The sequence below is a fragment of the Tachypleus tridentatus genome, chromosome 2 (genome assembly GCF_004210375.1).
Source record: "Tachypleus tridentatus isolate NWPU-2018 chromosome 2, ASM421037v1, whole genome shotgun sequence".
NCBI classification, from domain to species: Eukaryota; Metazoa; Arthropoda; class Merostomata; order Xiphosura; family Limulidae; genus Tachypleus; species Tachypleus tridentatus.
This window is the reverse complement of record NC_134826.1, coordinates 75,048,321-75,120,409: the sequence shown is the minus strand read 5'-3', so window position 1 is coordinate 75,120,409 and position 72,089 is coordinate 75,048,321. Positions and strand designations below refer to the sequence as shown.

At 33.9% G+C, this 72,089-nt stretch overlaps 3 protein-coding genes across 4 annotated transcripts in view; 1 reads left to right on the top strand and 2 right to left on the bottom strand.

Moving 5' to 3' along the window:
* Nucleotides 1-17,157: 17,157 nt before the first annotated feature.
* Nucleotides 17,158-18,909, top strand: LOC143235990 (uncharacterized). The gene is made up of 2 exons (XM_076474146.1): nucleotides 17,158-17,429; nucleotides 18,378-18,909. Exons 1-2 carry the CDS (start codon nucleotides 17,283-17,285, stop codon nucleotides 18,579-18,581), a joined length of 351 nt encoding a protein of 116 aa, XP_076330261.1. The 5' UTR covers nucleotides 17,158-17,282; the 3' UTR covers nucleotides 18,582-18,909.
* Nucleotides 18,910-44,869: 25,960 nt separating this feature from the next.
* LOC143244259 (uncharacterized) lies at nucleotides 44,870-49,959 on the bottom strand. Its single transcript, XM_076488605.1, has 2 exons — nucleotides 49,373-49,959; nucleotides 44,870-46,927 (listed from the first exon to the last, which is right to left on the bottom strand). The coding sequence occupies exon 2, from the start codon at nucleotides 46,704-46,706 to the stop codon at nucleotides 46,317-46,319; it is 390 nt and encodes a 129-aa protein (XP_076344720.1). The 5' UTR covers nucleotides 46,707-46,927; nucleotides 49,373-49,959; the 3' UTR covers nucleotides 44,870-46,316.
* A 12,597-nt stretch (nucleotides 49,960-62,556) lies between these two features.
* Nucleotides 62,557-72,089, bottom strand: part of LOC143244258 (F-box and leucine-rich repeat protein 13-like) — a 21,882-nt gene continuing 12,349 nt past the window's right edge. For both annotated transcript variants that reach the window (XM_076488604.1, XM_076488603.1), the window contains exon 6: nucleotides 62,557-63,226. In XM_076488604.1, coding sequence (XP_076344719.1) covers nucleotides 63,080-63,226 — 147 coding nt within the window. In that variant the 3' untranslated portion in view covers nucleotides 62,557-63,079. The remainder of the gene's footprint in view (nucleotides 63,227-72,089) is intronic.

The following is a 72,089-nucleotide window of genomic DNA, read 5'->3' as shown; positions in this document are numbered from 1 at the left end:
ATGAACCATGAAGGGTCCTAAACTTTACAGATATTTTGTGCTAGTTACGTCTAACATCGCTGTAAGTTTACTTTAAAAATGAATAATAAATTTCTTAAGCTATAAAGAAGGTGTTTAGTTATTGTACAACTATATGAGAATATAAAGTTGTGACTGTATTATTCAGTCACAGAAAGATGCTAGTTCTTTCAAAAAAGCCTTGGCTTATTATTATTTAGCTAATGACAGATTCAAATTATTTTAACAAAAGATGTGATTTTTTAATTATGGAAATATTGAAAATGTTGTTGTGCATTTAAGAGCAAATCTAATATGCACGGAAGTTAACTTCCGAACCTTCTATTTAAATGGTAAAGTGTTTTCTATCGTGTATTTGAATTATAACCAGGGTATGTGTTTGAAAATGTGCTTAAAAGCTATTATAGTATCTTATCATTTCTGAGGTTTTTTAAATACAGATCAATTTTGTATTCAAATCTGTTCTTACGGATTGGTCAAATATCATACAGAAGGTCCAGTTGAAGAGACTGAGCTTCAACAAACAGCAGCAGTGTGAAAATAGAGGAATAAAACCTAAATTAACTTGTGTTTAACAGTATATTAAAACTGTTTTATTGACTTATATTTTAATAGAAAATAGTATATTATGACGTTTAAAACATTTATTTAGCAGGTACTCAGAGGTAAAAGGAATCATGTTACTAAGTTGAAAAATATATATTATATACCGAACCATAGATCCGAGGTCCCATGGTTAGAGACAGACTGTGCACACTTCTATTTCACTTACAGCGAATTTAATGTGAAAAATTGTACCACGTATTTATGCAGAGGTAGGTGCGTTATAAAAGTGACTGTAAAATAAAATTATTTAGTTGGAGTATCATATAGAGTGGTGTTGACTGGCTTTTATTCCCCTTTATTCTATCGTTTCAAAATTAGGAACGGCAAGAAAACAAAGCCCCTCAGCAGCTTTAGGGAAAATTCAATGAGAAACAAACGGAGAAAAATATCATTTTAAACTGTACGAATAGTAAACGATTGTTCCAACGGAAAAATGAAAACTGATAAAAGAAATATCTTTGTTTGTATAAAAAGAAATCTCAGTGTATTGATAAACAGCTTTTCTTTTGTTCTGATTAACGTCATTCCTTTCTCTCTCTCTCTATCCTTTAACAGAACGCTAAAGAATCAGCTATCTTCACTCTGTTCACTTCTTGGATCGAACTCCGGATTTCAGCACTACAATTCTGTAATACTGACTCTTTCCTTGGCATTTCTCTTTTCAATAAAGTGATTTTAATTTTGTTTAAATTAATTTTGTGTGTCTTTAATTTATTTGCTAAGTTTTAACAAAGTTCAAGTAAAGGAAAAAAATTTCATTATACATATCAAACAGTTTATGTAACGATACATATGTAACTGTACCACATATCATATAGTTTATGTAACGATATAGATGTAACTGTACTAGTTATCAAATAGTTTATGTAACGATATAGATGTAACTGTACTACTTATCAAACAGTTTATGTAACGATATAGATGTAACTGTACCACATATCATATAGTTTGTGTAACGATATAGATGTAACTGTATCACATATCATATAGTTTATGTAACGATATAGATGTAACTGTACCACACATCATATAGTTTGTGTAACGATATAGATGTAACTGTACCACACATCATATAGTTTATGTAACGATATAGATGTTACTGTACTTTTTATCAAACAGTTTATGTAACGATATAGATGTAACTGCACTAGTTATCAAATAGTTTATGTAACGATATAGATGTAACTCTATTACATATCAAATAGTTTATGTAACGATATAGATGTAACTCTATTACATATCAAATAGTTTATGTAACGATATAGATGTAACTGTACTGCATATCAAATAGTTTATGTAACGATATAGATATAACTGTACTACATATCATATAGTTTATGTAACGATATAGATGTTACTGTACTTTTTATCAAACAGTTTATGTGACGATATAGATGTAACTGCACTAGTTATCAAATAGTTTATGTAACGATATAGATGTAACTGTACTACATATCAAATAGTTTATGTAACGATATAGATGTAACTGTACTACATATCATATAGTTTATGTAACAATATAGATGTAACTGTACTAGTTATCATATAGTTTGTGTAACGATATAGATGTAACTGTATCACATATCATATAGTTTATGCAACGATATAGATGTAACTGTACCACACATCATATAGTTTGTGTAACGATATAAATGTAACTGTACTACAAATCATATAGTTTATGTAACGATATAGATGTAACTCTACTACATATCAAATAGTTTATGTAACGAAATAGATGTAACTGTACTGCATATCAAATAGTTTATGTAACAATATAGATGTAACTGTACTAGTTATCAAATAGTTTATGTAACGATATAGATGTAACTGTACCACATATCATATAGTTTGTGTAACGATATAGATGTAACTGTACCACATATCATATAGTTTATGTAACGATATAGATATAACTGTACCACACATCATATAGTTTGTGTAACGATATAGATGTAACTGTACCACACATCATATAGTTTATGTAACGATATAGATGTAACTGTACTACTTATCAAACAGTTTATGTAACGATATAGATGTAACTGGACTACATATCATATAGTTTATGTAACGATATAAATGTAACTGTACTACAAATCATATAGTTTATGTAACGATATAGATGTAACTGTACTACATATCAAATAGTTTATGTAACGATATAGATGTAACTCTACTACATATCAAATAGATTATGGAACGATATAGATGTAACTGTACTGCATATCAAATAGTTTATGTAACGATATAGATGTAACTGTACTACATATCAAATAGTTTATGTAGCGATATAGATGTAACTGTACTACATATCATATAGTTTATGTAACAATATAGATGTAACTGTACTAGTTATCAAATAGTTTATGTGACGATATAGATGTAACTGTACTACTTATCAAACAGTTTATGTAACGATATAGATGTAACTGTACCACATATCATATAGTTTGTGTAACGATATAGATGTAACTGTATCACATATCATATAGTTTATGTAACGATATAGATGTAACTGTACCACACATCATATAGTTTGTGTAACGATATAGATGTAACTGTACCACACATCATATAGTTTATGTAACGATATAGATGTAACTGTACTACTTATCAAACAGTTTATGTAACGATATAGATGTAACTGTACTACATATCATATAGTTTATGTAACGATATAAATGTAACTGTACTACAAATCATATAGTTTATGTAACGATATAAATGTAACTGTACTACAAATCATATAGTTTATGTAACGATATAGATGTAACTGTACTACATATCAAATAGTTTATGTAACGATATAGATGTAACTCTACTACATATCAAATAGATTATGGAACGATATAGATGTAACTGTACTGCATATCAAATAGTTTATGTAACGATATAGATGTAACTGTACTACATATCAAATAGTTTATGTAACGATATAGATGTAACTGTACTACATATCATATAGTTTATGTAACAATATAGATGTAACTGTACTAGTTATCAAATAGTTTATGTGACGATATAGATGTAACTGTACTACTTATTAAACAGTTTATGTAACGATATAGATGTAACTGTACCACATATCATATAGTTTGTGTAACGATATAGATGTAACTGTATCACATATCATATAGTTTATGTAACGATATAGATGTAACTGTACCACACATCATATAGTTTGTGTAACGATATAGATGTAACTGTACCACACATCATATAGTTTATGTAACGATATAGATGTAACTGTACTACTTATCAAACAGTTTATGTAACGATATAGATGTAACTGGACTACATATCATATAGTTTATGTAACGATATAAATGTAACTGTACTACAAATCATATAGTTTATGTAACGATATAGATGTAACTGTACTACATATCATATAGTTTATGTAACGATATAGATGTTACTGTACTTTTTATCAAACAGTTTATGTAACGATATAGATGTAACTGCACTAGTTATCAAATAGTTTATGTAACGATATAGATGTAACTGTACCACTTATCATATAGTTTATGTAACGATATAGATGTAACTGTACCACACATCATATAGTTTGTGTAACGGTACAAATGTAACTGTACCACACATTATATAGTTTATGTAACGATATAGATGTAACTGTACCACATATCATATAGTTTATGTAACGATATAGATGTAACTGTACTACATATCATATAGTTTATGTAACGATATAAATGTAACTGTACTACATATCATATAGTTTACGTAACGATATAGATGTAACTGTACTACATATCAAATAGTTTATGTAACAATATAGATGTAACTGTACTGCATATCAAATAGTTTATGTAACTATATAGATGTAACTGTTGAAACAGAGTGAAATTGAAGACCGTATTGAAACACATAGTGAAACAAAAGAGCAATAGTTTTGAAAGAGACAGTGAACTTGAAGACCAACAGTATTGAAACAGCCAGAGAAACTGCAGATAATTAGTGTTGAAACAGTCAGTGAAGGTGAAGACCATCATTGTTCAAAAAGTCTGTGAAAGTAAAAACCAAGAGTATTGAAACAGACTGTAAACTTGAAGGCCGACATTTTGAAAACAGTCAGTGGAAGTTAACATCAATGGTGTTGAAATGAACGTTAAAGTGAATGCGAAGATTGTGAAAGCAGGCAGTGAAACAGTTGATCAATAGTGTTGAAACAGACAGTAAAACTGAACACAAATATATTTAAAACAGAAATTGAAATTCAAGGAACACACAGTAAAGTTAAAGACTAACACTGTTCAAAAACAGACATTGAAACTGAAAACCAGCACTGCTGAAATTGACTCTGAAATTGAAGATTTCCAGTGTTGAAATATACCGTGAAATTGAAGGACGACACTACTGAAACAATCATTGAAAGTGAAAACCAACACTGTTGAAACCCAGTGAGATTGAACACCAACCCTGTGCAAACCGTCAGTGAAACCGTAAATCAATAGTGTTGATAAAGTTTGTAAAATTTAAGATGTACACTGTTGAAACATGCAGTGCAAGTGAAGGCCAACACTGTTAACACTGTTGACACATACCGTGAAATTGAGCACCAATAGTGTTAAATTATAGTGAGTGAAGATCAACACTGTTGAATCAGACTGAAAATTAAGACTACACTGTTGAAAGAGGGTGAAATTGAAGACCGTATTGAAACACATAGTGAAATAGAAGAGCAATAGTTTTGAAAGAAACAGTGAACTTGAAGACCAACAGTGTTGAGACAGTCGGTGAATGTGAAATCAACATTGTGAAAACAGTTAACTACAAGATTAATAGTGTTGAAAGAGAAGGTAAAGTGAAAACCAAAAAAGAGTAAAAACACAGTGAATCTGAATACCAAGTGGTAAAACATACATTGATATTGAAGATCAATAGTTTCGAGACAGTCAATGAAACAGAAGACCAACAATGTTAAAACAGAAATGAAAGTGAAGATCAACAGTGTTTAAACAGACAGTAAAACTGAAGACCAGTACTATTAAAACAGACAGTGAAATTGAATACCAACAGTGTTGAAACAGCCAGAGAAACTGCAGACCAACATTGTTCAAACAGTCTGTGAAAGTAAAAACCAATAGTATTGAAACAGACTGTAAACGTGAAGGCCGACATTTTGAAAACAGTCAGTGGAAGTTAACATCAATGGTGTAGAAATGAAAGTTAAAGTGAATGCGAAGATTGTGAAAGCAGACAGTGAAACAGTTGACCAATAGTGTTGAAACAGACCGTAAAACTGAACACCAATACTGTTAAAACAGTCATTGAAATTGAAGAAACACACAGTCAAGATAAAGACCAACACTGTTCAAAAACAAACTTTGAAATTGAAAACCAGCACTGCTTAGTCTGACTCTGAAGTTGAAGATCTCCACTGTTGAAACAGACCGTCAAACTGAAGGCCGACACAACTGAAACAATCATTGAAAGTGAAGACCAACAATGTTGAAATTCAGTGAGATTGAACACCAACCCTGTGCAAACCGTCAGTGAAATCAAAGTCCTAGAGTGTTGATAAAGTTAGTAAAAGTCAAGATGTACACTGTTGAAACATGCAATTGAAGTAAAGACCAACAGTGCTGACACATACCGTGAAATTGAACACCAGTAGTGTTATATAATAGTGAAAGTGAAGATCAACACTGTTGAATCAGACTGAAAATTAAGACTACACTGTTGAAACAGAATGAAATTGAAGACCGTATTGAAACACATAGTGAAACAGAAGAGCAATAGTGTTGAAAGAGACAGTGAACCTGAAGACAAACAGTGTTGAAACAGTCGGTGAAAGTGAAGACCAACATTGTGAAAACAGTTAACTACAAGATTAATAGTGTTGAAAGAGAATGTAAAGTGAAAACCAAAAAAGAGTAAAACACAGTGAAACTGAATACCAAGTGTTAAAACATACATTGATATTGAAGACCAATAGTTTTGAAACAGTCAATGAAACAGAAGACAAACAATGTTAAAACAGAAGCGAAAGTGAAGATCAACAGTTTTCAAACAGACAGTAAAATTGAAGACCAGTACTATTAAAACAGACAGTAAAATTGAAGTCCAGTACTATTAAAACAGACAGTCAAATTGAATACCAACAGTGTTGAAACAGCCAGTGAAACTGCAGACAAATAGTGTTCAAACAGTCAGTGAAGGTGAAGACCAACATTGTTCAAACAGTCAGTGAAAGTAAAAACCAATAGTATTGAAACAGACTGTAAACGTGAAGGCCGACATTTTGAAAACAATCAGTGGAATTTAACATCAATAGTGTTGAAATGAAAGTTAAAATGAAAGCGAATATTGTGAAAGCAGTCAGTGAAACAGTTGACCAATAGTGTTGAAACAGACCGTAAAACTGAACAACAATACTGTTAAAACAGTCATTGAAATTGAAGAAACACACAGTCAAGATAAAGACCAACACTGTTCAAAAACAAACTTTGAAATTGAAAACCAGCACTGCTTAATCTGACTCTGAAGTTGAAGATCTCCACTGTTGAAACAGACCGTCAAACTGAAGGCCGACACAACTGAAACAATCATTGAAAGTGAAGACCAACAATGTTGAAATTCAGTGAGATTGAACACCAACCCTGTGCAAACCGTCAGTGAAATCGAAGACCTAGAGTGTTGATAAAGTTAGTAAAAGTCAAGATGTACACTGTTGAAACATACAGTACAAGTGAAGACCAACACTGTTGACACATACCTACAAAATTCACCTATTATTTTAAGCTTCTAATTCCAAATCCTATTATTGTATTTGTTAATTCTCATTTTTTGACATATTAAATACTCAAGCCTCGTTTTTCGTATAATGTTCTTAGTTGTTTACTTTTTAGAGACTTTTTATCTTACCTTTTTATGATATTACAGAATTCGATCTCAACACCAGTCAATGAAGACCGACTTTGAAAGTAGCTGTAGACAATATTTGAATGTGATTGTACAGAGAACATTATTTACTACTTGTTTTATACATACTGTGAACCGTGGTGTCTGTCCATCTGTTCATTTGTCGCCTGTTTATGACGGCTTCACTTTTCATGTTGAGTGTGAAAAGGTACGGATGAAGTAAAAGTTCAACATTAACTTTTTAAATAACAGTAGAACAGGTATGAATAACGTTCACAACAAACAGGATATTCTACATTAACTTGTTATGAATTAATAACACTGTTTATCAGAATTTAAAATGTCACATAACGGTTTGTTATTGTTAAATTGTTCTTAGCAGAACACTTACTATACAAACATGGAACATCAAACATAGAAAACCAAAACTCATTTAACACACTTACTATATAGTATCACACAATCTTACAATTTATCTTCAATCACTGCTACACGAGGGCTATCTGCGCTAGTCGTCCTTAATGTAGCAGAAAAACCAGATGGAAGGCAAGTACTCATCGCTACCCACCGCCAAGTCTTGGTCTACTATTTTATCAACAAATAGTGGGATTGACTGTCACATTATAATGTCCACATGGTTAAAAGGTCGATCATGTTTGATGTGGCGTGGAGAAGTACACCGGACTTTTGTACCATTTGATAGTGTATCATATACAAACATGGATTACCATAAGATTCCTATTATTTATCTATTTAGTACAAAAATAGGCTTAAACAAAACACAGCGACAAAAAAAAAAAAACTTGTAAACAGGTGTAAGAACGTAAAGAAACGTGGACAAAAGAAACTCGACTCAAATGACTACAAGTTGGTGTATATATAAATAATTTACGAAGGTTCTCATACACTTTCTCACTCATTTACTACGATAACTGTATTTATATATACACATATATACGTATGAACATAAATGTAGACGGACAGGAATTTAAATAGAGATGTTGTTGGTATTATTTTTTCAGGTAAACACCGTCTTCTCAGTCAACGTTGTACGAGTATAGATGACAAAGTTACGTATGGACAATTCCACAGAAACCGCGCATGTCAGGCAGGTATTAGTGGTTGTCTGATTTAATAACAAGCTAAGCGATGGTAAAAATTATTTTGAAAGTTCAAGAAAAATAAACATATGAGTATCAATAAAAATATAGGAAAATATCAGCATATTTAGTGAAGTATTTGTTGTATTTTTTACTTTATAAGCAATTATATCTTTTTAAGAGTAGTAACATAGAAATTCAAAAATGTTCCAGTGTTTGTCCTGTTTGGAATTATTTAGATTTTATTGATTACTTCAATTACCAATCCTCAACATATTTCACACTTGATCATTGATGATAAAACTGTAAACAGTTTCAGGTTTGTTTTGTTTTCTTTTAATTAACAGCTTAACATTTGAATGTATTTCTAAACATCAGAAACCCCGGATGTTGAGAGACTTATAAAACGGTGTATTCTCAAATAAAACACATTAACTCATTACAATAAAATTTATGTCAGGCTATGACTGTTATATAAGATTAAATATTAAAATAAATAGATAAAGCTTAAAAGATTTATCGGTGTTTTCAAAATCTATAAAATAAAAATCAGTCGTAGCCTCAGAATCACTAGAAATAAAAATCCACGAAACGTATAAGGGATTTTATTGGAAAGAAATGTAAACAGCTTTCCAAAGGAAAATAAATGTCAGAAGAGAATAAATAACTGTTTTTATAGGAAAGTCATCAAAGGTACTGCGCTTCTTTTCCGTTTGCTCGGAATCACTTATCTTCTGCATCAGTCCTCATGACGATACTCACCGAGAGAGGGAGTACATGGTCATTAATGTGGTTGAAAAAATTAACTCTATACATCCCAACATTAACTTCACATGTGAACAGGAAGAAAGCAATCAAATATCATTTGTTAACCTCAAAATTACAAGAACCGACACACAATTCAAAACAGAAATCCACCGAAAAATCACCCATACTGGACTATACATTCCTCAGGACTCAGCACATGAAACAAAACAACAACTCAACATACTAAGAAACCAAATAAACACAGCCATAAAACTATGCTCACCAGATAAAATTTACGATGAATTAGACAAAATAAAACAATACTTCATCAACATCAATAAGTTTCCTCCTCAAACCGTAGAAAACATTATACGCACACACCTAGACAGAAAGCAAAATCAACCAACTAAAGTAAATATATCTCACGAATCAAAAAATCACGAAACCATATACTGCTGTATACCATATATTCCTGACATCAGCAAACAAATAACCAACATTTGGCAAAAATTAGTAACAAAATATGACATTCCAGTTAATACCAAATTTATTCAAAAACCAGGCACAAAACTGAGGTCTATACGATGTCAAAACTACACTGACAAACACCACACCAACATTATTTACAAAATACAATGTGAAAACTGCCACGACTTCTATATTGGAGAAACATGTAGAAAAATGGAAACCAGATTCAAAGAACATAAAAAAGTCACCTTCACACGTTTTCGAACACTGCAAGTCAAATAAACACAACATAACCATAGAAAACACTCAAATACTAAATAAAGAAACAAACATAAACAAACGCAAAATTAAAGAAGCCTTACTTATACAACAACTTAAACCCAAAATAAACCAATATAAAGGAACGCCTTTATACCTATATTAATGTAATAAAATAAATAAAATTATATATTCAAACATCTAATACCGCCCTCTACATTCCGACACTCAGTTACACAACCCCTTTCAAACATGTGGTCAGCTTCCGGTCAGTTACCTCTTTCTTTGTGAACCTGACGATGACCGAAGAAGGTCGAAACGTTGTTCGCTCTTCTATGTAAAATATTTTCTCAACCCAAACGAGCCGTTTTTGCATATAAATTTGGCCATAAATCTGTTATTTTCACATCGTGTCCAAGTCCTTGACAGTGCTGGATATTAAACCAGTTACCATTATTTCTGTATCTTACACAGTTCGTAAGTTTGTGTGTGTGTTTTCTTATAGCAAAGCCACATCAGGCTATCTGCTGAGCCCGCTGAGGGAAATCGAATCCCTGATTTTAGCGTTGTAAATCCTGGAATTACCGCTGTACCAGCGAGGTGCATTTCACAAATATAAGACAAGTTCTATTCGCCTGTCGCATAGGGAAGTGAAATAAAATAGCTCATTGGGGTGACAACTTGCGAAAAAAAACCTTTCCGACTCTGTGTGTGCGTGTGTTTGCTTAACAACAAGTTTAAGAAGAATTGTTCCTCAACACAGATGAAAAACTCAGATGGACTGCAATGGTTAGAATTTGATTCCTATTTACAAAAACGAAAACTGTCTGACAGAATATTTATTAATCATTTCTCTGGTATGTCAATGTATGTATAATCACAACTATCTGGCTATAATTCTTAAGCTTCCTGAACTGACTAAAAGAACAACAGTAGGAAATTATCATTATTTAAACTTAAGTCAAATTATTTATCGACAAACTAACTCAGTGTAAAATCTAAACTAGTCATCACTAACCATCGCCAAATCTTGGGCTACTCCTTTACCAACGAATAGTGTTATTGAAGGTCACATAATGACACCTCAACGGCTGAAAGAGCGGCCACGTTTGGTTTGCCGGAAATTTGAACCCACGGCTCTCAGATTGTGAGTTGAATATCTTAACCACCTGTCCAGACTGGACCCAAGACTTACAGAATTGAAACGTTTGAATAAATTGCTTTATGTGTGTGCACTAAAAACCTATAAAATAATTATAATTCTTTATCACATGCAGGTTTTGAGGCTTCTGATGATTATATTTCCGAGTGTTTTGTTATCTATCAGTTTACAAGACAGATGTAATTTTTTTATTTACAGTGGGCGTGTGCTCGTGTAATCGTTACCTTCTGAGCTGTAATAACAAATTAGTGGTGGCATAGCTTTTAACCTTACAAATTTATTCTTGAAGTAATTTCAGTTATACTGATAAAATCGTAATAAACAATAACAGAAAATGTGGCACAACACTATAAGTTTGTAGGAACCTGGTTTCGATACATGTGGTAGGAAGAACACAGATTATGTATAGCTTTATGCTACAAACAAATAAACACTGCTACTCAAGGCTTACCTCTCAAACACATAGGTACACATCTTTCACAAATAAGGATATATGGGAGAAAAGTAGAAATTGTATGGAGAGATGAAGAAACAAAACCTTAGAAAGAATGTAAAATAGTCGAAATGTTTGAAAAATTTAAATTTCCACTCGACTTTTTAGAAGAAAAAAAACTGCGATCCTTTGTCAGTGTGAAGTGACTGAGAAATAAAAGAGTTCACTTTAACTTTTGACAATAGATCTTACATAGAAACTTACAAGAGAAACCGGAAGATCTTTTTACACTCACATCTCAAAACACGTAAGTTCGTTTTTACGTATGGCTAACACTAAACCACCCCAGCAGAACACTACCTATACAAAATCGGAACATCAAAAGTAGAAAAACAAAACACATTTAAACTTTCTTAAATATCTTAAAGAGATAAATATATGGAAGTTATACTCATTAAAGAAATAAATACAAAATTTAACACGTACAATTGATGTTACATGTAACTAAACCTACATTTAAAAACAACACAAAGTAACAAAACACTTTAAATTAGTACTTTAACACACTTACTTTAGAGTATCACACAATCTTGCAATTTGTTTTTATCACTGCCAGTAAATTATGTATCCTTTCAACTTTAAATGTTTGTTTAAAGATTTAGTGTCTGAATTGGACTAAATACGACAATAAGACCAGAAGTTAAAATGGATTTGAATAAAAACTTTTAATTGTAATTTCATTTGTAAAAACAACAAAATATCGACCATATCATTACTGACGAGGTCTCTTGTTATCACCAGAGATCGTAAAGACAACAAGACTTGTAATGTTGTTTTTGAATACAAATTACAGTGAGGAGATGTAGCTCAGTGGTAGAGCGTTTGCTTTGCAAGTGAAAGGTCAAGGATTCGATCCCCGACACTTCCACGTTTACATTTTAAAGCCCGGCATGGCCAGGTGGTTTAAGGCGTGCGACTCGTAATCTGAGGGTAGCGGGTTCGCATCCCCGTCGCGCCAAACATGCTTGCCTTTTCGCCCTTGGGAGCGTTATAATGTGACGTTCAATCCCACTATTCGTTGAACAAAAAAGTAGCCCAAAAGTTGGCGGTGGGTGGAGATGGCTAGCTTCCTTCCCTTTAGTCTTACACTGCAAAATTAGGGACGGCTAGCGCAGATAGCCATTGAGTACCTTTGCGCGAAATTAAAAAAAACAACAACAAATAACAGCACATAAAGCTACGTCAGAGAAACAGGGAGAAAACTCAGCACCCACATAAACGAGCACAATCATCAACATTTCGTTATTGAATATAAAGAAAGACTTCGAATCCCCATCACACACAAACATGTTCGTCCATTCAGTCGTTGGGGCGTTGTAAAGTGACGGATAACCTCAGTATTCGTTGGTAAAAGAATAACGAAAGAGTTAGTGGTGGGTGGTGATAACCAGCTGCCTTTCTTCTAGTCGTACACTGCTAAATTAATGACAGCTAGCCAGACAGCTCTCATGTAGCTTTGCGTGAAATTCAACAAACAAATGTATGTAATATAGTTCAATGTTTTTCAATAAGTGCAAAGTATATGAATTAACTTCAAAATATAAAAATTTCAAGACTTCCAATTTTGGATCAAAAGTTTTGAAGTAATATACTTCATTATGAATTTACAGACAGCAGAAAGTATTTCAGTAATAGTTTCTTTCATCTCACAGAAATTAAAAACGTGTGTGTGTTTGTGTGTGTTTTTCGTATAGCAAAGCCACAAAGGGCTATCTGCTCAGCCCACCGAGGGGAATCGAACCCCTGATTTTAGCGTTGTAAATCCGAAGACATAATTAAAAACGTCATTCTAAAGAAAAAGAAAATAGTTTTCATGGCTTGAACGGTAATGTTGATACCTATCAGGAAACGATACGTTTTGTTTTATATCATGTAATTCTAATAAGATATGAACTATCACATTTTGATATGATAGGGTTTAATAACTTTAATAACATTTCTTATTACTACTATCTGTCTATCTCTTTAATTCTCTGATTCGTTAAGGTTATTATTCCATCACTTTTATCTGGTTTTAGAATCTTTCACTGTCTGTTTTATTAAATGATTGTTCGAATGTTATTAATTCACCTCAAAATAGAATTTACAGTTTGAAATATTCAAGAACTAGAATATCCTCGACAACTGTATTTATCACATGATAAAATAAATTTCCGTCTTCAATAAACACCAGTTCTATTTTGTTGTCTTCATGTCCCACCAAAATTATTATATTCTGTTTTAACGAATTCTGGCACCTGTTTGTTTGTTTTTTAATTTCGCGCAAAGCTACACGATGGCTAAACGTCCCTAATATAGCAGTGAAACCAGTTTTACATTAAACTTTGCCAAATACAAATTTTGCAAGGAAATACCAAAGAAAATTAAACGTTTGGCGTAACATAATTAATTTCGCGCTGTGATTAGTTTAAAGCTACACGATGGCTAAACGTCCCTAATATAGCAGTGAAACCAATTTTACATTAAACTTTGCCAAATGCAAATTGTTTTTTGACTATAAAATTAACACTGAGTAAATAAATGTTTGACAATGGATTCAATGGATTCCAAACTAACTGCCTGTCGTGCCCAGGAGGGACTTAATGGCACATTTTGCTTCTGACGCCTGTATACCTTATCCTGGAGATGAAATTACTGATGAAGAAGGAGCTGATAATAAAGATCTTTGTATGAGTATTGGTTTTCTTTTATTGTTTCTTTCAAAGTTAAAAATGTTTATTTTTGTTAAAACACATTGTTATAATAAGACACTTCTTCATAACTTCCATGGTTTTTATTGTATTAAACAGCTTTGGTTTTTTCCAGGAGGTGGAAACAAATGTAATGATTTATAATGTTAATATTTTTTGTAAGAATCTTATATTTACATAAAAACATATGTATGACAGAGTGATATTGTTTTGATAAAATAGTTAACAACTCCATATATATATATATTTTCTATTACGTATTATTTCCTCTCTTCTTTGAATGATAACATCACGTAGACATTCTATGTACCTAATATTATAACTAAAGTAAAAGTTCTTATTAAAACAATTATAAATGGAGCTTGTTGTTTTTGAATTTTGTGCAAAGCTACACGAGGGCTATCCGCACTAGCCATGCATAATTTAGCAGTGTAAGATTAGAGGTAAGACACTTACCTTCAACTCTTAGGCTACTCTTTTACCAACGAATAGTGGGATTGACCATCATATTATAACGCCACTGAGGCTGAAAGAGCGAGCATGTTTGGTGCGACAGAGATTCAAACCCGCAATCCTCGGATTACGAGTCGAACGCCTTAACCCACCTGGCTATGCCACGCCTCTAAACAGAGATTTTCCAAAGTTTGGTTTTAAGAGAAATACTCCTAACACTATGAAGGAAACGTTTACTCAGAAATTCTATGTTCACATAATTGTATTAAGTTATACGACTGAATGTTACTTGGCGCCACTATTTTCATATGAAGATACCATTGAAATTTCAAATATATCTTAAAATGTCTACTTTGTGATTCTAGTACATAATGAAGTATTAATCAATAGTTTGTTTAGCATTATCTTATGAATAATAATTTTATACAAATCGTTCTTCACTGTTAGAACGCTCGACTCCTAATCTGTAGGTCATGGGATCGAACCCCGTCACACCAAACATGCTCGCTCTTTCAGTGATAGCGTTATAAAGTAACAGTCAATCCCTCTATTTCTTTGTTAAAGAATATCCCAAATGTTGGCCTTTGGCGGTCATAACTAATTGCATTCTCTCTGGTCTTACACTGCTAAATTAGGGATGGCTAGCGCATTTTGTTCTCGTGTAGCTATCCTTTAGATTGTAAAACAAAGGAACAAACAAACTTTACTAGTAGTGTATTGTAGGTTTCTCGTAAGAAGAAAAATAGTGGTACAAGTTAGGGATTTTAATATAACGGTCAATCCCCTTACACGGGTTTAAGATGGGCTCCAACATTCAGACAAATAGTATTGAATAACTGTGTTTCCTCAAGTATATAATTTGAAAATTAGGCAGCAAGCGCTGGAAGCCATCTCGTAGCTTTCCGCAAAATTAAATAACAAACAAACATATTAATATCTCCATCATACACCTGTGTGCTTCACGTCATTACTAAGAAGACCTAAAGATCTTTAATTAAAACACTCCGGCTATGGAAACAGCTTTCCGCGAGTACATCTACACGAGGGCTATCTGCACTAGCCTGCCCTAATTTAGTAGTATAAGACTAGAGGGAAGGTAGCTAATCATTACCATCCACCGCCAACTCTTGAGCTACTCTTTTACGAACGAATACTGGATTTGATCGTCAAATAATAACGCTCTCTCAGCTGAAAGAGCGAACATGTTTGGTGCGACGGGGATACGAACCCGCGACCCTTACATTACGAGTCGAATGCATTAACCTTCCTGGCCATTCCGGGCGCTATTTAATATGGAAATGTATTATAAATGCAAGAAATATCGTATTTGTATCTCACAACGACTGGTACATGTATTAACGTTTTAAAACGTTATTCTCTGCTTGTCAATAAAAGTGTTAATACCCATACCAGCCATTCTGAGATACATGTTTATTTCCAGTGGATTTCTCATTGTGAAGAAATATCGTATTTATTGAATTAAAATTTTAAATATGTTAAATGAAGATTATTGTTGGGCTTAAAGAATTATACACATTACAATTACCGTTAACTTACATTTGAAGTTTTTACGAAATAGGTAAAGTAAGTAAACTGATTTTAAAGACGATCTTGAGATCCAACTGAAATGGTTCCGAAGGCTACGCTCCCCTCGGTTTCAAAATCTACAGTTACAAGATACGCTTGGTGGACAGCACTCATTTTGATATGTCTTATTGCTTCGTGGTAAGTTACATGTTATCTTCAATTTCTTTATAATTAAAGTATGTTGAACACAGGGAGTAATCATTTTAAGATATTGGTTTCTGCACTCACACTGCTGTTAGAAACATCTGCTTTCATGTGTGGTACTATATTCATGCATCTGTCTTCTTGCGAGACACCATGTTGATAAATCTGATTTCAAGCAAGGTATTAATGTGAAACCTCCGCCTTCATATGACGTATTATTTTGGTTCATGTGAAGTACTACGTTCCATATGACGTGTCATGTTGTTACATGTGGCTTCATGTGAAGTACTACGTTCCATATGACGTGTCATGTTGGTACATGTGGCTTCATGTGAAGTACTACGTTCCATGGGTCGAAACATTATAACTGAATACACTTGTCTAAAGAATCCATACAATTATTTGTTGGTTAAACATGAAACACATTTATAGTTATAACTGTAACCTATTATCCATAGCTTATTTAATAATAATATGTATTTTAATGGTCTTGAAACACGTGATTCTTATTTATTTACTTTCTGTAATGATCGTGCAGCGTTCTTTGTTGTTTCTACAACTGGAGAGAAAAATCTCGGGAAGAACGGAATGTTTTAAAAAACCGTGTCGAACACAAACAACCTGGTGCTAAAAAGATAACCACTGATGAATTGGATATATTGGAGGCTATGCCACTGATCCCTGAATGTGAGAAGAAGGTAGCTACAAAGAATGTTAAGAAGACAAAAACTAATATACTAAGAAAACAAAAAGTGACCAAACGAACAACCTTGGAGACGATATATGAAAACAACCTAGAAGAAAGTAATACTTTGGTCCGAAATTCAATTAACTTCTCATTCATCTTACGTTATAATTAATATTTGGTACAAGTAAATTTACATTTTTACAGTTAAAAACAATCCATTTTAATACAATGTATACTACGTCAAACCACGTGTACAATATCAAACAGATGTTGCATGTTTAAACTCAGTGTTGTTAATTCCTTGGATTATCCCCAACTAGTGAGAAAGATGCGTTCAGAGAATCTTTAATGTTCAGAGTCGTTTGAATGTATGCGATTTTTTTTTTTTCAAAATGGACCTACCTAAACGTGTTCGATACCATTGAGGTCTCATAAGTCTGATTACCTTTACTAATGTCCATAGCATTAATAACATCTGGAAAACATAAAGATCAGAATGTCCTTTCGTAATTTTTTATTCACATACATACTACTACTACTGATAATGAATTATTAAATATTTTAAAGCATCATAAGGTGCGTGATTTACTCCAAAGTTGCAAAAAAATAAGACAGTTTGAATATTATTTCTCTCTGTAACATGAAGTAAATAACTAGTCATTTGTAGTTTTGATCACATAGCTTTTCATGCTTAATTTATATAACAATAAATTGAGTAGAACACTTGACATTTAATCATAACCGCTCTTTCATCTTGTCTAGTTTTATAACAATAAACTGAGTTGAACACTTGACATTTAATTATAACTGTACTTTCACCTTGCCTGGGCAATAATATAAACATTCTAGCTATCCTTTGTGAACGTTAAAATATAAATGGAAAACAGTATTTAAGCTATTGTCTGCTGTATATCATTCTTTATTCACTACGTGAAACAATGTTTGAGATAGTTTTCCTAGTTTCCAGAAAACATTTATGAGATAACTGAAACCAATTTCATAATTTATCATTTTCATAGAAAGATTTGTTTTTGAGTGTTGCGCCACAAAACATAACAATATTCTATATCTTCAGAGAGGAACACCAGCATCAAAACAAAGAAAATCTGTCGAAGAATATATCCAGCGACCTCTGTCTGATAGACATGTGAACAATTATGATGAACTAATTATCGTTAAACCAAACAGTAAACAAGGACATCTCAACGTTGTTATTCTCATTGAGAATTCTGACAGCCAAGACACGTTTATCATTGGAAAAGATCGAAAACCAACCTGATTTTTCTTCAAAACTAGGAAATAGAATTAATAAATGAATTTATAAAACCGTCATTGTTAATATGTTCTCTCTAGAGTTAAGAGAAATAAACATGGCTTTAATGTCCACACTATACAGCTACACGAATGGGATTGATACTTACAAAATTGCACAAACTTTTTAAATTCAGTATCATTGATATTATTGGTTTATCAGAAACTTACGTAGTAATTTAGCTATTTACGTTTATGTACAAGTAAATTAAATATAAACTTTGAAAACTTAAAGTGTTAACATTTTATCAGAACATTCATAACTATTATTTAAATTTAAGAGACTGTGGCTTTAGTTCAACAATTCACAAGCGTTTTTCTCATGTTTTTTTATGATTTTCTTTCTTGCAGTATTTACTTATTACGACATACAATGTTAAAACTTGAATAAAATATTAAACCAAAAGTATTGAAATGTTTGTTTACATATTTTTCGCCCAGTTAAATGTAACAGCTATTATACATTAAATGCTCATTTCGGTAATAATTGTGTGTTTGTTTATAAAGTAGTTCTAAAAACTGTCACAATATAATCCAACAATTCACAGTTGTTACACTAACATTTACATGCGACATTTTTTACTGAAACGCAGGATCTACATGGGTTTCTTCAATTTCTACGTTTGATGTGTTTAACATCTTTGATTACTAAGCTTAAGCTACGTATTGGTTCTTGTTTGTTTTGGAATTTCGCACAAAGCTACTGGAGGGCTATCTGTGCTAGCCGTCCCTAATTTAGCAGTGTAAGATTAGAGGGAAGGCAGCTAGTCATCACCACCCACGCCAACTCTTGGGCTACTCTTTTACCAACGAATAGTTGGATTGACCGTCACATTATAACGCCCCCACGGCTGAAAGGGCGAGCATGTTTGGCGCGACTTGGGCGCAAACCCGCGACCCTCAGATTACGAAATGCACGCCTCTGGTCTTACACTGCTACATTAGGGACGGCTAGCACAGATAGCCCTCGAGTAGCTTTGTGCGAAATTCAAAAACAAAACAAACAAACAAACTAGTGGCTGGAGTCGAAGATATTCTCATTTTCGTGGTTGTTTGTTTTTAATTAATTCGTCCTGACAGAAAATGTAGGATAAAAACTTAATACAATTCATCACACGATAAAACGAATATTTTATTAGTTTAAGAAAGAAATGTTAAAACTAAACCGTCCTTTCACTTTTAAATTCGATGCAGAATATCCACAATCACGAAAGCTTCAGATTTTTACTCTCTCATGAACTACATTTTTCAGGAAAACAATTTTCAACTCATAGCAGTACTGATGCATAGTGCAGAATAATTCTAATATTTTAACTACCAAAGATTGCCATCGTGCTATTAAACAGAGAAGGATAGATTTAGAAAATCAGATGTTTCATTATAAAGTGGTTATTTCTAATAATTTTTATATTTAACTAAATATTAATTTCACTATTTTTAAGAGAATTGTTAGAAATATTAGACAAATCTAATAACTGTAAAAAAAGGGAGTTTCTATTTTATTGATCAACTGCCTGATCAGAAAATGTCAGTTGATAAATAATTTTTTGTTTGAATTTCGCGCTAAGCTGTACGAGGGCTATTTCCGCTAGCCGTCCTTAATATAACAGTTGATTGTAGGGCTATTATTTTAAGAATAAATAGTGGGATTTACCATGACTTTATAACACCCCCTACCGACGAAAGGGCGAGTATGTGTGACGTTGATTCGGCCATGCGACCCTCAAATTATACGACGAGCGTCCTAACCACCTGGCCTATTAATGAATTATGAAAATTTTGAAAAATATCGTCCAATTTGACAATACAAAAATATATTATTGTGTTCAAAACAAAAAATCATGTAATCCACTTTCTTAGAAACGTATATCATTTATACATAATTAATTAGGTTGCTCCCTTACCTTCAGTCAAAACATAATTATATTCAAATAATGACGTATTCCACTTACCTTGAACAAAATTATCTTCCAATTATGCTTCAAAATTTGAATTGTATTTTATATTTTGTATTTTTGAGTTGTACCTTTAACAAATTAAATTCCATAAAGCTTCTTTATTTTGTATTTCATATGATTATTTTGCTTTTAGATTTTATTTTGCACGTCTAATTATATCAAAGACTATTAACAAAGAATAATATTAATAAGTTTCAGATATTTAAAGTACAAATTTATTCTAATACTCGAGTCATCATTCAAAAGTATCATCTCAACTATTTAGTCCATGCTATAAATATATCTCGGTATTTAAGTAAATTATACAATATATTGTGGAAAAAAATCATTTTTCAGAGTGAAAAACTAATCAAACAACAAGAACTTAGAAATGAAGTTTTTCCATTTTATTTTTCTATACCTTAGATACTTTTTATCATTTCTCCACAAATGTATAAATCACAGTAGACAAAAAAATCAAGGCTAACAGAATGTTCTCGCGCTTTCGTTAAGTCCATTTTTTTAATTGACTAATACAAAACCGGAGTTCTATTATTTAATTTATCGTTTCTTTCTTCACTGAAAGAGCACGTTCTGGTGTTAGAGTACCTGGAGGGTTCATTATTCGCGTCCCGCTGTCAAAAAATTTCTATCACACTTTAGGAAAATGGATCTGCTACAAGAAGGACAGTAAAATTCCAATACAGTTGGCAATGAATACCTTTTTCTCGCTGTCTTTTGTCCAGTTCAAAATAAAAGACTGCTGAGCTCACAAAGTCCTCGCTTAGCTTCACGCTAAAATTATGAAACAAACAAAAATACCTTCACTACGTTTTTATGAGCCTTCAAACACACACCTAAGATTATTTATTATACTCTTTGTGATGTATTTTATCAACCACTTCATTGTAACCTTTACAAAAGGAAACATTCGAGGTTATTTCACTTCATTTATAAGATAACTTCTTTTTCATTAAGCACATTTTTCGTAAACTAAATTATAACAGAGATATATTATTAAGGAGTGTCTTATGAACATGATAATCCATGTTAAAAACTGTGTCTAACAATCGATTCTGCACATTAAGCTCTAATCTAACTGTTATTAATATACTCATAAATGTAAATAACAATAAGTACCTATTTTCCTTAACTTGTACAATGTGCAACCAAAGTCAATCGTTTTTCTATCTTCTTAATGACGAGAAAACCCATTTGTAGAGAAAAATATATACACTGCTGGTCAAAATCTTAAGGCCAATGAACATAAAGACAAAATATGCATTTTGCGTTGTTTGACTCAACCACGTATTTGAGTAGAGCTTCGAAAGATGGAAATAAGAAAAGGGAAAAAAAGAAAACATGTTTAGCATTTAATAGGGAAAATGTGAACACTGTGAAATTAGTTAGCCGAAACCTAAATACTTGTTCGTCAAGTGTTTAAGACCATCCCAAAAAAAAGTTCTAAACAAAGTAGGAAATGCCCAACAAGAGGTCTCATTAGTAAGTTGCACGGCCATCATTGCAAATAACTGCAAACATTTGCTTTGCATGATCGATATAAGCGTTTGCAGAAGGCTGGCTGGAATGTTATTCCAAGTGGTGAAAATGGCTTCACGAAGATCATGCACTGTTTGAAATTGACGGCCATTTCTATTGACTTCCCTTGCTATCCACCCCCAAACATTTTCAATGGGGTTCAGTTCGGGCGAACACGCTGGATGGTCCAAAAAAATCGCGTTATTCGCCATGAAAAGTCCTTTGTCCTGCGGGCATTGTGGATTTCAACGTTGTCCTGCTGAAAGATTCAGTCATTTCTACACAAGCGAGGGCATTCAGTCAATAAGGATGCTTTCTCCAACATGCCAATGTGGCCAGCTACTGTTTTACGCCCCTGTATAACCTGAAGATCCATTGTTCCATGGAAGGAGAAAGCACCCCAGATCATGATGGAACTTTCTCCATTGTGTCGTGTAGAAAATGTCTCCGATGGGATATCCTTATGGTGCCAGTAACATTGGAAGCCATCTGGTCCATCCAGGTTAAATTTTTTTTCATCAGAGAACGAAACCTTTGTCCACTTTCCTACGTCCCATGTTTGATGCTTCTCAACAAAGTTTCACCGAGCTGTTTTGTGGTGTGGAAGGAGGGGTGGCCTTTGAAGACGTTTACGGTTTTTAAAACCTTGCTCTCGTCAATGCCGTCTTATCGTTTTTCAGCTGCATTATGCGTCCGTAAGGGCCTTAATATGGTTCAACGATCGGGTAGTATCTTGCCGGACAACCCGTCGAATCCTCCTGTTCAACGTTGGCGAAATTTTCTTTGGACGACCACTTTAAATTCTCAAGAAATTTGCAACAGCAGTTTTACTACGCTCAATCTCACCAGCGATGGCACGTTTTGAGAGACCTTGTTTTTTAAGCTCCACAGTTCTGCCACTTTCAAACTATGTTAACTTTTCAGCCTTTGCCATGTTTTTTCCCCAATGTAACACAGAAGATGTCTGTTTGTTTTAAATTTTGCGCAAAGCTACTCGAGGGCTATCTGCGCTAACCGCCCCTAATGTAGCAGTGTAAAACTAGAGGGAATGCAGCTAGTCATCACCACTCACCGCCAACTCTTGGGCTACTCTTTTACCAACGAATAGTGTGATTGACCGTCACATTATAACGGCCCCACAGCTGAAAGGACAAGCATGTTTGGTGCTACCAGGATTCGAGCCCGCGACCCTTGCATTACGAGTCGAACGCCTTAACACACTTGGCCATGCCGGGCGCCAGGAGATGTCATTGGAGATGTTGACAACGCTAATGCTTGAACACAAATGGCTAAATTTCGTTACGTGTTTACCGATAAACGCTTCGTTTCAGTATGGTCTTAAACTTTTGACCAGTTAGAATTTAGGCAAATTTTATAGTGTTCACATTTTCCCCATTAAATTGTAAGAAAGTTGGGCTTTTTATTTTCCCTTTTCTTATTTTCACCTTTCGAAGCTCTACTCAAATAAGTGGTTGAGTCTAACAACACAACAAGTGTTTTTTTTATGTTCATTGGCCTTAAGATTTTGGCCGTCAGTGTATTTAAAATGAACACAAAAAGTCACCTTCACACGAGTTCGAACACTGCATCTCAAATAAAAACAATATAACCATAAAACCACCCAATTACTAAATAAAGAAACCAACATAAACAAACTTAAAATAAAAGAATCCTTACTTATACAACAACTCAAGCCCAAAATAAACATCAAATATCTAAGCACGCCCTCTACATTCCTACACTAAATTACACAACCCTCTTCAAACATGTGGTCAGCTATCAGTCACTTTCCTCTTTCTTTCTTTGTAAACCTGACGATGACCGAAAAAAGTCGAAACGTTGTTCGTTCCTCTTCATAAGAAAAGTTCTTAACACATACAAGCAGTTTTTAAATATATACGTTTTTCTATCAGATCTCTAGAACATGGCGTGTTTAAAATTCAGCTTGTTTCATATTATACTATATCCTTAACGAGTCTCTTTATTACGTTACTTTACGCATTACTGATTCAAATTAGTACAAATATGAACTTGAAAAGAGAAGCTAAACAAATCTTAATACGTATTAAATTTATGATATTTAGTAACAAAATTGAAACAAACAATATTCTTTTTTAACACAAATATATTTTAATAGAAAAAGTACAATTTATGAAAACGGTTATCACTAAGAATTATTACAAATGATGGATTGCATACAACAGTTTTATAAACTTACAGACGTTAATACTGAACCCCCTCGTTTAAACTCGCTAGTTTGATAGACTGCACATCCTTACAAGCTGAATTTTTCCGCCAAATATATTTAATATTTTCGAAGTAATAATAACGTAAAAGTTGATTTACTGAAGTTGAACGGTTTGTTATGTTAAAAATCTATAAATGTTGCTTGTCAAATTGTGTTGTTTCCCGATTAGTTAGAGCTAATCACAGTTGTAACATAACATCCTGATTGTAGGTGACTAACAATATTCTACTTGTATCAATGTCTCTCGGTTTTTATATGAATCAAGCGCGTCGTTCGAAGTTTCAAGAATGTTCTAGCGCGTTTTCGTAAAAGAAATATTGTTGTGTACTACTCTCAAGAAACTTCTACAAATTTCTAGAAAAGGCTGGACTAGAAAAAATGCAAATACCAATCAAATTAAAGTAATTTTGCTTTTAAAATTTCGGCAAATACAGATTTTTATATCTACATAATCAATATTTTTATTTTTATTTTTACTTGCATATTAGCTGATAAGAAATTCTTTCGTATCCCTAATAAACTTCAATGTTTATTGGCAAGTTCGATTATTGGTGGTATTATAACTCGGGAGTGATCTTTATTTAATCTTCAGAGGTTTGTAAATCACTCGTGTACATTTATATTGACCGACAGTGAATTAGAAACTTGTTACAGTTTATTTTTTAAAGCAGACATCTATCAAAGATCAACTCTATAGGATGACAGTCAGGGTGAATGTAGATGCAACTCCAGCAATTGATAGGTCATTTTCAAATTCATTCATGTTGAATAAAGTAAATGTTTGGTAATATTTAAATAACTGTACATAAGTCAGTTTCTTATGAGAAAGGATGAAAATAATAACCGAATCATTAAAAAGACAATATTAAAAAGTAAATTAATCTGAAATTAGTCAGCCAATTACCTGGTAAGGTCATTATGCTTGTAGTACATTTGTACAGTTTTTCCTTCTCAAATGAGAGTCAATACAATAATTGATATACTTGTTTTTATGTCTAAATAATAAGTAACATTTTTGTAAATCGCTGTTTGCATGTAACAAAGTAGAAATATCAAGAAGTATTGCTAATTTGATGTTAGCTTGACTCTACTGTTTAAAATAGCAAGGAGTGTTGCTAGTTTCATGGAAATAAGATGCCCAAAAAGCAACAGTTGGTGAAATCTGTCAAAGCTTGTTATGATATTGTTAACTGTAAACCGAATGCTAACTTGTGGGAATTCGAGCATTGAATAGATAAGTTCCCGTAGTCAGTATATGGGACAGACACGATCGTGATGACACCAGAGCAGAACCAGGTATTCAGAAACACTGAACCGAACCAGAAAACAGACAAAAAATGTTGTTGAATATTGGCGAGAATAAGGTAGAAACTGACGTTAAATGATTCCAGGTCCAGTAGACAGTTAAAAGAGTCAATTAAATATGACAGTAGATGTACTGTATAACTTCTATGTGTTCCAGAGCAGGAGAAATGGTATACAACTCGTGGGGGAACAGAGAAACTGTAGTATGAATCCTGTGAGCAACTTCTGAGCCACAACAAACCATGACAAAGCCCATAGAGCCACTTGATTTCGAAGCATCTGTATTAACGGGAATGAAAGAATGATTCGAAAGAAATTTGTCAAATAAAGAACTTTGTATCCAATTGGGAGTATCCACCTACCTTAACTTAAAGAAAGGTCACAGAAGAGGATGGTAACTAGCCATGGTGGGATTGACTGATTATTAGAGACAGCAATGACATCCAATGACAAACACAATTCAACCAGTTGCAACGGATACAATGCCAAAGGTAGCAATGCAGCCAACTATTATAAAAGAGTATAGCCTACTGAGGAAACTCAGGTTAAATGCTTTGGTAGGATCGATATTTAGTAGCATATTGGAATGAAAGTTGCAAGTGGCGAATGTTGAAAGGAGTTTCATGGGACTCTGTGTACAAATTCTGGACTGAAAAAGTGTAGAAAACCCAAATGGTGAATGGAGTCCAACATTTTCAAGGCAGAGGCCCTGGCAAAACCATAGAGCAGAGACCCGTAGTCCAGTTTGGATCAAATGAAGGCATGACAGACCTACGACATTGAACATCGAACCAAAAGGTGGAAGAGAAAACATGGAGGACATTCAGTACTCTTGTACTCTTGACATGTAGTGCTCAATGTGAGAAATAAACGTAAGCTAACAGTTAAACATAAATCCCAAGACCTTTGCCTGACAAACTACGGAAAGAACAAAATCACTAAGGCAGAGTTCTGGAGTGGAGTTTAAGCCCTGTTGGTGACAAATGGTTGTCTTAAGCTGCCACTTAAACCTCATGCTCGCCAACTGACATAAGATGTCGAAGTCGTCAACATTGAGCCTATTTGCCACAGTAGGAAGAAGTTGTTTAGTAATAGCATTAATATTTATACTGAAAAGTGTGACACACAAGAGACAGCTCTGAGAGACTCCAAGTTCTCGTGTGAAAGACAGGGAAACAGTCGAACGTATGCGGACTTGGAATCGCCAGTTCAGTAAAATGTTACTATTGAAAATAGGCAACAGAGGTTCTGCAAAACGCCATACATCCAAAGAGTGTTATAAGCCCTCTTAAGATTGAAGAAAATTAACATAGGATGTTCCTTCTCTTAAGAAGGTTTCCCTGATCGACGTTTTAAGTCGCGTCAGGCGGTCACAGTAGAGTGCTGTGGGTGGAACCCTCATTTGACTGGTTGGAGATGGTTCTTTGATTCCCTTGAATCAAACAAGACACGAATTAACCGTCATTTCCAGATACAGCTTGTCAAAGCAACTGGATTATTGTTTGTTTGTTTGTTTTCTTAACTTAACGCAAAGCTACACGAGAGCTATCTGCGCTAACCGTCTCTAGTTTAGCAGTGTAAGACTAAAGCGAAGACAGCTAGTCATCACCACCCACCGCCAACTCTTGGGCAACTCTTTTAACCAGCGAATAGTGGGATTGACCGCCACATTATAACGCCTCCATGGCTGAAAGGGCGAGCATGTTTGATGCGACGGGAATTCGAACCAGCGACTCTCAGATTACGAGTGAAATGCCTTAACCACCTGGCCATGCCGAGCCCAACTGGATTATAATGAGTAGGAATCTTAGAATTCTACCAGGCTTAGAAAAAGGTAAAACAATAGTCTTGTGCCAAGTACCAGGGGAAACCTTCTTCAACCATGTCTGGTAAATAGAATTAGATGAAGATCAGGCGAGACAGGAGAGAGATGGTACAGAACCTCCTAGTAATCTTCATCAGATCTTACTGATGGCTGCCAGACTGATTAAGAATGTAAAGGAGTAATTATAATCAGAGAGATGATCAGCTCAAAAGAAAACAGGCGATTGCTCTGATTGAGAATTGATGAACGAGAAGGTGGGAAAAGAAACAGAAAGATTAAAAGCGCCCCCAGAAAGTATTAGCAATGCTCTTTACGTCAGCAACTTCCTGGTCATTAGAGTACAAGATAAAGTGAGATGGGAAAAATATCTACAATTGACCCTTTGAATATTGTCACGTGTGGCTTTGTTGTTGTTGTTGTAAACATAATACAAGATTCCTTTTGGCTTTGTTTTCGAATCTGCTGAGCATGGATATGGACATGCTGAAAAGCAATGTGGTTGGAAAGAGTTGAATACCCGTGAAAGATATTCCAGGCCCGTTTATGAGTCACATTTTCTGGTCAACCAGCAGTGTCCATGAGCTCATTCGCCACATAACCTGTAATTATGGTATAAAAAATCTGCCAAAAGATGATTGTATCAGAAAGTTTTAGGAGCGTTTCTTATCAAAGGAGACATGTAGGATGATAGGAATGATGAAGGCCGTAATTTAATCGAAATTTAAAAAAACCTCAACCGTTCCACTGTATCAAAATGGCCATTTTTATTTAGGTAGATGGAAACTGTGTAACGAATCATTCTGCTTGTAATCACGCCATTTTTTAGAGGAAAAAAGTCTATAGATCTCCATAGAACCTACCCTTAGGTCAATTAAACAGATCTCTGTCAGTTGAAGCAGATATCAGTGGCTAGGAGCATGAACGAATAATCATTCTGAATCTTGGAACCAAATATCATAGACCCAAGGAGTCACCAGAAACTAGAGCTGAAAGTAATGGATCCGACCAGTCAATGGATGCAACACTGGAGAGAAAGAAAGGAGTATACATTGACTTCTTAACTCTTTTATCTATAGAAGGCAAAGGAATCTTTATTTGATGTGAGAAAGACCCTCTTAGAGGCATGAAAAGATCATTTTGCATTCCCCCTGAAGTAGTGGAACGTATTGCAGCAATATATATCCAAGATGTAGCAAAGGACAATAACTTTCAAGCCTCTGGAAAATAAATGTGTCTAACAGTTTTTAAATGCTGTGCCTTTTACTCCTCAACGTAGGACATAAATAAAAATAAGAAGGATTAAAACCATCACAACTGATGAAGAGATGATCCAATTGACTCTTATAAGAATTATGGTTTTGCCATGATAACTAACAGACATCACAGAAACACAACGAGAAGCCTTTGAATGACACTGGAACATCTGAGAGATATAGTAATATATGACCATACCTTACAGTTCAGGTAATCTGTGTGGACGATATGTAGCATAATTCCTTCTTTACAAGTAGAAATGTGTCACACAGCAGAAAATATTTAGCTGGAGAAACGATCGAAGATCTTTAACTCTGGAGTGTTTCATAAATCTCTCTCAATAATCACACCTTGGAAGGAATTCAAAGTTGCATGGGGAGTAACCAAAATGGGTATATCCCCAATAACCTTGAAATTCAAAACACGTTTTATTGTAGATGTTTCCATCAAGATGTCCTCAGAAAGAAGATTCTTCACTGACTTAAAAAGCTGACAAGTCCCTTTAAACCCTTCAGAATAAAAATAGGGAGACATTTGCCCTAAGATTTCTCAGTGAAAAATAAACAAAAGAAAACAGTGTATAGAAAGAGTGTGAGGTGCGAATTGGAGAACATATGTGGTAACTTGTCAATTAACTGGAGAACAGTCTTTCATATGTGGTAACTTGTTAATTAACTGGAGAACAGTCTTTCATATGTGGTAACTTGTCAATTAACTGGAGAACAGTCTTTCATATATGGTAACTTGTCAATTAACTGGAGAACAGTCTTCATATGTGGTAACTTGTCAATTAACTGGAGAACAGTCTTTTATATGTGGTAACTTGTCAATTAACTATTTTTTGTCATTTATTTTTTTAAATGAGAATAATTTAGTGCCAACAGACCACACCCACCATGGAGTTCTACGAGGGATGCACTGCAATTCCAAAGAAGGGAACTGTAGTAACACCAGGGCTACGTGGGTGCTATGCTCAAACACCAGCTTCAGGTACAATGCCCTCAATACCCGTCGAGAACGCCCAACACTGATACTCATTTGGCCCTAGCCCAACAGGACCAGTCGAATGATCCTGGAGGAACTACAGGATTTCAAGGTCAAAGTGATGTGTTGCAGTGTCCCAGACAACACTTGATCACCAGGATTCTCTCTTCCCCTTTAGCTGTCTCCATACACGGCAAACACCTAGGTGAATATTCAGGTCTCAGAGTAAATAACATAAATGTAGAACCTTCCATGGGAAGGTCCCTCACCATGTATGAAAATACACACCGAGGAGTACAAGAGAAGTAAAATAACAAAATAATGTACAATAAGTCTATCTACCTAACAAATCATATTTTGTTCTGTTACTTTTCGCGTAATGTTTCTGATACAAAGAAACGAAGACAACATGTAGTATTCAGTATTCATTTTCCTTTATTGAATCATTTGTACTTCGTGGATTATTTCTTAATTCAAAGTTTCTCACTCCACCTTATCACCAGACAAAAGAAATATTTTCTAATACCTGTAATTACTTTGAGAGTCTCCGTCACACCAAACATGCTCGCCCATTTAACCGTGAGAAGGTTATAATGTGACGGTCAATCCCATTATTCGTTGGTAAAAGATTAGCCCAAAAGTTGGCGGTGGGTAATGATGACTAGCTGCCTTTCCTCTAGTCTTAAACTGCTAAATTAGGAATGTCTAGTGCAGATATCTCTCGTGTAGCTTTGCACGAAATTCAAACCAAACTTTGAGAGCCAGAACATTTATGACAGTTACGAAAAGCATTAGCTTTTCACGTGTTATTATGCTATGTTCTTCCTCTCATTATTTAGTTAAAGGAAACGAAATACTTTTGTGGACTAGTAAAATTAGTATAAGATGTTATGGCTGACATTTAGGGTTTTCTGCTGTTTAGAACTAAGCACAAAGCTACACATGGGCTATTTGTACTCTGCCCCCACTAGTATCGAAACTCGGTTTTTATCGGTGTGAGTCAGCAGACGTACTGAGGGAAAACATAAAAGAACAGTCAACAGCAGAAAACAAAAATTACACAGGTTTTGAAATTTTGTGCAAAGCTACATGAGGGCTATCTGCACAAGTCGTTCTTAATTTAGCAATGTAAGACTAGAGAGAAGGCAGAAGTGTGCAAAATTGCCCATTTTTATATAGAAAATAGGCTATTTTTTAAATTGTATTATCTAATTAAAGAAACAAAATACTTGCAGTTGAGAGTTCTTTAATTTGTATCAGAAAATTAACCTAAAATGGTATGAAACTGTTCCAGTGTTTTCACATTTGAGGAGACAATCGAATTAGAATTTTACTGTCCCTCTTGTAGCGGATCCATTTCTTAAAGTATGATTGAAATTTTTGATAGAGAGACACGAATAATGAACCCTTCAGGTACGCTAACCAGGTACTTGCTAACACCAGGACGTGCTCTCTCAGTAAAGAAAGAAAGAAAGCGCGAGAACATTCTGTGAACCTTGACATTTTGTCTGAATTATACATTTGTGGTGAAATTTTGAAAAATATCTGAGGAAAAGAAAAATAAAATGGAAAAAATTCATTTCTAAGTTCTCGTTGTTTGATTAGTTTTATTCACTCTGAAAAATGAATTTTTTTCTACAACATATTGTATAATTTACATAATACCTAGATACATTTGCAGAATGTACAGAATAATTTAGATGATAGACTTTGATATAACTAGACGTGCAAAATAAAATTTAAAAGCAAAATAATAGTATGAAATGCAAAATAAAGAAGCTTCATGGAATTTAATTTTGATAAGTCTAGAAGTCAAAAATATATTATATAAAGTAAAAACCAAATTTTGAAGCATAATAGGAAGATAATTTTGTTCAAGGTAAGTAGAATACGTCATTATTTGAATATGATTATGTTTTGACTGAAGGTAAGGGAGCAACATAATGATTTAAGTTTAAATGATAAATGTGTTTAAGAAAGTGGCTTACGTGATTTTTTGTTATAAATATAATAATATATTATGAAATTGAACGATATTTTTCATAATTCATTAATGGGCCAGGTGGTTAGGGCGCTCGTCAAATAATCTGAGAGTCGCGTTGACAAATCTCCGGCACACATACTCGCCCTTTCGTCCATAGGGGTGTTATAAAGTTATGGTAAATCCCACTATTTATTCTTAAAATAGTAGCCCTACAATCATCGGTGGGTCTTTAACTGCTTTATTAAGGACGGCTAGCGGAAATAGCCCTCGTACAGCTCTCTCTCTCTGTGGTATTTGGGTTTATTTATTTGTATATCCAGGAGGGTCAGGTACACTAGACCTCTTCTTCCTTCCATGACTTTGTTGCAGTGGCCATATTATTAAATTTCGAGTAAATACTAAATGGCTGGAGTGATATATATGTTTAGTCAGGTCCTTTTCAGAGCAATGTCCATTTATAATGTTCTTTGATTTTTTTATTACTATTATTTTTAATAAGTCTAGAACGTAGGATGCCTGTTTTATTTTAGCTCTCTTCTATTATTACTATTATTATTATGATTTTAAATGATTTTATCTTAATGATCTAATGACAAGATGAAAGTACGGTTATGATTAAATGTCAAGTGTTCTACTCGATTTATTGTTATATAAATTATGCAAGAAAAGTTATGTGATCTGAACTCCAATGACTGGTTATTTACTTTACATTACAGAGATAAATATTTTTCAAACTGTCTTCTTTTTTTTTTTTTTTTTGCAACTGTGGAGCAAACCACGCACTTTATATTGTTTTAAAATATTTAATAATTTTAGTAAAGTCCAAAAGAAGAGAACTGGATATTTCACTAAATCAGTAGTAGTAGTATGTACGTGAATGAAAAATTACGAAAGGGAATTCTGATCTTTATGTTTTCCAAATGTTATTGATGCAATGGACATTAGTAAAGGTAATGCGTACTTCTTACACTATCATATACTGTTACGACTGGCTCTGGCTTCGGTTTAATGGATGGTAATTGTCTTCCAATATGTACTAAGACTGAAGAAGAGGTAATTCACCAGTTTTACTGGCATACAAACTTATCAGACCTCAAAGGTATCGAACACGTATAGGTCTCTTTTATAAGAAAAATCGCATGTATTCAAACGACTCTGAAAATTAAAGATTCTCTGAACGCATCTTTTTCAGTAGTTGGAGATAACCCAAGGTATTAACAACATTGATTTTAAACATGCAGCATCTGTTTGATATTGTACACGTAGTTTGACGTAGTATACATTATATTAAAATGAAATGTTTTCAACTATAAAAATGTAAATTTACTTGTATCAAATATTAATTATAATCGTAAGATGAATAAGAACTTAATTGAATTTCGAACCAAAGTATTCCTTTCTTCTAGGTAGTTTTCAATTATCGTCTCCAGGGTTTTTCGTTCGGTCACTTTTTGCTTTCTTAGTATATTAGTTTTTGTCTTCTTAACGTTCTTTGTAGGGATCTTCTTCTCACATTCAGGGATCAGCGGCATAGCCTCCAATATATTCAATTCATTAGTGGTTATCTTTTCAGCACCGAGCTGTTTGTATGCGACACGGTTTTCCAAAACATTCCGTTCTTCCCGAGTTTTTTTTTCCAGTTGTAGAAACAACAAAGAACGCTGCACGATCATTACAGAAAGTAAATAAATAAGAATCACGTGTTTCAAGACCATTAAAATACATATTATTATTAAATAAGCAATGGATAATGGGTTACAGATATAACTATAAATGTGTTTCATGCTTAACCAACAAATAATTGTATGGATTCTTTAGACAAGTGTATTCAGTTATAATGTTTCGAACCATGGAACGTAGTACTTCACATGAAGCCACATGTACCAACATGATACGTCATATGGAACGTAGTACTTCACATGAACAAAATAATACGTCATATAAAGGTGGAGATCTCAAATTAATACCTTGCTTGAAATCAGATTTATCAACATGGTATCTCGTAAGAAGACAGATATATGAATATAGTACCACATATGAAAGCAGATGTTTCTAACAACAGTATGAGTATAGAAACAAAATTTGTAGCGCAAAAAATGAACACAGAATCCTACTGTTCAGTTAAAAGATAATTGGATACTGAGGCCAGATACTCTCCCACCCCAATATCATCAAATGATTAATTCCTGTGTTCCACATATTTTAATTATAAAGAAATTGAAGATAACATGTAACTGACCACAAAGTAACAAGAGAGATCGAAATGAGTGCTATCTACCAAGCATATCTTAGAACTATAGGTTTTGACGCCAAGGGAAGCGAAGCCTTCGGTACCGCTTCAGTTGGTTTTTAAAACAACTATTTTAAAACAGTCTTTTAGAATCAGTTTACGCACTCTGCCGATTACGTAAAACAGAAAAAAAACTTTAAATGTAAGTTAACAATAATAGAAATGTGTACAATTCTTTAAGCCCAACAATAATCTTGATTAAACATATTTAAAATGTTAATTCAATAAATACAATATTTCTTCACGACGAGAAACCCACTTGAAATACAAATGTATCTCAGAACGACTGGTATGGGTATTAACACTTTTGTTGATAAGCAGAAAATAACGTTTTAAAACGTTAATACCCGTACCAGTCATTGTAAGATAAAAATATTTCTTGCATTTATTATGCATTTTCATTATTTTTGTAATTCAGAGATTTTATTCTAACGAGGTCGCTGTAACGAATTAACTTCTTTCTGATTTGTCCCGGCATGGTCAAGTGGGTTGAGACGTTCGACTTGTAATCCCAGGGTCGCGGGTTCGAATCCCTGCTGCACCAAACATGCCCGCCCTTTCACCTGTGAGGGCGTTATTAATTTACATTCAATCCCAATATTTGTTAATAATGAAGTAACCCAAATGTTGGCGATGGGTGGTGATGACTAGCTGCCTTCCGTCTAATCTTACACTGCTAATTTAAGGACGGCTACTGCAGATAGCCTTCGTGTAGCTTTACGTGAAATTAAAAAATCAAACATATTAAACAATAATAACCATTGGAAAGTTGCAAACTGCTTATATATATTTTTCTTTCTAGAATTTAAGCGGATAAATAACATAGAAAAAAGAACGCGTATTATATTATTTGAACATTTCACTGGAAGAGTTATTTCACTTAAGAGAATTCAGTTAGTTTCTTTAGTTCCTGAGTTACTTACTTTAAGAGATCATTGAACAGTAACTGTAGTGTAGTTTCTTCAACTGTACTTCAGCTTTTTAAATTGTAAAATATGATCACGTCGTAGTATCACCAAAGGGTATTTTGTAGAACTACCATGTCATAAGAGCCTGTCGTATCTGTCTGCCAAAGTGCCCTCTAGTGGGTTTAACTTGTTACCAACAGGTATCGAACAAGCTCAGGACATCTGTACTCATTTTTATAAATTATACAGCGAAAAATTAACTAACTGCTTTAAATCCTATTCAGTACTATTAACAGCACACTATTTACAATGCAATGAAGCTAATCACCAAGACACAGTTTCATCAAATCATTTTCACTAATATATAAATAAGTTTGTAATTATATAACTATGTTATAGCGTTTTTTTCTTTTTTGTTTTGTTTTGGAATTTCGCACAAAGCCACTCGAGGGTTATCTGTGCTAGCCGTCCCTAATTTAGCAGTGTAAGACTAGAGGGAAGGCAGCTAGTCATCACCACCCACCGCCAACGCTTGGGCTACTCTTGTACCAACGAATAGTGGGATTGACCGTCACATTATAACGTCCCCACGGCGATGAGGGTGAGCATGTTTGGCACAACTCGGGCGCGAACCCGCGACCCTCAGATTACGAAGCGCACGTCTTAACGCGCTAGACCATGCCAGGCCCGTGTTAGAGCGACAAATATACAGTTGTATAACAGGAAATAACAGAAAATATATCTTTCCATTCCTATTTATAAGGATGGTTCAAAATCGGATGATTGTGGGCTCTGCCAGGGTTGATTGTGGTTCAGTTATTGCACATACAATTCCCTCTGCAGTTTCTGTGTTCACTGCTGAGTTGTACACCATTTCTCTTGCCCTGTATCACATAGAGGCTATGCTGTACACTAATTGTACTATTTATACCGACTCTCTTAGCACTCTATTGGTGCTGGAATCACTTCATGTTAGTTCTCACCATGTTCTCATCAATATTCAAACCTGACTGGCCCATTTCTCTTCATCTTCCATTTCTATCCAGTTTTTTCTGGATACCAGATCACATTGGTATTTACTGGAATGAACTAGCTGACACCACAGATAAGTCTGTCTGCTCTTCTGCTATCACTACCGTGTCTGTTCCACATAGATACTATAATCCAGTATTCAAGAAGTGAACTGGTACACTTTTCTAAGAATATGATACGAATTGTGAAATAACATTGTGTATGTATTTGTGTAAGTGATTGGAAACAGAAAATGAATAACTTACACTAACAATATTGGAAGATTTATAAATAAAAGCACTTAATGATGGTAGAGCAAATAGAAGAGTGAAATATTAATAATAACTTCAAGAAATCTATAATAATAAACATATAAATAAATGAAAATGAATTCCTTTATTATTAAAATAATAATTTGTATATATGTTATTACTTAATTAAATTATTTTTAGTTTTGTATAATATATATTATTTTTTATATCTTTTTTAGTATTATTATTAAGGGCTTTCTGTAAGAGGCTTAAATGTTTTAATTAGTTGAAAGGCTGTTTAACCTTCGTTACAAGCCAGTAAAGCATTCTGATAATATCAAAAAAGTAATCTTCAGTCTTTGTCTTACCAACAGAGAAGCTTGTGAAAGAAAAAACCTTGACTGGGAAGTTTTAATACCAGCTCTTGAAACTGAACGTGCAAAAGTGACCCAGTTATAGTTGGCTGTGGAATCAAAGAAAGAGAATGAGATATGGAAAGCTTTAGGTTGCAAACGATATTAAAATTGTAATTGTAATAAATAAAGTAAGCAGTTTAAAATCATTAAGTAATAAATAAAGTAAGTGGTTTAAATTTCTTTCTGTAATAAATAAAGTAAGTAGTTTAAAATTTTTTATGTAATAAATAAAGTAAATAGTTTAAAATCATTATTTAATAAGTAAAGTTAGTAGTTTAAAAATATATCTGTAATAAATAAAATATGTAGTTTAATATCCCTTCTGTAATAAAGTAAGTAGTTTAAAATCCTTTGTAATAAATAAAGTAAATAGTTTTAAATCATTATGTAACAAATAAAGTACTTAGATGAAAATTATTTCTGTAATAAATAAAGTAAGTAGTTTAAAATCCCTCCTGAAATAAATAAAGTAAGTAGTTTAAAATACCTCTCAATTAATAAAGTAAGTAGTTGAAAATCCCTTTGTAATAAATAAAGTAAATAGTTTAAAATCCCTCTTGCAATAAATAAAGTAAGTAGTTCAAAATCATTACGTAATAAATAAAATAAGAAGTTTAAGATCCCTGCTCTAATAAATAAAGTAAGTAGTTTAAAATCATTAAGTAATAAATAAATTGAGTAGTTTAAAATCATTGTTTAATAAATAAAGTAAGTAGTTTAAAATTATTAATTTTGTAATAAATAAAATAGTTTAAAATCCCTTTGTAATAAATAAAGTAAGTAGATTAAAATTATCATGTAACAAATAAAGTAATTAGTTTAAATTTATTTGTGTAATAAATACAATAAGTAGTTTAAAATCCCTCTATAATAAATAAAGTAAATAGTTTAAAATCCCTTTATAATAAATAAAGTTAATTGTTTAAAATTTCTTCTGTAATAAATAGTAGTTTAAATTTTTTCTGTAGTAAATAAAGTAAATCGTTTAAAAAATCATTATTTAATAAAGTGAGTAGTTTTAAATTATTAATTTTGTAATAAAGAAAGTTTTTTAATGTCCCTTTGTAATAAAGTAATCAGTATAAAATCATTATGTAACAATTAAAGTAATTAGTTTAAAAATATTTCTCTAATAATTAAAGTAATTTAAAATCATTAAGTAATAAATAAAGTAAGTAGTTTAAAATTATTAATTTTGTAACAAATAAAGAAAGGAGTTTAAAATTATTCCTGTAATAAATAAAGTATGTAGTTTGAAATCCCTCTGTAATAAATACAGAAAGGAGTTTAAAAGCATTATGCAATAAATAAAATAAGTAGTTGACAATCATTATGTAATAAATGAAGTTGTTTAAAATCATTATGCAATAAATAAGTAATTTACAATCATTATGTAATATAAAAAGTAAGTAGTTTAAAATCATTGAGTAATAAATAAAGTAGGTGGTTTAAAATTCTTTATGTAATAAATAAAGTAAGTACTTTAAATGTTTTGCATAATAAGTAAATAGTTTGAAAGCATTATTTAATAAATAAAGTGAGTAGTTTAAAATTATTAATTTTGTAATAAATAAAGTAGATTAAAATCATTATGTGACAAATAAAGTAATTAGTTGAAAATTATTTCTGTAACAAATAAAATAAATAGTTTAATATTCCTTCTGTAATAAAGTAAGTAGTTTAAAATCCGTTTGCAAAAATAAAGTTAATAGTTTAAAACTCCTGAAATAAATAAAATGAGTAGTTTAAAATCATTATGTAACAAATAAGGTAACTAGTTTTAAAATATATCTGCAATAAATAATGTAAGTAATTTAATATCTTTTCTGCAATAAAGTAAGTAGATTAAAATCTTTCTGTAATAAATAAAGTATGTTGTTGAAAATCCTTTTGTAAAAATTAAAGTAAATAATTTAAAATCCCTTCTGCAGTAAATAATGTAAGTAGTTTAAAACCATAAAGTAATAAATAAAGTAAGAAGTTTAATTTTTTTTCTGTGATCAATAAAGTAAATAGTTTAGAATCATTATTTAATAAATAGAGAAGTTTAAAATTATTAATTTTGTAATAAATAAAGTAGTTAAAATCATTATGTTACAAAGTAATTAGTTTAAAATTATTTCTGTAATAAATGAGTAGGGCCTGGCATGCCCTACCGCGTTAAGGCGTGCGCTTCGTAATCTGAGGGTCGCGGGTTCGCGCCAAACATGCTCGCCTTCCCAGCCGTGGGGGCGTTATAATGTACGGTCAGTCCCACTTTTCGGTAGTAAAAGAGTAGCCCAAGAGTTGGTGGTGGGTGGTGATGACTAGCTGCCTTCCCTCTAGTCTTACACTGCTAAATTAGGGACGGCTAGCACAGATAGCCCTCGAGTAGCTTTGTGCGAAATTCCAAAAAACAAACAAACAAATAAATGAGTAGTGCAATATCTCTTCTGTAATAAAGTAAGTAGTTTAAAATCTCTGTAATAAATAAATAAAGTATTTTAAAATCACTTTATTTATTACAAAGTAAATAGTTAAAAATTCCTTCTGTAAAAAATTACGTAAGTCGTTTAAAATTATTTCTATAATAAATAAAGTAGTTTAAAAATATATCTGTAATAAAGAATGTAAGTAGTTAAATATCCCTTCTGTAATAAAGTATGTAGTTTAAAATCATTATGTAACAAATAAAGTAACTAGTTTAAAAATATATCTGTAATAAATAATGTAAGTAGTTTAATATCCCTTCTGTAATAAAGTAAGTAGTTTAAAATCCCTTTGTAATAAATAAAGTATAAAAATGTATGCAGAAAGAAAATTAAGGTTAAAAAGTGGTTCACCTCAGTGACGTATAGGTGAAGTTATCTAACCTAATGTGACAGTAAAATAAAAATTAATTTCTCACAAATTGTAAGTGAAGGAACTGTAAATATAGTTTTCAAGGAACTGTTTAACATTGTATTAAATCATGATATGTGAATAAAAAAATTGTGGTTTCAAATGTTTTGTGAATTATTGCGGAAAAACTGAACTGTGTTTGCAAGTTCTTAATCGAAACAAGTTCTAGCTCTAATACATTTCTATGCATTGAAACTGAAACATTATAAAGACCCACAGTGACACAACGGTTGTCCGCAGACTCACACCGCTAGGAACCGGGCAGAGCACAGATAGCTTTGTTCTTAATTCCAAAAAAACATTATAAAGAAACTCCTCATCACCACCCACTACTCTTTTACCAACGAATAGTGGGATTCACCGTCACATTATAACGCCCTCACGACTAAAAGAGCGAGCATGTTTGGTGTAACATTTGAACTTGCAACCTTCGGATTACGAGTCGAGCGCCTTAACCACCTGGCCATGCCGGACCCGTTGATAAGCTGACAAGACCCTGATGCAACTCATAGAAGAGTGAAGCCCCTGCTGTAATTTGTCTGTACACTTTTATATAAAAAAGCTCTTAAAGTAACTCACTTATGTAACGTTTTTAATTTAAGAAAGGGACTGAAACCATGAACTACCTCTTGTAGATTTTTTTACTCAGTGACATAACCTCCTTCCCCCATCGACACCAAATGGCTAAGCAATAATTGTACAGGCTCGTGACACCAAAAACCAGGTTTCTTTACCCGTGGTGGGCATGACACAGATACCCCATTATGTGTCTTTGTGCTCATCAACGACCGAACCATACTAGGAAATACTGTTAAAATATTAGTACTGATTTATTTTAGAAATAACCACAATAAAAATGCTATGAAAAAACATTTTTATTATTTTATACTCTTTTATTTAATGTTAAAGCTTACATTCTTTATAGAAAAGAGATAAAAATGAAGGCTTTATATTTGAACTAACATCCAGCCATCGTACACATACAGCATAGCTCGGATGTTACATTCCAGCCAGAAACATCATATGAAGTTAACATTCAAAATTTATAATATGAACATACAAAACAGTTTAAAGGCAGAAATAAAAATAGTTCTATGTACAGCAAAATTCCACGTCTAAATATCACTTTAAAGCCAATTTTTGCTTGTTTAATACAATAAAAATACAATATATTTAAAGCCTTTAAAATAAAGTATCGTTTCAAAGACACGCAGATATTCGTTACGTTCTATGTAAAATATTCAATAGTTGCCACAAATTGTTTTCACAAATAGTAATATTTTAATAACAACTCATAAAAAACACCTGTTGTAGTCTAATTTTTATATCAGATCATGAATTGATACGTTTTTAAAGCGAAGTATGTTATTATTATTTACGAATTTGTATTATTCCGAGAAGATAAATAAGTCCCCAGAGAAAGTACCTAAGTGACCCAATAATATAACATTAAAACTCCTTACAGCAAAGTTATCAACTATCTTGTGTAGGTGATAATTTGAAATTACAGTGGTGCCTCGGTTCTCGAACATATTGTTTGAGAAAAAAATGTCTCGATTGTCGAACATAAACTCGGTTCCCGAACCAAGCTGTCGTACCCCTAACCCCCGAAATAACCCGACTGATGACCCGAACGAACCCCTCCTTCTACCATTTTCAGCCCACGCCAAGCTTGCCCAAAACATTTTACCCGCATCTGTCGCTCAGTCCACACCCCCGCTAAATCTGCTGTGAACGTTTTCGTTTTTTTTTTTTTTTTCTAAATATTCTGATTAAATAAGCCACCATGGGGTCAAAGAAAGATAATGAAAGCAGCAAACCAAAAAGAAAAGTTGTTAGAGCCACAATAGAGGTGAAAAAAGATCTCACAGCGAAGTATGAGAGTGGTGTTTGCGTGTCCGACCTTGCTACACAGTTTGGTATGGCGAAGTCTACAGTCTGCACCATACTGAAAAATAAAGAGGTCATTAGAGGAGCTGATGTTGCAAAAGGAGTGACAGTGCTTACGCCACAAAGATCACAAACAATGGAAGAGGTAGAAAAACTGTTGTTGATTTGGGTAAACGAAAAACAGTTAGCTGGTGATAGCATTTCTGAGACCATCATTTGTGAGAAAGCAAAACATTTGCATGCTGACCTCTTGAAAAACACCGCTGGAACGAGTACTGATACAAGTGATGCCTTTAATGCTAGTAGGGGTGGTTTGAAAAATTTAGGAAGAGAAGTGGCATACATAGTGTGGTGAGACATGAGGAGGGTGCCAGTTCTAACAAAGACGCTGCTGATAAATTTGTTAGGGAATTTAAGGACTCTGTAGAAGCTAAGAGTTTTATTCCCCACCAAGTGTTCAACTGTGATGAGACAAGCCTCTTTTGGAAGAAAATGCCAAAGAGGACCTACATCACCAAGGAGGAGAAGTCACTACTAGGACACAAGCCAATGAAGAACAGGCTAACTCTATTGTTATGTCGTAATGCAAGTGGGGACTTAAAACTGAAGCCTTTGCTCATGTACCATTCTGAGAACCCGAGGGTTTTAAGAAAAATAAAGTCCTGAAAAGTAAACTAAATGTCATGTAGAGGGCTAATAGTAAAACATGGGTAACCAGGCAGTTTTATATGGAGTGGGTCCATGAAGTTTTTGCCCTAAGTGTAAATAATTATCTCACGGGAAAAGTTACCACTCAAGACCCTTCTTGTGATTGTGATGGACAATGCACCTGCTCACTCACCAGGCTTGGAGGACGGGTTGGTGGAGGAGTACAGTTTCATTACTGTAAAGCTCTTGCCTCCTCACACGACTCCTCTCATTCAGCCAATGGACCAGCAGGTCATATCGAACTTTAAGCAACTCTACACCAAATCACTGTTTTAAAGGTGCTTTAAAGTGACCACTAACACAGTTAACCCTCAGAGAGTTCTGGAAAAATCACTTTAATGTACTCCATTGCTTGAGAATCATAGACAAGACCTGAAGGGAAGTGTCTTTGAGGACCATGAACTCAGAACACTCAGTAGCAAATAGAGACTTTGAAATCTTTGAGGTTGAGCCTTTTGTCGAGGATATTGTCTCACTAGGCATGTGTATGGGCTTGAATGTGAGTGGTGATGATGTGTAGGAGTTGGTGGAAAACCACAACACTGAGCTCTCCACGGAAGAACTCCAAGACCTTTAGAAGGAGCAGCAACAGAATGCAACTGAGAAAGTGTCTTCAGATGAGGAGGAGGGAAGGGATGATGTTCCTAGTTCACATCAAGGAAATGTGTGGAAATATGGGAGAGTTACAAAGTTTTGTGGAAAATATTCACCCTGACAAAGCTGTAGGAAACCGCATCATAAACCTTTTCAATAACAATGCCATGTCGTACTTCACAAACATTTTAAAATGCAGGCAGAAACAAACCTCATTAGACAGGATTTTAGTGAAAAATAGGTCCAATAAGTCTCAAGCAGATTGCAGCGGTGCAAAGAGACAGAAAAGAGAAAGAACCCCAGATGGAGAGTTACCTGACATTTTTATGGAAGGTGACTCCCCTTCCAAACAATAATAACCCTCCTACTCTCACGTTCCTCACCACCTTTCACTTACGTCATCAGCCCTCCTCAGCACAGGTAAAGTGCAGTTAAATTTTCAAGTATTGTTTTTTTATTGTGTTTATAGTTTTTGTGGTTGACTTTATGCATATAAGTATTATTATGCAGGTATAAATAAGCAATATTTTACTTAAAATGCTTCATAATGCGTAATTTTTGGAGCTCTGTAACAGATTAATTTAATTTACAGTATTTCTTATGAGAAAAATTGATTAAGTTTTCGAACAGCCTTCTGTAATGGAGTAAGTTCAAGAACCGAGGTGCCACTGTATATCAAATATCAAGAATACCTTAGTATATCAGAAAAGGTAAAAATACACTATTATCTGAATTAGTGCGATGAGGTCTTATCCTAAAATACTTCACTGGTACATTTCCAGATTCTTGAGTGTTTCTCATGTATTAGGTTTACTCACTTTTTTCTGAATAAAAATTTGTTTCCGTTACACAGAAAGTATTCTTTAATGAAGTACAAACACGAGTCTAATAAATTCTATTCACAAATTATCAGTGGTTTCCACTGAACTATCTCAGATAAGTGTCACTTCAAGCTGAAACATTCTGCGAACTTTTTCTTTTCTCACCACACATTCACCTCCTGCTCCGATTATTAACGTGAGAAAATGAAAATAAATTCTTTTACAGCTTCGCTTTAACAGATGTACACAGAAAATCGACGATGCTGTTTTTAGTAAGTAGTTTGTGAATGTAATTCAGAAACCTGATGATTGGGGGAACTGGTTGTGTAAACGTTATACAAAGAAAAGAAACGGATCTTTAGCTCTTCCTGTCTTCCTCGGTGAACAAATTATCCGGAGATCGCTAAATATTTGTGAGGTGAAAATTGTTATTGATAAATGTAAAAGGTTTAGCTGAGGTTTAATATAGAACAAAGTAAATATATGTACAGATCACAAAGCAAGCACCATTTCCATATCTAATGTATAAATTTACAAAATAAAATTTAAAAAACAAGATGGAACAAACCAGTAAAGATCCTGGAATACAATTATTCAAAGCAGTTAACTTTCAGTGACGTACAAGCCACATAAATTATGTTTGCCTCTACAATTTAAAACTTTTTTAACAAAAACAGTATAAGTAGTTATACGTTCATATAACAACAACACTGTCAGATTGATGTAAATATTGGATTCTGTCCCTTAAAAACAACCCCGGCTCTGTACTAAGATATAATAAACTAATAAAAATTAACTCGTATAAAAAGCGTCTATTCATGTTTATATCAACTACACATATTTTTAGAAGACGAATGTAATACAGTTTAACGATAGCAAACAGTAAGGCCAAATTATATAATTAGTATTTTTTTCCTTTTTTTTGAACCATAATTCATCGTATAACATACAGTTCATGCTATTTCTAGTATCTCTACCATCACACTATTGGTTTAAATTTCAAGGTCTGTTATCATAAAAAACACAAAAAATTGAGGATCACTACGAGTTTTAACTTAAGTAACTTAAAAAATTTCTTGATAATCAGATCTAACTAACTAATTAATCATAAAATGTTATATAAAACTGTCTGTATTCTAAGTACACATAGTTGTCCATTCTTATTTTTATAAAGGAAGGAAGCTTATTTCACGAAAATTGGTAATGACAGAGAAATTGACTCGCGAAAGTTGGTATTAAAGAAAAAACTCCGATATTTGAAGAAGCTAGTTTAAAAAAAATTCAAAGGACGTAATTTCTACTAAAAAATTGGTTTAAGGGTTTTTGTTCTTATATTGCAGTACATACACGTGTGCACACATATTTTCAGGTTCACTCTCCATATAAAAATAACGTTGTCACCAAACATAGAAGTTAATTAAAAGTAATTTACAAATGTCACGTTTCTTTTTGTGTATGTGATTTAAGTCTTAGTGAATTCTGCAACATACAAGAAAACACATTAGCAGTTTGAGGTTTAGAATATTAATAAGGATTTCTGCCCGCAAATAAAGAAATGTGTTCCACAATATTTCAACAACACTATATCTGTAATAACCAGAGCGAATAATTATTAGCGGTTTACGTGTCGTTAATGTTGTCTACATTTTGTTATAAAAGTATGTATATACACGAAATTCATTTATACTGCTGTGTTCTATATAAAGTTCTTAAAAGAAAGTTGACACAGACAAATCCTAATTTTATTAACTATAGCCTCAAGGTAGCGCTCTCGAGAGATGGTTTGTCTTTTAAAAACCTATTTCTAGTCTAAAACTGGTTAATATATTTTACTAATAGAATCCTAACTTGAGAATTAAGTTATATATTAGTTCTCTAAACGTACTTAACTGTTGCAGAAACGTGCTTGTGTATCAAACTTAAATTAACAAAAACGATACATGAAATTCTCAATATAAACGGTTTGTTTGAAATCCATTTTATAAAATTAAAAAAAAAAATTGCGACCTATAAGAAAATACGAATATTATAACCGTGTATGTCACTTTGTCCAATAGATGTGGTTCGTTCTAGGGTTCACATATGTTCTGAGAGAAAGAAATCACAAATACACAGCGATTCTTAACGAACTTGTACATATTGTTCGAATTACCATTCTCCACTTTGCACATCTAATATAAAAATTGTCATCATACGAAACGTCACACTAGTGCTAATACTGTTCACGAATCGTTTTTACGATATCGGCGAAACATCAAAACCTTCTAGTCTAATAATAATTAAGTACGGGCATTCTACATTAATTTGGTCTTCAAGAGGAAAGGTACTATTGGTCCCAATGGACGTCTACTCATGAACAGATTGCTCTGATGCCTTTTTAGATTTCCCTTGCACTAAATTCGTCAGCGTATAGAATTGCTCTTTGTCTCTAATATCAATACTTGTGACGTGTACGAAACAGCAGGGAAGAGAAATATCACATTTTTGGGGTAACTTTATTTTTTCCAACTTCCTGGAATTTTTCCCTTTAGCTTTAGGAACGGATAAAGAAATATTGAGAGGGCCCGACGTCAGTAGGTCGACTTGTTCGTGAAACTGTCTGGCAGCTGTTTTGTTTTCGAAATTGAAATCACCCATTTGGTTGTGATCGGTGGAAAGGAACATGGTGTGAAAAGTATTATCTTGGGCCTCGTAGTTCGTCAAATTGTCAATGACATCATGCCAAAGAATGAAACCTGTGCCTTTTTCGGCGAGAACCAGTTTCAGTCTTCGTTTAGTTCGTGCTCTCGTTTCTCCTTTATCAAACAGCAGGACAGGGATACCTGTCAGGGCTAACTGCCATTCTTCCTCTGGCTTTCTCAGATACAGATTGGCCAGACACTGGCACACAAACACAAATGTTTTGTGGCTACGAAAAACGTTTCGACTTCCGTCAATTCGCTGCATAAGTTATTTAATTCATCTTCTAAATCTTGTCGAAAATCCGCATCGTCGAAAGAACTACAACTGATACTTTTGTCTGTCTCCTCTACATTAATTCGGCCCAGAGTATCATATTTTTCTGTCAGTTTTTGTACGGCTACCTTTTCTTTGGAAGATGGTTCTTGTGAAGCTTCTGAATAGATGATATTATCTGAATAGTTCGTATCTGGAATATTGAAAGTTCTATTTTCTGAACATGACTCCACAAAGTCATCTTTTTCACAAGAAGTATATTGAATATTTGACACATGATCAGAAATTTCCATGTTTATGCTATTATTTGAAATCGTTTTTTCCTTTATAAATATTCAATGAATTAATTCTTTCTGTTGGTCCAAACTATGAAAGGTGGAGATCCTTCTATAACAATCAAATATTTAACACAAAAACCTTGAAAGTCGTTAATATCTATATAATACTTCGTGTGGTAATTTCTTCATGAACTTGTAACATAACCATCAAATAATACAAGATTGTTTTTTTCTCCCTGTAAATAATAAAAAACGCAACAGTAAATAAATTTTATTTTTATTTTTACTAGATACACAAATTATTTAAATACATTCGCATGAACGAGGTTTATGTGAACTTGTATGAAGCAACACTCTCGTAAAGTTAATTTTAAACGGCAAATTCTTTTGTTCCAACAATCTGAACATGTTATAGAATTTATTTCATTTTATTTCTGAATTATTTCATGTCATATCTCTGAAATCATTATCGACATTACGAAATTTTAACACTAACTTTCCGAAAAATAGGCTACTCTAATATCTGTAATAAAATGGAGTATTTACGATTAAAATTAATACAATGTTACAATACTTTACACAGATACCGAAACATATGTGAAATCTCTTTTTATGGCTAGTCCTGTTTTTAATAACTATTTATTGTCTGTGCTAACGAAAAACCCACTTGAAGTAAAAATGTATTATCAAGATGGCTGGTACGAGTATTGAAACTTTAAGTAAAGTAAAGTGAAGAACAACATTTCGACATTCTTATGTCATTTTCATGTCAACAAAGAAAAGTTGCAATGATTTTAATGTTGTATTATTTTTATTGTAAATAAATGTTTATAAAAAATGACGTTTTTACACTATTTAAAGGTGGGGTAATATTACAGGTATCATTCTTGAACTGATAACTCATTTTCAAAGTTATAACTGCAATGAAAGACTGTTCTACAACTTTCACTCAGAGTTATAACTGCAAACAAATGCCTATTCTAAAATATTCTAATAATTAGCTCTCCAAAGTGGTATCTAATGGTCAGTGATACCGTGAAAAATATTCTGAAGTTATTGTAGGTTTTTCTAGTAATGGCAAAAGATAAATATTATGAAGGCAAGAACCCTCTGTGATTCCCCCAGTAGCACAGTGGTATGTCGGCGGGCTTATACCACAAGAAATCGGGTTTTGATACCCATGGTGGACAGAACACAGATAGCCCTTTGTGAATTTTTGTGTTTAATAACAAACAACAATGGCAACCCTTTGTAATAACCCAATATTTATCTTCGAATTGATGAACTGGAAATCTAGGATAAGCAGTAATCCGTTTCCAGAAATACAGTATTAACCTAGTACGCTACGAATAACTTATTGCGTTATTGAACTGCTCCGAAAAATTAATGGTTACTAAAATAAATAAGAAGTAATCCTTAATATCCACAACACTTGGAACACTTTTAGGCAGGGATAATCTACTAGTCTATTTATTAGTTATATTTTTCTTTATAGGCAATACCAAGCATACAACCCGATTCAACTTTATTACTCAGCACGTTATCTACCAGCCTACCCTCAAATAGAAATTCTTTTAGACACGATTAGAGTAAATCCATCTATGAGACTTTGGACGTGACCAAATACGTCAGTCGAAAGGGTTTGACCTTCTGAGTTCAAAACTGGAATTAAATCTCAAATACATCAAGAAATGACGGAGCTGTGAGCTAAACATTTGTGCTCTTAAAAAAACAACTCAGAGGTGTACTATGAACCGCTATGCCGCGGCTAAAAATAACAGTAAGAGCCAGTTAGTATTGACCCTACAATACTGATAAACAGTATGTTTTCAAGGCGATATTGGTACAAAGATATCAGAAAATAGTATTACGATTTTAAACAAAAGGGAAATAAATCTTAATTATCTGTATCCACATAATTATTCCTGTTATTGCTGATTAAATACGAAAAATAATTCACGTCAACTACTGGTTTTGAAGAAAAGTTTGGAACGAATATTCGAATCTTGCACGACAGCGATATACGTGTGAGACAGGTTTCAAACGTTCAATGAGTTTTTTTAACGTTATTAGAGCCAAATCAACTTTAGGGTTAACACCTATCTTCCAGTTCACGACGTATTACCATATAAGACTGAAACAACTTTTCCAATCCAAGCATGTACTTCCAAATATTTGTTTAATGTTCTTGTTCAGTTACTTACTCGTCGTTTCGCCAGCCCTTCTTTTTTTCACAGGTACAACTTAAATACTGAAGGGCTATTCGAATTTACAGCTTTCAGCCAAGTTTACAAAATTATCTCGAAGATATGTATTACATTACATGAATAGTTAGTTGCACGAGGTGAAGGCTTATATCAACATCAGTCTTCAAGTTCTTACACTGTCCACTAGAATGGGGTGCTCTCGCTAACACAGAAGTAATCTTACAGGCTCATCAAGATAAAATCGGAGTTCGATAAGCGGTGGGCACAGTCAAATATAGTCCGTTATGTAGCTTTGCATTTAACAAGAGACAAGTGAGCACAACCGTTAGTCCAACTAATTTTATCATATTGAGCAATTATATATTTCTGCCTAAAACCTGAGAGTAAAATCAGTTACTTTTCATGTTTATTATAGTGTCGTTAAAGAAACCGTTTGTACAACGATGAACTGACGAGCAAACGAAATTCACTTACGACATTCATATAACCGCTATCGACCTGGAAATACCGGCTTTGAAGACCTACGGGGCTGCAGAAGTATTTTGGATTTCTTTTAAAGAGCCTTTCACGCGAAGCATCAAGTTTGATAGTGTAACAAGCTTTCTTTCGTTGTTTTACCAGTTTCAGCCCTTATAGATGCCATCTTTAAAACTTTACTGACATGAGCTAAGCGTAAGATTTTTAACCCAAGATAACAAAAAGTAGTACCTGAAAAGTACAGTTAACACATTTAAGACCTAATCGCTGCTTCAACTCATTTTGTACTACTTCACACATGCCATCCTTTAGAAAGTGTACTGACAGGAGCTAGGTGTAAGAATTTTTAACCAAGATAACAAAAAGTAGTACCTGAAAAGTACAGTTAAGACATAATCGCTGCCTATATTTACTTTGCACAACCTCTCGACTGGCCTGAACGAGACCGAAACACTTAGAGAAACCAAAGTACCACAACAATAAAACAAATAAAGAGAAATTCAACGAATGAAGACATGCTTGATTGATTTTAATCCATTAATTTTAAACAATTATGTTATAACTTTTTAACGGTTTGTTTTACGTAATCAATGCCAGGATAAAATATTTTTTTTCCAATCTCAAAAATCCTGACTACTGTTAACACGCTACTAATAACCTACAATGTAAAATAAGACTTGTAACCATATAATAACAAAGTAATATTTGATTGGTGTTCCATATAAACAGCTATACTGGAGAAACTTGTTACTGAAGGAATTTGAACTTAAAACAAATAAAAAAGTATCAGAAAAGTAAAAACTATTATGAAATATATGTCGCCAAGAGACAACAGTCAAACTGTACTAGTTTTGTCTCAGTAATTTAGGTAATAAAAATATTTCGTGCATACTTGTTCAAACAGACGCTATTGAAAACTATCTAAACAATTTGACACGTGGAGACTGCTTTTATGAAAGTCTTTTAAAAACCGACAAGTACAAGCAATTTATCTCCCATCAAGACTTAGCCCAAGGGCATAGGGGTCAGTGAAATATCATAGTCAAAAGGCGACGGGGTCTCAGCTCAGTGAGGGTCAAAGCGCATAATCCACTCCACAACCAGACGTGTGTAGGGAACGGCCATTGAAAGAAATAATTTTGTTTGTTTCGGATATTTACAAGGGCTATCTGGTTTAGTAGCCTCTAATTTTAAAGTGACTACAACAGCGCTGACATCCAGCCCTTGAGCCACTCTAATAATGTAATTTCAATGTCGCTCTTTTGACACAGGCCCAAAGTGCGAGGCGCGATTTTAATGCAACATGCCACGAGTTGTAAGACCTTTGATTCACAGTTCAGAACGCTGACCACTGTCCAGTCAGTCACGTGATAAATTACTTTTTTTTCACATATTACGTCTAAAGATTTAATTGCTTGCTTGTTTGGAATTAAACACAAAGCCACACAATGGGTATCGAAACCCGGTTTGTAGCGGTGCGAGTCCACAGACATACCTGTGTGGCACTGGGAGGGACGTGTAAAGAGAAACAAAACTAAAACTTTGCACGTTTTCAACAATTTTGTTTTGTTTAAGAGCAGTGCAAGACTAGAGGAGCACGTTTTCAACGCCAAAGCTACCAACGTTTCTCAAACACAACCATGACCCTTTAAAGTAACCAACTTAAGTAGAATGATTATCTTTTATTGATTTGAATGCTGCAAGTGATAACAATCCTGATAGCACATATAAGGTAAAATTCGAATTTTAAAAACCTTCGACAGCATACAAATAGCCCTTCACGAAACATCGCGTTTAACAACAAACAAACAAATTACTCCATTCACTTTATGAAGAGATCCACAGTGGAACAGAGATAAGTGTATCGACTTTCAACACAGTGGATACCCCCGCTGAATATGCTCTACAATAAACATATAAATCATAATAAATAAACACTTCATAATATCGAAGATATAAAACACTTGTTAATAAGTGGCCTTGACGTTCAGCTTTAACTTTTAGGTAGAAAAATAGAAAACTTCAACGAAATATTGGTTTTTGTTTTCTTTTTCGAATTTCGCGCACATTTACACGAGGGCTAATTGTACTAGCCGTCCCTAATTTAGCAATGTAAGAATAGAAGGAAGGCAGCTTGTTATCACCACTGACCGCCAACTCTTGGGCTACTCTTTTACCAACGAATAGTGGTTTTGATCGGGACACTATAATGCCCCCACGGCTGAAAGGGCGAGCATGTTTGGTGAGACGGAATTTCGAACTCGCGACCCTCAGATTACCTCACACGATTTAACCCATTACGAGTCTTTAAAGTGATATAAGTTATTTGTAAAACAAAGTAATAAGTGAATTTCATGTTAATGAAAATTTTAACCTCTTTTTCTGGCCATGCAGCGCCAGAAGAATAGTAAACTTTAAGAAAATATTGGTTTTTGTTTGGTTTTTGAATTTCATGCACAGCTACACTAGGGCTATTTGTTCTAGCCGTCCCTAATTTAGCAGTGTAAAACTAAAAGGAAGACAGCTAGTCATCACCACCCACCACCAACTCTTGGGCTACTCTTTTACCAACAAATAGTGTGATTGACCGTCACATTATAACGCTCCCAGGACTAAAATGGCGAGTATGTTTGGTGCGACGGGTATTCGAACCCGCAAGTCTCAGATTACGATTCGAACGCTTTAACCACCTGGCCATACTGGGCCCCGAAACATTGGACAATGTGAAAACCTTTAACAACAAGATCAAAATGTGATTGTTTTATCAGTTTCTGAAACCGAATGTTAGCAACAGATTTGAACTTCGATTAGCATCATTTCTCTTTACTGACAAGTTTATTTGTTTGAAGTTAAGGACAAATCTATATTACGGACCACCTGTGCCCCTTCTCCCCCCCCCCCACACACACACATTTACCGCTGAGGAACAGAAACTTTTGACCAGAGAAAATAAATCTAAAGAATTCTGTGTTGATAATAACGCATATGTAGGCTTAACGGTAAATTGTTGTGGTGATATGTCAGTACACTTTCTTATTCATTATATTCACTGATAGGTACTCTATTTTATTTTCACGTGGTAAAATAAGATACCAGTTTCTTGACATCTCTTTAATATTCTTGCTTAGAAACACTTGGGAGTTTAGGCACAACCGTTCCTTATTTTAAGCAACAAACAGGAAAATCCAGCCAGCCAATCAATTTACGGTACTCTTCGTCATAAGGGTGTTGTCCGTTTTTGTTTTCAAACGAAATAACGAGATTGACTATCACCTTTATAACTCACCTATATCTCAAAGCTCAAAGCATATTCAGTGGAATCACGTCTCGAACCCTGTCTCCTACGATACGCAACCCAATATGTTAATCACTATGCCACGCCTGACACACATTCTTTAATATTTAATTAATAGCTTCAAGTTAAAGAAAAAGACATAAAAAGGTTAATCATAGATAACCATTCATGTATAACTTATGAATAATTACATTATTTCTTGTGATGGTTTTATATTATTCAGAAATAATCCAAACTAATTTAACATTTTACGTACATAAACCCGCGAATATGCTTATTTTATAGATACATTTGTTTCTCGTAATTTCTGTTTTATTTTTAACTAAATAGTTTTGTATAAAAGAAATAATTTTCAACAGCTACTTCCTTTGTTTTCATTTTATAAACATGTTCGGTTAAACAGTGAATTTAATTTAAATAGTTGAATCAGGCGCGTCGGAAAACCGGTACTTTATCAGAAAATAGCGACACAAGTAGAATAACAGTAGAAATCGAAATATATTGACATCTTTTTTCTTTTGATTGTTTGTGTTGAAGCTCACGAAAAGCTACACGAGGGCTATCTGCGCTAGCCGTCCCTAATTTAGCAATGTAAGACTAGAGGGAAGGCAGCTAGTCATCACCACCCACCGTCAATTCTTGAGATACTCTTTTGCCAACGAATAGTGGGATTGACCGTCACATTATAACGCCCCAATGCTGAAAGGGCGAGCATGTTTGGTGTGAAGGAGATTCGAACCTGCTACCTGCAGACTGGGAGCCGAGCGACCATAATCACCAGACCACGGACGAAAGACATATAAAACGAGGAAGTGAAAACAAATTAAAAATTAAAGTAAAAGAAATCGTTGATTTATGATCTGAGGTGTAAATGAATCATGGATATAAAAACATACGTGCACCAGGCACGATAAATTATTGAAGACTTGAAAAAAATATTACACAAAATTGGGAAAAAAAAGAATGTTTTCCACAAGAATATTGAATGATCATATGTACAATTCTTAAAAACAATAATAATAGCAGAATGAGTGGGTAATTAAGGTGGAATATATTTGCTGAGTACGAGTTACGAGGTGTATGCTTCAGTATTAGAATAAATGATTCAGTATTACATGTTAAGTATTATTCTGGTGAGATTAAAGATATATCAAAGCATAAGAAAAGCCACCATGATGTATGGAGTGTTTTAAACTGGAGTGAGGTGATAAATTACAGATCAAATATATATAATGATATTAAGGTTAGACAAAATAGCGCCTATTTATACATAACATGAAGAAACAGGAATAGAACGTATATGAAAAGAAATGTGGAAATGATCATACAAAAATAGAGAGAACTCGGAAAAGATTAACAAAGCGGGAAAGAAATTGTTAAGACTATTTTTGAATTATTCTAAGACTGTTCTCGGGTATAATTCTAGAATACGAAACAGGTGTTTGGACGGTAGATAGTGAAATACCAGAGTAACTACAAAGGCAGCAAATAGAAAATAAGATAAACAATTACAAGTACAATGGAGTTTATAAAGACATTCGAAAGTAAGAGGTAAATCCATTTTATCTAAACCATTACAAATGTACTATTGTAAAACAACGTTAGACATGTCATTCATGTGTTAAGATGTACCGATGTAAAACAACGTTAGTCATGTCCTTCATGTTATACTCATGTAAACAACGTTAGTCATTTTCTTTATGTGTTGAAAGGTGGCCTGGCATGGCCAAGCGCGTAAGGCGTGCGACTCGTAATCCGAGGGTCGCGGGCGCGCTCCGAGTCGCGCTAAACATGCTCGCCCTCCCAGCCGTGGGGGCGTATATGTGACGGTCAATCCCACTATTCGTTGGTAAAAGAGTAGCCCAAGAGTTGGCGGTGGGTGGTGATGACTAGCTGCCTTCCCTCTAGTCTTACACTGCTAAATTAGGGACGGCTAGCACAGATAGCCCTCGAGTAGCTTTGTGCTAAATTCCAAAAAACAAACAAACAAACAAGTTGAAAGGTACCACCGTAAACAACGTTAGTCATGTAATTCATATGTTAAAATGTAATCACGTTAAACCACGTGAGTGATGTTCTTCATGTATTAAAATTTACCAATGAAAACAACGTTTGTCTTGTTCTCAATATGTTAAAATGTAGGTACGTAAACAACGTAAGTCATGTTCTTCATATGTTAAAATGTACCCACGTGAAGAACATTAATCATTTTCTTCATACGTTAACATGTACCTGCATGAACAACGTTAATCATGTGTCTCACATATTAAAATTTACCAATGTAAACAACGTTAGTTATGTTCTTGATATGTTAAAATATACCCATGTAAACGACGTTGGTCATGTTCTTCATGTTTTAAAATTTACTCACGTAAACAACTTTAGTGACGTTTTTCAGATGTTAAAATCTACTCACGAAAAACGTTAATCATTTCTTCATATGTTAAGGTGTAGCCATGTGAACAACGTTATTCATGATCTTCATATATTAAAATTACCCATGTAAACAATATCAGTCATCTTCATCATGTGTTAAAATGTATGCACGTAGAACAACGTTAGTAATGATCTTCAGATGTTAAAATGTACTTATGAAAACGTTAGTCATGTTCTTCGTTTATTAAAACGTATTCATATGTTAAAATGTTTCCATGTAAAACAACGTTGTCATGTTCTTCAGATGTTAAAATGTACCCACGTAAAGATATTTCTCGTATATTAAAATAATCCTATGTAAATAACGTTAGTGATGTTCTTCATGTGTTAAATTTTACCCACGAAAACAACGTTAGTCACGTTATTCAGTTGTTAAAATGTACCCACATGAAGCAAAGTTAATCTTTTTTTTCGTCTATTAACATTGTGAACGACGTTGGTCATACTCTTCATGTGTGAAAATGTATTCATGTAAACGACTTTAATGATGTTCTTCATGTGTTAAATTGTATTGACGTAAACAATGATATTGTTCTTCAGATGTCAAAATGTACATGCATGAACAATATTAACTATGTATTTCTTGTATTAAAATGTGCCCCTGAAAGCAACGTTAGTCATGTTCTTGATACGTTAAAATTTACCAACATAAACAACGTTAATCATATATTTCGTGTAATAAAATTTACCCATGTAAATAATGTTAGTCATGTTCATGTGTTAAAATGTATCCACATAAACAACGTTAGACATATCACCTATATGTTAAATTGTACACACGTAAAACAAATTTATTGATGTTTTTCATGTGTTAAAACGTACCCACAAAAACAGCGTTAGTCATGTATTTCATATACTAAAATGTTTCCACGTAAAACAACGTTGGTCATATTCTTCGTATGTTAAAATGTACCCATGTAAACAACGTTAGTCATATTCCGTATATGTTAAATATATCCATGTAAGCAATGTTATTCATGTTCTTCATGTGTCAAAATAAACCTTATAACACAACGTTTATAATGTTTCTCAGATTTTAACATATGAAGAAAATGATGAACGTTCTTCTCGTGGGTAAATTTTAACGTCTGAAAAACGTGACTATTGTTGTTTACGTGAGTACATTTTATTATACGAAATAAATGATTAACCTTGTTTATATGTGTACATTTTAACATATGAAAAAATAACTAACGTTGTTTAGGTGGGTACATTCTAGCATATGAAGAACATGACGAGCATTGTCCACATGGGCAAATTTTAATGTAGGAAATACATGACTAACGTTGTTCATGAAGGTAGATTTTAACATATGAAGAAAATGAACGTTCTTCTCGTGGGTACATTTTAACATACGAAGAACATACTAACGTTGTTTACGTTGGTACATTTTAATATATGAAAAACATGACTAACGTTGTTTACTTGAACACATTGTAACACATCAAGAACATTATCAACGTCGTTTACAACGGTACATTTTAATATACGAAGAGAATGATTAACGTTGTTTTACGTGGGATCTGAAGAACGTAATTAATGTTCTTTAGGTGGGTAAATTAAAACACATGAATTAAACGACTAACCAATATTTTTACGTGGGTAAATTTTAACGTCTGAAGAACATGTCTATCTTTGTTTACGTGAGTACATTTTAACTCATGAATAACATGACTAACGTTGTTTACATTGGAAATGTTTAATACAGGAAGAATACGACTCACGTGGTTTAACGTGTTTACATTTTAACACATGAAGAAAATGACTAACGTTGTTTACTTATGTTTTATCACATGAAGAAAATGACTAACGTTGTATCCATGGGTACATTTTAATATACGAAACATACGATAGAGGCATTTTAGGTGGGTTCACTTTAACATCTAAAGAACATGACTAACATTGTTTACGTGGTTAAATTTTGATATCTGGTGAACATGACTAATGTTCATAAGGCTACATTTTAATACACGAATAAAATGATTAAAGTTGTTACGTGGGTACATTTTAACATCGAAGAACATGACTATCGTTGTTTACATGAATTCATTTTAACACATCAAATACATGACTAACGTCTTCGCGGGTAAATTTTGACTTCTGGTAAACATGACTAATGTTGTTCATATGGCTACGGGCCCGGCATGGCCAAGCGCGTTAAGGCGTGCGACTCGTAATCTGAGGGTCGCGGGTTCGCATCCCCGTCGCGCCAAACATGCTCGCCCTTTCAGCCGTAGGGGCGTTATAATGTTACGGTCAATCCCACTATTCGTTGGTAAAAGAGTAGCCCAAGAGTTGGCGGTGGGTGGTGATGACTAGCTGCCTTCCCTCTAGTTTTACACTGCTAAATTAGGGACGTCTAACACAGCCCTCGAGTAGCTTTGTGCGAAATTCAAAACAAACATTCATATGGCTACATTTTAATATACGAATAAAATGATTAACGTTGATTTACTAAGGTACAATTTAACATATAAAGAATATGACTAATGTTGTTTATATGGGTAAATTTTGTTTACGAAACACACGATTAACATTGTATATGTGGGTAGATTTTAACATGAAAAATGACTAACGTTATTTGGGGGGAACATTTTAACACGAAGAACATGACTAACGTTGTTTCAAGTGGGTACGTTTTAACACACGAAGAACATAATTAGCGATGTTTACGTAGGTACATTTTAATATACAAAGAACATGACTAACGTCCTTTAACGGTACATTTTAACATATGAAGAAATGACTAAAGTTTTTCTGTGGGTACGTTTTAACACCTGAAGAATCTCACTAACGTTGCTTACGTAGGTACATTTTAACACATGAAGAATATGACCAACGTCATTTACATTGGTACATTTTAATATAATCAAAAACATGACTAGTGTTGTTTACATGGGTAAATTTTAATGTATGAAATACAAGATTAACGTTGTTCATGCAGGTACACTTTAACATAAGAAGAAAATAATTAGCGTTCTTCTCGTGGGCACATTTTAATATCCAAAGAACATGATTGACGTTGTTTATGAAGGTACAATTTAACATGCAAGAATTATGACTAACGTTGTTTGCATGAGAACATGTTAACACATGAAAAACATCACTGACGTTATTTACATGCGTACATTTTGATGTACGAAATACATGATTAACGTTGTTTATGTAGATACATTTTAAGAAGTGAAGAACATTGCTTATGTTTATACAGTTTAACACACGACGAACGTCACTTTCTTTTACTTGGGTACACTTTAACATATGAAGAACATGACTAACGTTGTTCACGTTTTAACACACAAATATTATAACTATAGTCGTTCATATGTACACGTTTTAACACATCAAGAACATGACAAACGTCATTTACATAGGTACATTTTAATAGACAAAGAAAATGATCAACGTTATTTTACGTGGAAACGTTTTAACATGTGAAGTACATGACTAAAGTTGTTTACATCTGTACCTTTTAACACATGAAGAATATGACTAACATTGTTTACGTGGAAATCGTATATAATGATGTTGTTTACGTGGGTACAATTAACACATAAAGAACATGACTAAAGTTACAATTTACTAAGGAATATGATCTTTGTTTACATGGGAACATTTTAATATACGAAGAACATGACTAACGCTGTTTTACGAGGAAGAATATGACTAACATTGTTTACGTGGGTATATTTTAACACACACGAAACATGACTGACGTTATTTTCGTATATAACTGATGTTGTTTACGTGGGTACAATTAACACATAAAGAACATGACTAACGTTCTTTTACGTAAATACAATTTAAAATCTAAGGAATATGACTAACTTTGTTTACATGGGAACATTTTAATATACGAAGAACATGACTAACGCTGTTTTACGAGGATAGTTTTTAACATATGAAATACATAACTAACATTGTTTACGTGGGTATATTTTAACACACACGAAACATGACTGACGTTATTTTACGTTGGTACATCTTAACATATAATAATAACAATCTTTACGTACATGACAATAAAATTGCAGTTTTAACTAACCATGAACTATATAGCAGTTGCATTGTTTATGGTCATAATTATTACACTGTACTTTTAACTGACCATGACCTATATCACAATAGCAATGTTTATCTTTATAACTATCACATTATACGTTAAACTGACTATGATCTGTGTAACAGTAACACATTTTGTGTTCATCACTATCTTATTTTACTTATAAATAAACATGATCTGTATAAAAGTAACAATATTTATATTCATCACTCTCACATTTTATTTTTAACTGACAATAACCAGTATAACAGAAACAAAGTTTATGTTCATGACTATCACACTATACTTTTAACTACCCATGATTTATATAATACTAACAATGTTTATGTTCTTGACTATCATATTGTACTTTCAACTAACCATGATCTATACAACGGTAGCAAAGTTTATGTTTATGACTATCATATCGTATTTCTAAATAACCATGATCTGTATAACGGAAGCAATGATTATATTCAGGGCCATCACATTATACATTTTTAAATCACCATGATCTGTATAACAGTGGCAATGTTTATGTTCATGTCTGTCATACTGTGCTTTTAATTAACCATAATCTGCATCACAGCAACAATGATTATATTCATCACTAAAACATTGTACTTCTAAATGACCATTACACGTATAACATTAATAATGTTTATCTTCATGACCATCATATTATACTTTTAACGAACCATCATCTGAATAACAGTAACAATGTTCATGTTCATGATTATCACATTGTACTTTAACTAACCATGACCTGTATAACAGTAACAATGTTTACATTCCTTATATATATTTAAAAACGGCTGATATGGGTAGAGAAAGCACTAATAAAGAAGCGAACAATGTTTCGACCTTCTTCAGTCATCGTCAGGTTCACTATGTTCATTACTATCACATTGTACTTTTTATTAACTATGATCTTATAAGATTTAAAACCTTTATGTACAATGTTTATGTTCATGACCATTACATTGTACTTTAAACTAATTATGACCTGTATAAGAGTAGCCATGGTTATGTTCATCACCATCACATTGTACTTTCAACTAAAAATGATGTGTATCATCAAAACAATGTTTATGTTCATAACTATCACATTGTACTTTAAACTGACCATGATTTGTGTAACAGTACCAATGTTTTTGTTGATGACTTTCACACTGTACTTTTAATTAACCAGATCTGTATAACAGTATCAATGATTACGGTCATGACTATGATACTGATAGTGATCTGTATAACTGAAACAACGTTTATGCTCAAGACCATCACTTTGTACTTTTAACTGACTATGATCTGTATCAGAGTAACAATGTTTATGTTCATGACTCTCACAGTTTAATTTTAACTGACCATAATCTGTACAACAATAACAATGTTTATGTTCATAACTATCACACTCTGCTTTTAACTGACCATGATCAATATAGGAGTAACTATGTTTATGTTCATGACTACCAAATTCTACTTTTAACTGACCATGATCTGCATAAACATCACAATGTTCATGTTCATGACTATAACATTGTACTTTTAACTAACCATGAGCTGTATAACAGTAGCAATTTTATGTTCTTGACTTTCACATTGTACTTTTAACTGACCATGATCTATATATAATAATCTTTATGTTCATTACTATCATTTTGCACTTTTAACTAACAATGATATGTATAACAGTAACAATGTTTATATTCCTGACCATCACACAGTATTTTTAACTATGAAATGTATGACAGTAACAATATTTATGTTTATGACTATCATAATGTTGTTTTAACTAACCATGACATGTATAACAGTAAATATGTTTATATTCATGACTATCACACTTTACTTTTAATTAATCATGAAATGTATAACAGTTCTAATGTTTATGGCCATGACTATCATGCTATACTTTGAACTGAACATGATTTGTATATCAGAAAAAAATGTTAAGGTCATCAATCTTACACTGCACTTTTAACTGACCATGATCTGTATAACAGTAACAATGTTTATGTTCATAACAATCACATTTTAGTTTAACCATAAACTGTATAACAGTAGAAATGTTTATGGTCATGACATCCACACTATACTGTTAACTAACTGTAAACTGTATAACAGTAGAAATGTTTATGGTCATGACAATCACACTGTACTGTTAACTAACCGTAAACTGTATAACAGTAGAAATGTTTGTGGTCATGACAACCACATTGCTTTTAACTGAGCATGATCTGTATAACAGTAAGAATGTTTATGTTTATGACAATCACATTTTACTTTTAACTGAACGTGATCTGTATAACAGTAACAATGTTTATGATCATGACTATCACACTGAGCTTTTAACTGGCAATGATCTGTATCACAGTAAAATTGTTTATATTCAAGACTATCACATTGTTGTTTTAACTGACCTTGATGTTTATAACAGTAACGATGTTGATGTTCATGACTATGACACTGTAGTTTTAACTAACTATGAACTCTATAACAGTAGCAATGTTTATGGTGATGACTGTCACACTGTACTTTTATCTGACCATGATCTGTATAACAGTAACAATGTCTATGTTCATGACTACCACGTTGTACTTTTAACTAACCATGAAATATACATCACTAATAATGTTTATGTTCATGATTATGACATTGTAGTTTGAACTGAGCATGATTAGTATAACAGTAAGAATGATTATGTTCATGACCCTCAGTATTATAGCAACCTGAAAACTGATTTTTTTAAGTGATAAAGACTGTATCAAATAAATGAAAGGAACAAGGACTGCTTTCATTTACTAACTAGAGAATGTATTCTTACTGTCCACTGCATCACCTAAGCAATGGTTTGTGAATACACCTTTCATTCGTTGTTTATTCTGGGTCTCAACCATAGATGAATTTCTTTATTTTGAAAACTTCAACTGTCATTCATAGCACCAGTTGTTTATGTTAACTCTACAGCTCCTAATGACACAACACCCATTTTTTTAATTCTTTATATCTGATAGTAAACATGACTGTAACTTTATGGTAATAACTTCCACTATGTATTCTCAAGACAGCTGGTATGGATATTAGCACTTTAATTAAAATAAAGTACAGAACAACGTTTTGACCTTCTTGTACGTTGTTATGTACTTTATTTTAATTAAAGTGCTAATACCAATCCAACAATCCACCTTGAGGATACATTTTTACTTCAGGTCGGTTTCTCCTCATCATGAATAACTTCCATTAATTGCAATTTTAATGACAGCAGAAATTAAAATTATTAAAGGACCAATCATAAGACTGTATTTATGATTAATAGCTAGTACTTTTAGTGACAGCATCAATAGTTTTCTCAGGGCCACAGACTCTGTTCATTTTTATTTTTAAATTCAGTAAAAGCAATAACAACTATTTTAACATGCACCAGTATATAATTTATTGTATTTTTAGTGAATAAGAAATCTAATCTTTCTTCATGAATTATTACATTATTATAAAATTAATATATAGTTATTTTATTATGAATGTATAGTTATAATCTTTTCTTTAAGTACTATAATAACAGTTTACTTGATGTTACTTTCTGATAAAAACAACAATCACATTTCAATTACAAGTAAAATATTTTACAACAAAAGCAGTAACGAAGGGTAAAAGTATTTCATATGCATACTAAAACTCACACATTTGTCCTTCCATGACCAGCTCATGACCTTGTGTAAACCGAACAGTGACCTACCAAATGTTTTACAACACATATACTAAAACCTACACAAATCTTCTTCCATGACCAGCTCATGACCTTGTGTAAACCAAACAGTGAGCTATAAGTAATTCTTTCCATGACCAATAGTTTTCTTTTGTATGGACTTGATTACCAGAAAGAATGACTGCTGAACACAAAGTAAAGGAAACTTATATTAAGTTGTGTCCACTATGAAGAAACTTCAGGAAGCTGTACATTGTCTTCATATTCAGATTCACTAGACGATGATGAAGGCTCCACCACCTCTCCGTAATAGTTGATCACTTTTAAATATGGCATTACCTTCACCAATCGTGTCAGTATGGCATCAATGATCTGAAATGAATATAAAGACTGGTTATAAGAATAAAAAAAATGTTTTAATTTGATGTGGATATTTAAAACAGAGCCTTGTTAAAATCAATTTGTTTCACAACTTGGTCTATTAATCTTTGCCAGAATAATTAGGAAGTCGAAGTGTAATGAAGTGATGTAATGGATGCATGACATAGCCTTCCCTTACAGTATTTTGGATGACTTTCTATAAAGGCGTTAGATGTATGACAGTGCAGGTAAACTTTCTATAGAGATGTTGGATGTATGACAATGCAGATTAACTTTCTATAGAGACGACAGATATATAACAGTGCAGGTTACAGGGTAGGGGGTATCATTTAAAAGCAACACAGAAAAATATACCCCAAAGTCCTCGACTGGACTCAAAATACTTAAGATACTTCCATATCAATTTCATGTAAATAAAAATGTCAGAAAGTCCTATGAGCACTATACAAATGAGAAAACAAAGAAATGGAACTTATGTGTCAGAAATTGTAGGAACTAGTTACTTTTAGAGAATCAAACAGGTTGAATTTCCTCTGGTTTCTTTAAGTGTCTTGCATTTAGAAAGTATCAAAATATATGGGCTAAGAGCAAAATATGTGGTATATTTCAATTTACCAAGGCCTAAAAGGAAGCTAAAACTCAAAGCATTTGGTTTTCATGCTACATGATTACCTTAGAAATGGAAAAAAAATCACATTAACTAAGACAGTTGTTATTCTGATGTCACCAGCAGATATCATGTTACACCATTATATATTTGAAAACTTTTGTGACCCTGACGATGACCAAAGAAGGTCGAAACGTTGTTTGCTCTTCTATTAGTGCTTTCTCTACCCATATAAGCCATTTTTAAATATATGATTTTCTCTACAAGTGGGTTTTCTCGTCATCACGGGTTACACTATGTATTCTCAAGATGGCTGGTATGGGTATTAAAAGGTCAGACTACACAATCATACCAATTTCATTTTGGTGAAGCCAGAGGTAGGTGAACCTTGATCGTTTGGCAAGATGGACAATGGATTAACATTAATCTTATAGGTATGAACAATGTTCAAAGAGGTTTTCTGATTGGTTACTTTGTACTTTTATGTTCTAAACCTAGTTTTGATAGTAAATGAAAACCAGGTAGTTCGCAGAATGTTCAATCTGACTGAAATATTGAGCACCAGAAAAGAAATTAACCAAAATAATTGCCAGAAAGTGGAATGTTTTTATCCATGAATGTCTGAGTAATTTTTAAAGTATAGTGGTCAACTAATATGTTTTGATTCACAAATGTCTAAGTAATTATTAGAGTATAGTGATCAACTGATATGTTTTGATTTGCAGTTGTCTTTGAATAATTCTTAAGAGTATGGTGGTTAACTAAGATTTCTAGCAAAAGGTGAAAAGAAAGACATGACAAGACATCATGGTAGAAATCATTTGAAGAAAATGAAGGAAGACAGGCAACACAGAACAGAAATGCATCATATCTGAGGTTCTACTCTGGATTCCTGAGGAAAAATGTAGAAGAGAAAGATCCCAAACATGTAAAAAAATGTACCAAAACCAAACAGAAATTTAAACAAAGCTAACGTGGAGGCATCCCCAGGTCAGAAGTTAGCAAAATCTTGAAGAGGTCTTGTATATCATTTGGCATAGAAAGAGATAAGCTAATTAGAAAGAAATAACCACTTACAGCTGTTTGTGATTGTTTCATTTTTTAGAATATTTTAGTAATTTTATACTGGCTATGTCAAAGATTGGTTGGTTGACTGATTTGGTGTTTTGTGGCACAAAACAGCTAGGTTATCTGTGCCAAACATCCAGTAAAAAGTTAAAATTAAAGTGAATTTAGTAAAATTTAGAAAAGGAAATTAAGGTAAAACAAAACAAAGTTAAAAAAAACATAAATAGCATAAAATTAATGTTTACATCTAGTCTACAGGGTTAAGAGAAACAGTACAGTGATACAAGTTGTAAAGGATTTCTTTAGCGTAATTGTAATTATCATAACTTGCCAGGAAGGTTAACAGGTAAGCACAAAAAACCACCATCAGTCACCTGAAGTTGTCCTTTCCAGTCGTGGATCCATCCAAGTTATTTGACGTCATGGCCAATTTCAAAAAGTGAAGTAATAAAAGTTTTAAAAGACTTATAGTAAAATGTTAATAATAACTCACCAGGATGACTAACGGGTAGTTCAAACAGCAGTGTTAGTCACCTGAAGTTGGTCTTTCCAGTCCTGGTTTCAAGTTATTTGATGTTATGGCCATTTTCTAATTTCAAATCGAGCTAGATGTACTTTGATTCTTAAAAGGGAATCACATTAAAAAAGGTCTAATGTATAAATTAAAAAACTTAAATGGCATTAAAAAGATTAATGGCCTTTAAAAAAACTAAAAACATTTCCAAGGTGGACAGTGTCACCATCACCAATAACACTGTCTAACATTATGGACAAATCCTGGAACAGAACATGTTTAAATTGGTGCCGTTGCTGAGAATCATAATGATGGCAAGAAAGTAAAATGTGGCTTACTGTGACCTGAGTGTTAGACTGCACATTGGTGCATCAATTCCAGATAAAAGAAAACAATGACTTAAAAAACTGTGACCAATGCGTAGTCTAGTTAGAACAACTTCCTCTTTCCAATCCTTATAAAAGCAAGATGGCCAAAGTCCAATATAGGGTTTTATTTGGAAAAGCTTGTTTTCATGTTGCTCTCTCCAAGAAGACTGTTAGCTAGCACAGAGCAGAGCCTTGAATACAGGACCATAGTCCATGTATGGGACAGGCACAGCGGTGATAGTGCCAGAGCAGATAGACTTAGCTGCGGTGTCAGTGAGCTCATTCCAGTGAATACCAATGTGGCCCGGTTTCCAGAAAAACTGAATAGAAGTAGATGTTAAAGAGAAATGGGCTAGTCAATTTTGAATATTGGCGAGAACAGGGTGTGAACCAAGGTAAAGCAATTCCAGGGCCAGTAGAGAACTAAGCGAGTCAGTATAAATAGTGCAGTTTGAGTACTGCTTTGTTTCTATGTGATCTACGGCATGAGATATGGCGTACAGTTCAGCAGTGAACACAGAAGCTGTAGATGGGATTCTGCTTGCAACCACTGAACCACAACAAACCATGGCAGAGCCCACACACTGTCACATGATTTTCAACCATCTGTGTAAATAGGAATGAAAGGATGGTTCAAAAGATGTTCAGCAAATGACAGTATTTACAATCAGCAGTGTCTGCTTTTCTCAGTTCACATAAAGACAGGCCACATTTGGAGACTATAAAAGCCATGGTGGAATGGGCTGTATTCCTGTATTGTTAGACGTGCAAAAAGCTTTTGATACTGTCTGGCACAATGGCTTAAGATATAAACTCTTATTAAAGTTCAAGGTACCCCCCACTTTCCTTAGATGGATTTCTAATTTTCTAGAAAACCGTACGGCCAGAGTCAGAATTAATTCTAATCTTTCTCAGTCATTTACCTTCAACGCAGGTGTCCCACAGGGATCGGTTCTTAGCCCCTACTGTACTCCCTCTTTGTTAATGACTTACCACAGCCGACCACGCCATCTACCTTTGCATCACAATATGCAGATGACATCGCCTTATGGTCCACCTCATGGGACCCCCTCTAGCAGCTAATAAAATACAAAAAGCTTTAGATAGTATTACTCGCTGGTGCAATAAATGGAAAATCACGCTCAATCCCTCTAAAACCCAGGCTATAATCCTCCACCGTAGGCTCAATAAGAGATTAAAACGTGTGAAGCTTACTAAACTTTATCTCTATAACACCCCTATCTCTTTCTTTAATACTGCCAAATTCCTTGGTGTTACAATCAATACACGACTTACATGGAACTCTCATTTCAAAAACGTTAGAAAGAAAATGCTAACCAGAATCTCATACCTCTGTAAAATTAGTCACTTCACCCATGGCTGCAGGTCTGAAACTATTCTACATATTTACAAAACATTCATAAGGCCCTTAATGGAGTATGGAGCCATGGTAACATGTAACATGAACAAGAACCATATACTTCTATTACAAAGAATTAAAACCGAAGTTATATGACTCGCCACCGCCTGCCACATTATACACCCGTGGAATATGTCCAGACACACACTAAAATCTTACCAATTTCCACACGATAACTAAACTTGCTTCCAAATACTTTCAAAAATCTATTCATCGTAACACACTCACTTCTGATTTTAAAAACATGGCAGCTACTCCTAAATCCTGGTGTAAATATTTATCGCCATTTAATTTTATCCTTAATTTGTCTAAAACAATATAATTCTTGTTTCTCTTTTGATAAAATTTTCAGTCTCGCTTTCAGGTCCTGTTCACCTATCAAGTCCAGCATACTTCAAGGGCACTAAGCGGGCTTCATTCGTCCCGCTTAGTGAAAGTGGGTTTTCTCGGGTACTCCCGTTTCCCCCACACCTAAATTTGAGGCATTGGATCTTTAGATCCCTGCCAGGGCACTTTGATCCATCGATCCATGCCCGCCCTGAAATGGCCCGCTTGGTTGTTGTTTGTATTTATCCGGCTTGCTTCTCGTCGTATTTCTTCGTCTTTCTTCTTGGGTGGGATTTGCTTTGCCTTCGCCTTGTTGCCTGCCACGCTCACCAGACAAGCACTTGCATATATTTAATCAATTCAGTAATCTGTCTATCAGTGCTATCTACTACCGCTATTAATTCATAAATTCCTATCTGGTGCGGGGTTGAAGGAGGACTAGTTAGTCTTCGAGCACCCCAGGGGATTAATGTTTCTTAGGAAATATTAATTTTTAACCTAAACACCTACAGATATAGAGAGCTGACCAGTGGGTACAGCAATGTTATCCAAGAACAGACCCAATTCATCCAACTATGCCTGGATACAAAGGCCAAAAGGAGTAATGGCAGATTGTCTGTTCTAATAAAGTATGGCCCACCAAGGAAGGAAAACACAACCCCAGGTGGAATGCTCTGGTAAGGAAAGAATTTTTCGAAGCATTTAGTGAAGACAGTTGCAAATGTTGGAGGTGCAAAGAAAGTTCATGAGACTCTGTGTGTAAGCTCTGAACTGGGAAAGTGCAGAAAGCCCCAGTACAAAACCAAAGTTCTTGATGATGAATGGGGTCCAGCATATTTAAGGCCGAGGTCCTGTCAGAGCCTTAGACCAGTGATCCATAGTCAAGTTTCAATCGAATATGAGCATGATATATCTTTAGCATAGAAGATCTATCTGCTACCCAAGTGGTGGAAGAAAGGACACGGAGTATGTTCAGTGCTCTTGTACATTTAACCTGTAGCTGCTTGATGTGTGGTATAAAGGCCAGCTTATGGTCAAAGATAAGCCCCAAGAACATTGTCTCAGGGACCACAGGAAGCACAACATCATCGATATGGAATTCAAGATCAGGGTAAATACCCCTTTGGCAGCAAAAGTGCATGCAAATGGTTTTAGAGAGATGAAGAAAGAAGTTAAAGCTGCTTGCTGTGGTCCATTTCAGTAAACGATTGAGGGAAGTCAGTAGTTGCCGCTCAATATACCTCATGTTCAACAACTGACATGAAAGTGAGTGATTGACATAGAACCCGTTTGCAACAGTAAGAGGGTGTTATTCAGTGATGGCATTCATCTTTATACTGAAAAGTGTAACATTCAAAAACAGCCCTGAGGAACTCCAAGTTCCTGTAGAAAAGAACGGGAGAGTGTCGAACCCACACGAACTTGAAATCTCCTGTTCATTATAAATAGGCAAATGGCCATGTAACAAATATATGTGGAGGTCTCACAAAATGCCATACCTCCCATGTTGTATCATAAGCCTTCTCAATGTCAAAAAATATTGATACAAGATGTTGTCATTTGAAAAAGGCTTCTCTGATTGATGTTTTAAGTTGAATCAGGTGGTCCATAGTGGAGTGCTGTCGTCAGAACCCAAACAGGGTGGGCGAGAGGAGGTTGTTTGATTCCAGGAACCAAACATGACGAGTATTAACCATCCTCTCTAAGGTCTTATAGAGACAGCTCGTCAAAGCAATTGGATGGTAGTGTGAAGGAATCTTGGGAAAGATTAAAAACAATCAGAAGAATAGCAAGAGGAGCAGAAGATAAATGGCACAGAATTTCATAGCATACATTATCAGGTTCTACTTATATACTGCCAGACCAATGAAGGGCCAGTTTGAGTTCCACCAGTGTATATGGATGATTATACTCATAGAGACAATCAGCTCAAAAGGAAAAAAGTGATTGCTCTGCTCGAGTCTTGATGGCTAATAAGGTGGAGAAAGAAGCAAAAGTGCTAGATACCAAGTAAAAGCTTTACCTAGAGTATTGGCAATGCTCTGAGTATAAGCTACTTCCTGGCCATCAGAGAGCAAAATCGAGAGGAGGACAAAATTATATTGTCCACTGACCTTTTGAATCTTTTCCTATATGATTTTGGAACTGGTGGTAGAAGATGTGCTGGTTGTGAACTTCTGGATTTGACGTCTTACCAACCGAGCATGTGCACAGGCCTGCTGGAAATTGATGTGGTGCAAGAGTGTGGGATACCTACAAAAAGTATCCCAGGCCCATTTTTGAGCCTTCCATGCCACTTGGCAGGCAGGATTCCACCACGCACAAGGATATTGTGGAAAACATGTTGAGGTTTTACGAATCAACTGAGGAGCTGCTTGTATAATACAGTCAGTTAATGCTGCCACACAGTCATCTATTGATGGGTTACAGATGAGGATGGGAGGATCAAGCTCTGCAAGAGCAGTGAAAGAAGACCAGTTTGCTTGATCCAGCTTCCACCAGGGCATGTGGGTCAAGTAGCATCAACTGTGGCAATTCTCTCTCAAAATTATTGGAAAATGATCACTGCCACATGGAATACTGTGAACCATCAAAGATAAATGGGACAATAGTGAGGGGGAACAAATTGAGAGATCAATAGCAGTAAAGGACTAACTCGATGCATGAAAATAAGTGGAAGAACCAGTATTGAAAAGAGAAAGGTTGTGATCAGAGAGCATATGCTCTACAAAGCAACCCCTCCGACCACTATTAGCACTTCCCCAGAGGAGATGATGTTCATTAAAGTCCCCCAGGATTAAAAAAGGAGACAGGAACTGTTCAATGAGAACATCATGGTCTGATCAATCATAGGTCTTTCCAGGTGACAGGTAGAGAAAACAAACAGTGATGGTATGACCCAAGGAAATATGAATGGCTATGGCCTCCAAGGATGTGTCGAGTTGTAAAGAGACGGTGGGCACCTGCTGATCAACCATGGGGGTCAAAAGACTTTTCATTTGGTTTGAGAACGATTCTTTGGGATGCACAGAGAGATCTGTCTGCACTTCCACTGTGGAATGAAGTGCAACAGCATATGTCCAAAATAAAGTGGTGAGACAGAAACTTTTGAGTTTCAGGGTAAGTAATGTTATGAATCATTTTCAAATGCTGCACCTCTTTTTCTTCCAACCATTTAGGGCAAGAATGAAAGTAGGATGAGTGAGAGCCATTGCAATTGATGCAATGAGGGTCCGCTTCACACTCACAGGCACTGTGGTTTTTGCCACCACAACAAGCACACATCAAGGAACCACAACATGATGTCTTTGAGTAACCAAACCTCTGACACTGGAAACATCTGAGAGGGTTTGGAATGCACGGTCATACTCTGCAATTAAGATGACCTGCATTGATGGTAGCAGATGGATGTGGTGATGTAAATGTCAGAATGAGGACATTGGTCAGCATCGTAATTCCACCTTTGCGAGTGGAGATACGCCTCACTGCAGAAAAAACTTGGGTGGAGAAACCAGGGAGAATCTCCAACTCAGGGAAATTCTTCATATTCCCCTCAACAATAACTCCTCATGATGAATTCAAAGTAGCACAAGGTGTAACCTCAATAGGTGTATCTCAAATCACCTTTCAATGTAAGAAGAGTTCTGTGTTGACATGTAGATGCTTCCACCAATATGTCACCAGATCAAAATTTCTTTACTGACTTGGAGATCCAGCAACTCCCTCTTAGTCCCTTCTGAATGAAAATAGAAGACATTTGCCCTAAAGGTTTGTCTGAAAGAGAATGTAGTATAAGAAAATAAGGTACAACAGGTGTTACAGATGTTGAAGAGTGCTGCTCAGAATCTTCATGATGTAGTAATTTACCTATGGACTATTTTTTCACTACTTTATTTAAGGTTTTGTTTGGAAGATCCATAATAAAAAAAAGGAATAATTTGGTGCCCACTGACCCCACCCACCATGGAGCTCTATGATGAGATGCACTACAATGTCAAACAAGGACACTGCAGCAACACCAGGGCTTCTTGAGCACTGTACCCAAACACTAGCATCAGATACAATATCCACAACACCTGTTGAGAACATCCAACACTGGTACTTGACTGACCCTAGCCCAAGTGGACCAGCCTACTACTGACCCAAGGAGGGGGCCACCCTAAGGCTGCCAATCTACAGGAATTCAAGGCCAAAGTGGCGTGTTAGGATTGGACCCCTCAACCACCAGGATCCTCTCCTCCCCTTCAGAGGTTGCCATGCATGGCAATCACATGGGTAGATGTTTAGATCCCAGAGGAGGTAAACTGAAAGAACAGAACCTTCCCTGGAAGGTCCACCTCACCATGTACAGGAATCTGCATGAAGGGGCTATATCAAAGAATCTGTTAAAGTGGAATTAATAAATTATTTTATATATTTGTTATAAGGAGAAAATTACAGAGAATGTTAAAGAAAACTGTTTTACATGGTCAGTGAGTTGGAATAAATACTTGTTTTTTTACTTTTAAAAATATTTCTTGATATTTTAAACTAGGCAATAACAAGTTGTT

Bases quoted from the DNA above. Each gene is read 5' to 3' on its own strand.
- LOC143235990 (XM_076474146.1), top strand. From the start codon at position 17,283: ATGCCACTGATCCCTGAATGTGAGAAGAAGGTAGCTACAAAGAATGTT. The intron at 17,430-18,377 runs GTCCGAAATTCA...CTATATCTTCAG, and splicing joins TAGAAGAAAGTAATACTTTG to AGAGGAACACCAGCATCAAA.
- LOC143244259 (XM_076488605.1), bottom strand. From the start codon at position 46,706: ATGGAAATTTCTGATCATGTGTCAAATATTCAATATACTTCTTGTGAA.